Source organism: Medicago truncatula, chromosome 4 (assembly GCF_003473485.1).
Source record: "Medicago truncatula cultivar Jemalong A17 chromosome 4, MtrunA17r5.0-ANR, whole genome shotgun sequence".
Classification (NCBI taxonomy): domain Eukaryota; kingdom Viridiplantae; phylum Streptophyta; class Magnoliopsida; order Fabales; family Fabaceae; genus Medicago; species Medicago truncatula.
Window position 1 is genome coordinate 57,049,125 of NC_053045.1, and position 54,292 is coordinate 57,103,416.

The following is a 54,292-nucleotide window of genomic DNA, read 5'->3' on the forward strand; positions in this document are numbered from 1 at the left end:
GTTTGAAAGGTTGAGAAAATACAAGCTGCGTTTGAATCCCAACAAATGTACATTTGGTGTCAGGTCCGGAAAGTTATTGGGCTTCATTGTCAGCCAAAAGGGCATTGAAGTCGATCCTGATAAGGTCCGGGCCATCCGAGAAATGCCAGCTCCACAGACAGAGAAGCAAGTCAGAGGTTTCTTGGGACGTTTGAATTACATCTCCCGATTCATATCTCATATGACTGCAACCTGCGGGCCAATCTTCAAGCTACTCAGAAAGAACCAGCCTATTGTATGGAATGATGAATGCCAAGAAGCTTTTGATAGCATCAAGAATTACCTGCTGGAACCACCTATCCTTGTCCCACCCGTGGAAGGAAGGCCTTTGATTATGTATTTGGCAGTATTTGATGAATCCATGGGATGCGTGCTTGGTCAACAAGATGAAACTGGAAAGAAAGAGCACGCTATCTACTATCTAAGCAAGAAGTTCACCGATTGTGAAACTCGGTATACAATGCTTGAGAAGACTTGTTGTGCTCTAGCTTGGGCTGCTAAACGCCTGCGTCATTATTTGGTGAATCATACAACTTGGTTGATATCCAGAATGGATCCGATAAAGTATATCTTTGAGAAAGCGGCCGTTACTGGGAAGATCGCACGCTGGCAAATGCTTTTGTCTGAATATGATATTGTGTTCAAAACTCAAAAGGCAATCAAAGGTAGCATTCTTGCCGATCATCTTGCCTACCAACCTCTTGATGATTATCAACCAATTGAATTCGATTTCCCCGATGAAGAGATCATGTATTTAAAATCCAAAGACTGCGAAGAACCGTTGATTAATGAAGGTCCAGATCCCAATAGCAAGTGGGGTTTAGTCTTTGATGGTGCTGTCAATGCTTATGGCAAAGGAATTGGGGCAGTCATTGTATCCCCGCAAGGGCATCACATTCCTTTTACCGCCAGAATTCTGTTCGAATGTACCAACAACATGGCTGAGTATGAAGCATGTATCTTTGGGATCGAGGAAGCAATTGACATGAGAATCAAACACCTCGACATCTATGGAGATTCTGCGCTCGTCATCAATCAGATAAAGGGTGAATGGGAGACCCACCATGCTAAGTTGATTCCTTATCGTGATTATGCGAGACGTCTTCTGACATATTTTACAAGGGTTGAGCTGCATCATATTCCTCGTGATGAGAACCAAATGGCTGATGCTCTTGCTACTCTATCCTCCATGTTTCGAGTAAACCATTGGAATGATGTGCCAATAATTAAAGTGCAACGCCTTGAAAGACCTTCGCATGTGTTTGCTATTGGGGATGTGATCGATCAGGCTGGTGAAAATGTGGTTGACTATAGACCCTGGTACTATGACATCAAGCAGTTCTTGCTGAGCCGTGAGTATCCGCCAGGTGCTTCCAAACAAGACAAGAAGACCTTGAGAAGATTGGCCGGTAGATTCCTGTTAGATGGAGATATTCTGTACAAGAGGAACTATGACATGGTATTGTTAAGGTGTGTTGATGAACATGAAGCAGAGCAGTTAATGCATGATGTACATGACGGTACCTTCGGGACCCATGCTACAGGGCATACTATGTCAAGAAAGTTGCTACGGGCAGGTTACTACTGGATGACTATGGAGCATGATTGCTACCAGTACGCCAGAAAATGTCACAAATGTCAAATCTATGCTGATAAGATTCATGTGCCTCCGCACGCCCTCAATGTTATGTCATCCCCATGGCCGTTCTCAATGTGGGGCATCGACATGATTGGAAGAATTGAACCGAAAGCTTCAAATGGTCATCGTTTCATCTTAGTGGCAATTGACTACTTTACCAAATGGGTTGAAGCAGCATCTTATACCAATGTGACCAAGCAAGTGGTAGCTAAGTTCATCAAGAACAACATCATCTGTCGATATGGTGTTCCCAGCAAGATTATTACCGACAATGGTACCAACCTGAACAACAATGTGGTGCAAGCTCTTTGTGAAGAATTCAAAATTGAGCATCATAACTCTTCTCCCTATAGACCTCAGATGAATGGTGCAGTTGAGGCCGCCAACAAGAATATCAAGAGAATTGTCCAGAAGATGGTAACCACTTACAAGGACTGGCATGAGATGTTACCCTATGCTCTGCATGGCTACCGCACTACCGTGCGCAGTTCAACCGGGGCAACCCCTTTCTCTCTTGTATATGGTATGGAAGCAGTTCTTCCTTTGGAAGTGGAGATCCCATCTCTCCGTGTGATAATGGAAGCAAAGTTATCTGAGGCTGAATGGTGCCAAAGCCGGTATGATCAGTTGAATTTGATTGAGGAAAAACGTATGGATGCCATGGCTCGTGGACAGTCATATCAAGCAAGAATGAAGACTGCTTTTGACAAGAAAGTCCATCCTCGAGAATTCAAGGTAGGAGAACTTGTATTGAAAAGGAGGATAAGCCAGCAACCCGACCCAAGGGGCAAGTGGACGCCTAACTATGAAGGTCCTTATGTTGTCAAGAAGGCCTTCTCCGGTGGTGCTTTAATCCTTACACACATGGATGGTGTGGAGCTTCCAAATCCAGTGAATGCCGATATAGTCAAGAAATACTTTGCCTAGAAATATGAAAAGAACAGCGTGGTAGGTCGAAAACCCGAAAGGGCGGCCTAGGCAAAAATGCGCTTCCCGGTGGATCGAAAACCCGAAAGGGCGGTCCAGGCAAAAATAAGGGACAAAAAAAAACAAATATGAAAAGCTCGCTGAGATTGTACGCAACTCAGGCAAGAATGAGCGTCTCGATGAATCGAAAACCCGGAAGGGCGGTTCATGCAAAAATGAGATTGAAACAAAAGGCAAGTAACTATATCTGGCCAACCACCGTCCCCCTTGGGGCATCTGCAGCTGTTAATGACCGTCTTCATCAAAAGCTTCTGTACTTGTGGATTCAAAGTTTCTAAGAAATGTAGTGATTACTGTGTTCAATGTACCACCAACCAATAAAATTACCATTTTCCAAGCTTTGTGAATCCGTGGAGTCACGCCTTTGGCTGACCACCACTCTTATACATCAATTTGAGCTTGTGCTTTTGTTTGAAACTCTATTTTCTTCTACTTTCAAAGCTATATACAAATCATTTTCCTTCTATTTTGATAATGACAATGCTTGAAACAAACATTTTTGAAAATTGAAAACTTTTTGTCTATTTTGAAAAGCAAACCTGAGCAACAGGGTACATTCAAATGAAACATGCATGAGCGAGAGTATGTTGATGTCTATTTCAATATATGTTACAAGCAGGTTCTCCTTCAGGATAGTCTGTGGTCAATGGCAAGAATGAAAAAACAGAATGAAAATGCATGAAAATAAATGAGCTCGCTAAGTTGAAAACCCGGAAGGGCGGCTTAGGCAAAAATGAGCACCCCGCTGGATTGACAACCCGAAAGGGCAGTTCAGGCAAAAATGGGGCATTGAAAAGAATTTATTTCCCCGATGGATCGAAAACCCGAAAGGGCGATCCAGGCAAAAATGGGATGAAAAAAAAATGATAAATGAAAATTGAGAATATAACATGCAAAAAGCATTGACCACAGATGCGATGTCTACAAAATGCCCAGCACAACGGCGTTTTCCCCAGTAAAGTCTTCCAAGATTCTATCTCCAGCAAGTTGCATACCTACCTGCCCTCAGCCATGGTTCCAATACGTCTCCCAACGACGTCATCTCCAAAGAGGATTTCCAAGAATGTGTAATATAGCACGAGCCACTACGTGCCCAATACTCTGATGTCTTGTCTTCCCCGTGAAGTCGCGCCTACAAAATGCCAACAGTCATGCATTACAAGCATTCATACATGCATAATCATGCATATTACGTACCCATGCATTTAATAAAACTGTTATATCATCCATGCATATCGCATTTCCAATAACAATATCAGTCTCAATTCAAAACTCATGTCAGGTTCTCCGTCAAAACCTTGTGAGCCAATAATATCGGTCAATTTCTACCTTTCAATTCAAGTCGACGTCAAGTCAACCTCAATCTATATTTTGTCAACAAACCAATCCTCAGTGAATATGTTTCTGTTTGGTCAAGTGGCTAGTTCAAGTCCAAGAACAGCTTGTACCTATCAATTTGCTTATGTTATCGGTCGAGTGCCCAGCTCAATCCAAGAGCAGCTTGTACCTGTCTATCTGTTTCTGTCCGGTGGAGTAACCAGTTCGCATCCAAGAACAAGCTCACACCTGTTTATTTGCCTTTGCTTTCGGTCGAGTGACCAGTTCGAATCCATAAGAACAACTCGTACTTGTCAATTTCCCCAGTCGGGTCACCAGTTCGAATCCATAAGAACAACTCGCACTTTCCAGTATCCCCAAGTGAGTTACCAGTTCGAATCCATAAGAACAACTCATGTTTGTCCAGTAACCTCTATCCCCTGTGAAGTGACCAGTTCGAATCCGTAAGAAACTCGCAGTTGTCTGTTTGTTTCATCCCCGGTCAAGTGGCTAGTTTGAATCCAAGAACAGCTTGTACCTGTCCAATTTGTTTCTAGTTTCCCGTTGCTCTGCTATTCACTATCTTTGTCAATGTCTACCAATCCCGCAATGGATACGACATATTTTGTTAATTCCAATCCCATGAGGTCTTGCATTCATAATCCAAATGATGCATGGCATGCATATTATTTGAAAATGGGTAGGCGTATTTTTACGTCCAAACACAGTGCAAATGCTAATATTTAAGTATCTTCGTCCTGTCAAGCCGAAGACTCCGTCTCTCGACTCTCCAGACAAAGAAACTTAAATAGGGGCAGCTGTTATACCCTGTTTTTGGACCTAAAAATACTGGGCCCAATTTCATTTCGAACTTTGTCAATTATCAAATTTCAACTGCACAGTTCAAATTGTCTCTGCTTCGCAGTATTTGCAATCACAATTTTACTTATGTTTTTCTTGCATAAAACCTTTCAAAATGTCTTTACTTGTCTTGTAAGTCATTCAAAAGTGTCTCTGAATCATTACATTGCTTTTTCTACAGTTTATTTCAAAATTTGCAAAAAAAGTCATACAGAAGGGTATTTTGGTCATTTCCTGCAGTGGGACCCATTTTCATCCTTGTGACTGTCTCTGAGTCTTTTCAAATTCATTTTTAACTTTCCATCAGTAAACCTTGCTAATTTCATTTCAAACTTGCATCTGAGTCAGTGTCGAGTCATTTTGGCTCTGTTTAGGTCATTTTTAGCCCTAGGGGCATTTTGGTCATTTCACATAAAATTTTGACATGGGGAGGTTACTTTGAAGTACCTCATTTAGGCCATTGGTTCGTTTTAGTCCGTTTTGTCAATTTTATTTTTTGTTTCGCTTTACGTTTTTGTCAGGTTACCAATTTTATTCCAATTTTATTTTTTTTTTATTTTTATTATTATTATTTTGTTTTTTGCATTTTGGTCCCCAGAGAAGTCCAATTTTGCTTTTTAATCCAGAACCTTTTTTTTTATTTCGCATTTCAGTCCTTTTGGTCATTTGCAGTTTAGTCCCTTAATTTTTCAGTTTTGCAAAAAGGTCCCAAATTGATTCTAAGTCCAAGGCCGTGCCATTTCCATACAAATCCAGGTGTCACATTTTCATTGGCTCAAGTGTACACATGTCAACTATATAAACAGTGAGTCAGAATCAGAAGCAATGATTACACGCCACATCACAAACACTTTCCAATTTTCTTTCTCATTCTCAAAGATCAAAAACGTAACAATTTTCCAGAATCATCAAGAACATTCAAACCCTAACCGTTTCTGAATCAGTTCAAATCAATCCAAATCAACTCAAATCAGTACAGAATCAACAAGATTTTTGCAATTCTCAGAGATTCTGCATCGAATCTTCATCATCGAATTGAATTTCTTCGCAATCCAAAGTGAGAATTCGCCATTGGCGAACTCCAGCACTGATCACGAAGATTTCGAGAGCGTGAAAAGAAGAAAGAAAGAAACAGAATCCGGACCGGTGAAGAAGAAGAAGAAGAATCACTGATTTATTTTCAGTTTCAAAACCGGAGATCAATAAGCAAAGCCAAATCCAAGTGTTTCCGAAGAACTCAACAGAATCTCCATAAAAAACTCAGGTAAAACTCAGAATCCTTCTTCAAAAAGTAATATCACAGTTAAACCTGCAAATAGAAAACAGAAAAGTTTCCAGAATCACGAAACAAAACCGTAACTGTAAACACAAAACCTAGATCCATAAGGATCTAGGTTTTGAAAGCAAGAACAAGTATCAGAAAAGCCATCAAACGACGAAACGATGTAGATCTTTAAAGATCTAAACGATTTAGTTCAAAAATCAAAATCATTTCAAAACCGTAAAAGTTTTTTCCAAGATCTACGTCGTTTCAAGCTGTGTATGAGAAAATAATTGCTGGATCCGTGTTTAGGGTTAAAGGACGAATCAATAGATGTAAAAATCATAAGTTTCTGAAAAATTTCACGGCGGAACCCTAGATCTTCACCGGAGAAGATGAAGTTTCCGGCGACCTATGAAGGTTCCGGCCGGTCCTTCATCCTCTCCGGCGTGCCATGCCAGAATCCGGTGAGTTGAGAGAAGAGAGAAGAGAGAGGAGCTTTGAGCTAGAGAGAGAAAGGAAAGTGAAAAATGGAAAAAACCGGAGCCCTTTCCCTTATATAGCCCGTGAACCGGACCGGTCCAGAACCGGTCCATTTCCCTTTTGTTCCTGGCCGTTTGATCTAGGGTTTTAGGATCCTGGATCAATCGTACGTCCCCTGTGCATCCGGATCTTTTAAGTTTTGGGCTTTGTTTTGGGCTTAGTTCTTTTTACGTTTTTGTTATTTTCTTGCTATTTGCACTGCCTTTCTTGCTATCTGAACCTGTTACTTGCCTACATTTTTTATAGAAATTCCTAAAAAAATTCTTAGTTGTTTCTTGGTATATTTTTGGCATTTTTAGGGTGTTTTCTTGCATGTAAAAAATATTAAAATGGCATGAACAAATTTCCATGTGTTTTTACACTTTTGGTATACTTTTTGCTATGTTTTTGTCCTTGATACTTTGATACGTGTTATGAATAAATGATACCATATCTTATGATGAATATGCCTCTGGACATGTGCTTCTTTTTGCTGTTTTGAATATGATTTTACGGATTTCTTGTTTTACAAGCAACAAGTGTTTGTTTTAGAGAATAAAGTGTCAAATTTCTCTATGAATTTGGTGTGATACCTTGCTTGCATATGTTTCCATTAATTTCATGTCATGGCTTGAAACAAAATTTCTTGCAAAATTGCCATGATGTGATGATTATGGGTTACAAGCACCTTTAGGTATCACATCAAAGTTTTTAGGTTTATTGCCACTTTATTACCTTTTCTTTGCCATTTTTATGCATTTCCTTTTGATTACTTCCTACTATTGTGTGCTTTATGATTACTAACCATTTCATCTCATGTGCCATACATTTCATAGCATTCCACCACTCTCTCCACTTTCTTTAGCTTAGCATTTATTTTTATTTTTGTTGCAAGTTTTAATTCACTTGGTAATGTAATTTGTTATCATTGGTTTGTAGCTTGGCAAAGGGGCCATAGAATGTATTTAGGCAATTTTTGTAATATGGACTATGGACACTATGACGCACCGACACGCACACACTCACCTTAGATGTATGCATAGGATTGTATGGTTAAATAAGCGTTTAGGTTTTAAACACTTAGGGAAAATCCATCTTTTTCAAAAAATAATAATTGAACTTCACTTCAAAAATTTTCATAATAAGTATGAAGTCAACACTTCATTTTTTTTCCTTTCTTTCTTTTTTTCTTAAGAAAAATTCAATTCATCTTAATCATTTAGACTTTCTTTCTAATCACTAATCAAACCTCACCTTTTTTTTGCTAAATCTAATGCTCATGAAGCCTCCCAATCTCCTTCTTCAAAACCTTTTTTTTTCAAAACTTAAAATCAAACAATTAAAACAAAAGAAAAACAAGTCTTTTTTAGCAAGAACTACGCCGGTTTTGATCCCGTAAAACGGTACGTAGGCAATGAGTCAAAACTCATCCAAGCCGAAATAAAATCAAAGTCTTACAATCTCTCCCCCATTCTTAACTAAATAAACCTCCCATTTTCAAAAGTAAGTAAAAATAAGCGTGAATATAGACTTAGGAAAACGGCTCCTATAGAGGACTATAGTTACTCCGGGTGCCTAACACCTTCCCGTAGTAAAACCGACCCCCGAACTTAGAATCTAAGGGTTTTTCTCAATTTTGCCCTTCCCAAGAAAAAATAGAGATATCAACGGTCGAAAGGTACAAGTTCAATTAATGGCTTGGCACCCAAAAACCATGATAACAGGCGTGAAACTTGTTAGGATTAGAGTTCCTTGATCAAGCGTCGCACGTAACCTAATGATCATACATGAATTCTAGCTTTTCTTTGATATTATCACGTATCCCTCGACAACACTATTCGTGTCCAAACAATATTGTGAAATCAATTGTATCATTCAATCGTCGATGTCTCAAACTATTGAATGATTCAAGAGTCGATCTTATCGTCCAATCGATGATTTCTCGATCTATTGAATGCTAAGAAAGCTTTAGGTTTGGATACACAAAGTGATTATCAAAACATCGATTCCATGTCTAGAATCTATGTTTTGATAGATGATTATTCTAAACCTAGATTCAAAAGTATTTCTCAATCACAATTAAATCAAAGATAAAGATTAAAGTGCAAGAATAACATCAATATCAAATCAAATGCTAGAACCATATATTTATAGATCAAAAGATTACATGTTAAGCTAAGATCAAGTACCTCTAATCCCAACAAAGGAGATTTAGCTACTCATTGTCATGGAAGCCTTGCAAGAATGAATTGAAGGAGAAAGATTCATTTACAACTTGTGATTTCTCAACAAAGAATGAAGAATCCACTCTCTATCACTCTCACTCTATGAAGAACAAGCCCTATCTCTCTCTCTAGAAATATTCCAAGTGAAAAAAACTCAGAGAAAAACTAAGTAAAAAACTATATCTCAATGAAATGGTTGAGTGGGCTATTTATACAATTCTGACTCTGCATCAACTCGCCTCGCGAGCTCATTCATTCGCCATGGCGAGTTGAGGTTCCTTCGCCATTGGGTTTGTGCCACGTCAGCTGTGAGAGGCTAAACCGCCCTAACTCGCCTCGCGAGTCATTCCACTCGCCATGGCGAGTTTTCTCGCCTTCCACTCGCCATTGCGAGTTGGTGGCGAAAGATCTTTGATGCTTACTGGAATTGCTCGCCTTTGATGCTTGCCATGGCGAGTTGGAGGCGAGTGATCTCATTTTTCTACCTTTTTGTACTCTTCTCCATTTTCTTCTCTTTGCTTGATGTCTTGAGTTCGAATCCTGCACAAATGGGTGAAGTAAGATAGATAAAGCGTAAAAGGGCAATAATCACTTATTTCTCGACTTTTCCCTCAATAACTTGCAAAACAAGTAACAAAAGTGCCTAAAATATATCACTTAAAATACAACTTTCTAGCACTTATCAATGTGCTCAAACAAAATATATCCAAACTCTTTAACAACACCCATTGAACAACAGATACAACCGCATACTAGCAAGTCATGCTAAAAGTGTTTGTTAAAACCAACATACTCCTCCTTAACACATTGCTCTTTATTACATTTGAGTCTAACAAATTCATAATTTTTATTCTGTTTTATAATTGAGTCTATAATATTTCATTTATTTCCTTATCTCAATTGGTGCCTTTTTCATCATTCTGGAACCAGAAAGTGAGATTTATTTTTCCTTGGACAGAAAGCAAACTACCAATAGACTATATATGCGTCATAAGTGAATAAACAAAAATGCCTTTTATACTAAAAGTTTATTGTCCCTCAAACTTTTAAGATCATTGATCAACACTGTTAAATTTCTATGAGATGAACCACCTTCCTGAGCCGCACATTTAGCCTTATCCCCAAACTCTCGAGCATGTCGTCTGATTATCTCAGCTACATAACTATTGTCCATCAATCTCTTCACAACCTTCTCAATACCATCCCTCCCGACCAACTTCTCTTTCTCCCCAATACCAACTAAGCACCACTCTACTGCACCCACTTCCCCCCCAATCCCCCGCACTTGCGTTATCAACTTCTCATTGTAAAATTGTTCTCCATGCATTGGCCACGTGATCATTGGAACCCCTGCACTAACCGCCTCCACGGTGGAATTCCACCCACAATGTGTCATAAACGCACCCACAACAGTGTGGCTTAGAATCATAACCTGAGGGGCCCAACCCTTAATAATCAAACCCTTCTTCTTTGCAATAACTCTTTCTTCAAATCCTTTCGGTAGCCATTTTTCTTTCTCCTCTTGACTCTCATTCTCTTTCCCTTTCTTCTCAGGAACAACTCATACAAATTCGTAACCCGATGCTTCTACCCTGCACGCAATCTCATAAAGTTGTTTATCTGAAAAATAACATAGGCTTCCAAAGCAAATGTACAACACTGATATCTCGCTTCAAGTTAAGCCAACTCAGACACTCATGCACACTCACAACACTCTGTTCTCCTCTCTCTGTTTTCTCTTGAACAGTTCTACGAACAAGATAAGCTGGACTAAGATGCCAAGCTTTCTGACCCGTAGTTTTCTTGTAGTGTTCGATGTGCTATTTACCGTCAAGTTCTACAAAATTATTGACAAGGATCCCTTGACTTTTGAAAACCATCTCCAAACGCTCTCCCAAGATTTCACTCATCTGCTTAGGCGGTGTTGCATTCATGACAATAGAATGAGGAAGACCAGGAATTACAAAAGAAGCATATCCATAAAGTGAGTGTGCTTTAACAGATTCCATGGCACAAATAGCAAACAGAGAGAAACCGTTGAAAGAGAGTCTTGGAATTTGAAGCTTGTTTGCAAGTTCATCAACCCAAGGAAACAAAAAATCTGTCACGATGCAATCCGGTGGGTGCTGCTCCACGAAGTGTTGGATGGGTGGTCGGAGGAGAGTGGTAGCTTGAAAGATTTTGACCATGTTATTGAAGTCAGTGGCGGCAGAGAGACTTTCTACACCGTCGGGGAGGCCTACTTCTTGGGAAGGAAATGGAACAGTGTGAATACGGAGATGTTGGTTTAAAGGGATAGATTTGCCAAGGATTTGAGCGTTGGAAGGTGTGGTTATGATGGTAACATTTTGACAGCGTATATGTCGCATAGAGGGATCATATGACCAGGTGATAAGTAAGGTATGAAGTAGATTTTAAGTGCTTTCTCTTCTCTTCTGCTTTATATTGCTTTTAATGTCCAACATGCCCTCATCTACGACTGGTGCACATTTAATTGAATGAGAAATTCTTAGGTGAACACTCACCTAATATGGTTTTGTATAAGTTGTGTTGGGTGTTGTTTAGCAGCTGCTTGTGGTGCTATCAGTTTTTTCTTTGGCAGTAGTTTTTTCTCCTATTGGGTACAACTTGTGCTCTTTGAGAGTTATCTTAAAATTGGCTTTATGCAAATTATTAAGTATTTGAGCACTTGTGTTTCCTTTCTAAGAGTTTGTAGGTGAAAATTTTAAAGCAATATAAATTGAGGGGATTGTGAGTTTTGACCACTAATTCATTGGTTTGTTCTCTTTGGATGATCAATTCATTGCTTCACATCTCTTGTCAAAACTTAATTATGCAGTTTGGTAGATTATTGGTTTTGTAATTCAAATGATTTGAAAATAAAAAAGATAAAATTACTTTCTTTGAAATTAGGTGCCAAACTGTATGAGTACCAAACCATAACCGCAATGTAAAAATCAGTTTTATATTTACCACCTTTCCAAAAGACATTAATCAAACGTGACTCCTCCTGATCTAACTGTACACTATATTAGAATATAACATCTTGTACTTGTCTATTTTGTAAATGGTTAGGTTAATTAGAGCTTGACAGCTTGAGCATCACACGCTTCAATTGACTTCAACTTTTCCGTGTATACATAATTGTAACTTCTACCAACATTCATAAATTTCTCATAGAACGTAGCATATAGCATATGTCTTTGCTCACGAGGTACAAACTCATGATTGTGATCCAATGCCAACTTGGTTATTAGTATAAACCTTCCTTGCTCACATTAAATCTCACCATAGCATTACAATTTGTTCTTGGATTTGCTCTCTCAACAACACTTCACCTCCGAGTTTGTTGTTCTTAAACCCTTGTCCAGAAAAGATAGTTGAACAAATTTCTTATCAATTTAGAGACATCTAGGCTCAAACTTGATTTGATTTGTACTTTTAAACTTAAATATAATACAGTAAAGAGGATTATGACGCCTAAGTAATGATTTAGACAAAACTAAGACGAGGTTTCCTTTCATACTAAATTTCACATGCTTTGAATCTCTAATCTGGTTTAGACAAAACTTGAGGGCTATAAACAACATGAAACACATATATAGTAGAGCACATGTAAATGACACTGAAGTCAAAGCAGATAAAATCTAAAATCAAATGCAGAAAAAAATATCAATATGGTGATGTGAGCATTGAACTCATGCTCACATCATATACAATGATACCAAAGGTCTTGGACCATGTTTTCCACCAAATCACGTATTTTCAAAATATAGATATATAAATTCACTTTCACAGTTTGAAAACAAAACATAATTCATGTAAATCAGACACACTGACATTAAAGAATTCAAGGACACAAAATCAGCTTTACAACAGAATTGTTTCCTGCATAGTGAAAAAGTGGTTGGATGACAAATTGAATGAAGAAACACGTTGAAAAGGGTTCATCACCACCTATAAGTCAAGCTTGATGTTGAGAGGTTCAGTCTTATTGGAGAAAAGAATTCTAGGTGGCCCAAGAGTTCATTAATTCACTTCCACATAAGGATCGAATGTCCACATCAAAGCATGCTAATTATGCTAGTTTCAAAGCTTTGATGGATCATTATTATTCTCTTTTTGTGTTTAAACAAAAAATGTTGAGATTCCTTGTATTAACTGCAATTAGGGTCACCAGACTCACCAATCAATTACGGATGCAGTGATAGTGAAATATAACTCTCATTGATGTACAAATTTACTAATCAATTGATGTAGCATAACTGATTAGACGATAGTAACAAAAGTAGAAGAAGTATTATCCACAGGATTACCAAGATCTCATTCCTGGTAACCGGAAGATTAACACACAAAGAAAAGTATTATCCGCAGGTTTTGACTCAATTGAAAAATGCCTAAATTCATCTGTGTGTATAGGTTTTCATGTGATATTTGACAATCAGTCTAAAAAAAAAATCATTTGAACACTTATTTAGTGCCTACCAACACATGGTTGGTAGTATTATATGTAAATAAATTAGTTTACATTTCTTTAGAGCATAATGAACATAATCTTCCTTCGAAAAAAAATGAACAAAATCTAAATAACTCGCTTTAGAAAACTTTCATCTCAATAATCCTTGGTGGAGATGCTCTTTAAAAAGAATAAACTTTTTCTACAAAAACAAAACAATGTTGATGAAAGAAGCCATCTATTTCCGGCCACAACGATCATGTTTTCTGTCAAATGTGATTTTGCTCTTTGCCTATTATTACACAAGTGTTTCATGCTACATCCAACATACTCCTTAACAAACCGCTCTTTATTTATATTTGAGTCTATCAAATTCATAATCATTTTTAATTTTTTTTCTATTATTGAGTCTATAGTATTTCATTTATCTCAATTGGTTCCTTTTTCATCATTCTGAACCAGATAACGAGATTTATATTTTGTTGGACAGAAAGCAAAATAATAGACTATATATGTCATAAATAAATAAACAAAACGACCTTTAAACTCGAAGTTTGCGGTCCCTCAATATTTTAAGATCATCGATCACAGCCGTTAAATTCCTATGAGATGAACCACCTTCTTGAGCCGCATGTTTAGCCTTATCCCCAAACTCTCGAGCATACTTTTTGATTTTCTCAGCTTCGTCACCACCATCCATCAATCTCCTCACAGCCTTCTCAATACTATCCCTCCCCACCACCTTCTCTCTCTCCCCAATACCAGTTGAACTCCACTCAGCTGCCCCCACCACCACCCCAATTCGTCGCACCTGTGTTATCAACTTTTCATTGTAAAATTGTTCTCCATGCACCGGCCACGTGATCATCGGAACCCCTGCACTAACAGCCTCAACAGTGGAATTCCACCCACAATGCGTCATAAACGCACCCAGAGCTTTGTGGCTCAAAATCATAACTTGTGGAGCCCAACCCCTAATAATCAAACCCTTCTTCTTTCCGATATTTCTCTCTTCGAATCCCTTTGGCAACCATTTTCCTTTCTCCTCTTCACTCTCATCTTCTTTCCCTTTCTTCTCAGGAACAACCCATATGAATTTGTGACCCGATGCTTCTATCCCACATGCAATCTCGTAAAGTTGTTTATCCGGGAAAAGGCATAAGCTTCCAAAGCATATGTACAACACTGAGTTATCTGGCTTCGAGTCTAGCCAACTCAGACACTCATGCACACTCACAACACTTTGTTGTCCCCTCTGTGCTTTTTCTTGAACAGTTCTACGAATAAGAGAAGCCGGACCAAGATGCCAAGCTTTGTGACCTGTAGTTTTCTCGTAGTGTTCGATGTACTCTTCACCGTCAAGTTCAGAAAAATTGTTAACAATGATTCCGTTGCTTTTGAAAACCGTCTCCAAAAGCGCTTCCAATAAGTCACTCATCTGCTTCGGCGGAGCTGCATTCATGGCAATAGAATGAGGAAGACCAGGAATTACAAATGAAGCAGATTCATAAAGAGAGTGTGCTTTAACAGATTCTATGGCACAAATTGCAAACAGAGAGAAACCGTTGAAACTGAGTCTAGGAATTTGAAGCTTGTTTGCAAGTTCATCAACCCAAGGAAACAAGAAATCCGCCACAATGCAATCCGGTGGGTGCTGCTCCACGAAGTGTTGGATGGGTGGTTGGAGGAGAGTGGTGGCTTGAAAGATCTTGCGAAGATTCTCGAGGTCGGTGGCGGCGGAGAGGCTTTCGACGCCATCAGGGAGGCCAACTTCATGGGAAGGAAATGGAACGGTGTGAATACGGAGGTGTTGGTTTAAAGGGATGGATTTGCCAAGGATTTGAGCATTGGAGGGTGTGGTTATGATGGTAACTTTTTGACGGCGTAAGGCAAAGAGTGTTGCTATGTCACATAAAGGGATCATATGACCAGGAGCTAAGTAAGGTATGAAGTAGATAGTAAGTGCTTTCTCTTCTCCTTCTTCCATATCCATCTTTGTTTTTTCTTCCATCGCCAATATAATTCTTCTTTGTGCGTGTGTGGATACTATAAGGTGTAGATTATAACAAAGTGACAAACAATTCTTGTGTGGTTTCCAATGACCTATCACTGAAAATGTTGTATATATATATTTTTGTCATTGGCCATTTATATATATTTATATATCCTGTCAACTTGATACTTTAATAAAAATGTGTCTTATCTGTATATTGCTGTATATTAATGGACATATATGCCTCAAGAAAAAGTAAAAGAAAACGAAAGATACTAGATCTGCCTGCCTCATTTTTGTTCTTGAAAAACGGCTGATTTAAAATTAAACAAATAAAATCACAACACTCTCTCTATTAGAATTATCCTCAATAATGCTCTGCCTCATGCCACTTTGCAAGCCTAGGAAGAAGAGACCGAAAAAATCAATTTCACTATGTTTTAGTATAAAAAAGGTGTTCGGTAAGACTTTGGTTAATTCTGAACAAAAATGTTGGATGGTGCGAAATATTTTCGGATAGTATTTGGGTGATATTGGTGATATTGGTCAATTACAATGTTACACTTATGTTTGTCTCTCTTTCACAAGCATTGTAATATTGTGATTGGTCGATGTCACCAATGTCACCTAAATGTTATCCAATATTTTCGCACAAATTACGTGAAGCATGCACGCACAATTATTATATATTTTTGCATTGATAAAAACTGGCTTAGTTATATACCGGGGAAAAAAAGCTTGTAGGTTTATTTGAGTGTCATACTTTCATTTCACCGTCCAGAGATAATTTGGATATGGTTCATAAGGTTTTAAATATATTATTTTAATTAAATAATATAATATTAATAATAATAAGGTTTGTTTGGTTAAAAATAGTGAATAACTGATTCGTTAGTTTATTGCATATGACTTTATAGCTATCAAATAGTTGATAAACTATCTTATAACTGATAGCGAATAAGTTAGCTGACTGAATTTACAGTATTTAGTAAAATTAACTTGTAAATATGAAATGACATAAAACTGATATATTTAATTAATTTTATTTGCCAATTAAATTTGTAGGGGTAAAGTTGAGATAAATAGTGATATGCTATAATTAGCTTATTAACAGACATAAACTAGTAAAAATAAGTTATAAACTCATGATAAAGTGACATTTATCAAATAAATCTGTTTTTTAGTCAAATGAGCTTATATGATATAAACTATGAGCTCAAAATCATGTCTTACCAAACAAACTCTAAGAGTTAAATGTGCTTAGTCCGTACAAAATTACGAGCTTTCACGTTTAATCCTTTAAAAAAATTATTCACTTTTAGTCCCTATGCGTTTTATAAGGACTGTGTTGAGGACTGAAAATATCCTTTTTTAAAAAAGTTTTCAAAATCGAGGTTGTTCTTTTTTTTTTTAGGGAAGAATCGAGGTTGTTCTTAAAAGCTACACCCTCTGGTCACTAATATAAGCAAAAATTTACTTTTTAGATACATTCAATAAATGTTGTATGTGACATATAATAAAGACCACATACATCATTAAATTAATGTATTTAAAAAGTGTATTTTTGCTTATATTAGTGACCGGAGGGTGTACAATATTATAAATGACTAAAATTATCATTAAAAGTTTAGAGAGACTAAACTTAAAAACTTGTAATTTTATTGGAACAAAAAAATATTTTGTCCTAATATTTATATTAATTTTTTGAGAGGAATATTAAAAATAATAAATTGTGAATTTGTAAGTAGCAGTGTTCATGCTTTCAATCGTAGATTTGTAAGTAACTTGTTTTTAATTGTGTTATCATCATGCTTAGCGGAATAATAAAAATACATGCTTTCGTGTGATTTGTGCGAAAATATTTCGCACCAAGCATTACTCTTCTATCAAAAGCCGATAAGATAGGTGTAGAAAATCAAATGTACTTATCTTTCTATATTGTTGTTTAAGGAATGAAAAAAAAATCATTTTGTTGCTCTTCGTTCGTACCACTCTAGCATTTTCTTTCTATAAATCCAATCTATCTTGTTAAGCATAATTTTTATGGTTATAAATAAGTTTTTCATCCTAAACATATATAGAATAGAATCTTCATTTTAGTCTTTAAAAGTAAATCTGGATGTTTTCATCCTAGAAAAAAAAATTGTTTCGTTGTTGGTTCTTTTTTTTTTGACAAAAATAAACGATATTCATTCATTCAAATTGATAGAGTACATCGATACAATATAAATTTAAATTCGCTAAAAACAAAAAGGATGAATCTATGAACAAACTCACATCATCCATGTTAATAGCATAAAACGGCAAAGTTGCCTACAAATATGACTAATATGACTATATTTAAGTCTCTGAAGTACTCATGTCTCCGGATTTGCAACGTTGACGACACCAAAGTCATTGTCATTGATCGGATCTGCACTTGTTCAAAGCTAATCTTTCAACCTGAATCAAATAAACACCGTACTAAAACGGGAAATCAAACACATCGCACAAAGACGGGAAATCAAAACAAACAGAGTCATTCATAGACGACAAAATCACAAAAACAAACGAAAGGAAACAGAAAATATGTGAAATCACTTATTCAATTAGGATAGAAGGAAAAAAACAACTCGGAGGGGTGATTATTGGGTCAAAATTGACCCTAAATCACCCCTCTAACAAGAAGAAGAAAGGGGTGACGACTAGGGTTTGAGAAGAAGAGAAAAAAGATAACTTTTTTTAGTTGATTAGATAGATGTTTTCGTTGTTGGTTCTTAATGGGCATAATTTTGAAATACTTTTGATATTTTTGAACATAATATGAATACATCTTTAACATGAAAGAATCCTAACATTCTGGGCATTATAGATACAAAAAGAAAAAGAAATTTCTTGGAGGATGAAGATATCCCGTTTTATTTTTTTAGAGGCTCTAAAATCAAAGTTTGCTTATTTTTATTTTTTTTTTGTACAAGAGAGAGCCGAAGCCCAAAAGAGAAAACTAAACAATTACACGAACATTTCTAGGCATACAAGCACCAGAGATGTCATTAAAGATGAGACTATTGAGCTCACTAGAAGGGGTCTCCAAAATAGTAAAATTCCATGAATCCATGGTAAGGCTGAAGTTGGCTATGTTACTTTTGGCCTTTTCATTCAAGATGGCTGGTTTTTCCAAGGTGTCTAACTGAAGTCTGGTTTTTACAATCCGAAACATGTACTTTTCTGTTTGGTTTATATTTGAACAGAGGCAAAATGAAAGGAGGAATGTTATTTTGACAACATATAAGTTGTCCCACACCGTATAATAGTATTTTGCACCCACTTTTTCATTTTTTTTTTATTTGTTTCTTTCCTTGCCTTGGTTTGCGTGCATGCTGTAATTTGCTTTATAATGCTACGGTGTGGATACTTGACAACCTTTTTAGGTTGTTCATATATCACTAATTCAAGAAAAACGATCTAATTCAACTAATGACAATTATATATTATCTTGTGATAACTTTGTGTTACCGTTTGTCGCTTGAAGTAGAATTTCCAATAAATAAATACACAATTTTTTTGTCGAATAATGAACAATTAATTATACTATCACAATTATAATTCGGTTTGATGACATCATTATTAATTAAGTCCCTTATTGTCTCTTAATTGCTTAAGCTCATCAATCAAAGCCGTCAAATTATCATGGGATGAGCCACCTTCTTGAACAACATGTTTAGCTATTTTTGCAATCTCTTGAGCTCTACGTCTTATTTGAATGGCTTCATCACCACTGTCCATCAACCTCCTTAAAGCCTTCTTTATACGATCTCTCCCTATTAGCTTTTCCATGTCCCGAAAAGCAATGGTAAGCCACTCATCTGCACCGACTTCCACTCCAATCCCATGCACCTGAGTTATCAACGTTTCGTTATAGAATTGATCACTATGTACTGGCCATGTGATCATTGGAATTCCTGCACTAACAGCCTCGGTTATAGAGTTCCACCCACAATGTGTCAAAAATGCACCTATAGCGGAGTGGCCCAAGATAACCACTTGTGGGCTCCAGCCCCTTACAATCATCCCCTTAGTCCTCTCTTCAAATCCTTTAGGGAGCCATTTTTCCTTCTCCGCTTCACTCTCATTCTCTTTCCCCTTTTTCTCTGGGACAACCCATATGAATTCACAATTTAATTCTTCTAGTGCACTTGCAATCTCATACAATTGTTTATCAGGGAAATAGCAAAAGGTTCCAAAGCATATGTAGAGTACTGAGTTATCTCGCTTTGAGTTGAGCCAAGTTAAGAACTTTTGCACACTCAACGTGCTCTTTTCTCCCCTATTTGCTTTCTCTTGAGTGGTTTTGCGAACAAGAGATGCTGGGCCAAGAAGCCAAGCCTTGTGACCGATGGTTCTCTCATAATACTCAACACACTCTTCTCCATCGAGCTCTACAAAGCTGTTGATGATGAAACCATGGCTTTTAAGGGCTATAGTGAGTAGCGGATCAATGAATGATTTTGACTCCGCAGGTGGTTTTGAATTAATGATGATATCGTAAGGAAAATTCGGAATAACAAAAGAACCAGAAGCATCCTCAGGGAGAGGTTGTGATTTAAGGGATTCCATGGCACATATGGTAAATAGTGAGAAACCGTTGAAGGCAAATCTCGGAATGTGAAGCTTGTTTGCCAGCTCATCCACCCAAGGGAATAAAAAATCCGCTACGATGCAATCAGGTGGTTCCTGTTCCACGAAATTCTCAATGTGTTCGCGGAGCAGTGTAGTGGCCTGAAAGATTCTGTTGGAGCTGTCAAGGTCTGTGACAGAGGACAGGTTTTCAATGCCGTCCGGGAGGCCAACTTCTTGGGAAGGGAATTGAAAGGTGTGAACGTTGAAGTTGTTGGATTTGGGTAGGATTTGAGCGTTTGAAGGAGTGGTGATGATTTTAACAAAGTGGCCACGTGAAGCAAAGAGAGAGGCAATGTCACAAAGAGGGATCATGTGACCTGCTGCTAGATATGGAATGAAGTAAAGTTTGAGTGGTTTGTCCATTGTTGTGGATGAGACACTGTCTTCTGCCTTTGCAAACAAGTTCATGTCTTTTTTATAAGAATAATGGAAGCTTTGATAAGCCAAAGCATGATGCGGACGCTACTTTGAAAGAATCAGCCCTGTTTTGGTATCAACAAGCCGGCTTCTAGTTAAATTTTTTGATGGTACGTTTAGATAAATAAATAGATAATATACACATGATACCTCCTCCCAAATAATTCATTTTTACTAAAGTGATATTTCTTCCCATTTAAAATCACCATATAAGTTGTATTGACTATTGTTCACCGCAAGTTAATTACTACAAAAACGTTGAATTTATCTCTTTCCTGTGACACTTAATTTTTTTTAGAGGAAACGAATCTTTTTCTTGTGAAACATCCAACCAAATTATCCAGCAAAACCAATAATAAAAATAATAGGGTTAATTAGTTAAATAATTCCTATAAATGTTAAATAAAAAATTGTTTTTAGTCCCACAAAATTTTATGTCCTGTTTTTTTTTTTTTTTTTTGTTATCAAAGGCTTTTTGCTGTCGGGATACATTCGCGAGAAAATTCTCGCGATGTATAGCAATGCTGATATTTTTATACCGTATCAAATAGGTTATCAATTTTTCATTGTTGAATTCATATATTTCTTTTCTTAATGAGCGACTACCAAAACCATTCCCGAACACTATTCTAGTGTGGCATTGTTGGAGATACTTAACATTGTGGTGGACCAACTTTTTGGACCATGGTGGTGAAGTTTTAAATTAATGGTGGATATGTAGCTTTAAATATCAAGGGTTGAGCTGTTAGTTTGAATGAGCCAAAACTTTCTCTTCTTTTGTTTGATTGTATAGAAAGCGAGAAGGAAGAAATAATTTGTATGACAAAATTGACCTTATGTAAATCTTTATACTAAGGGGGTGTTTGTTTCATGGATGCAAAAATTATTCTCTGGAATAACTTTCGCAGGAATATATTCCTTGGAATTATATTCCTAGGAATATTTTAAAAAAGTGTTTGGTTACCAATTTGAATTCCTTGGAACTTTCTTTCTAAATTCCTAGGAATACTAAAAATATGTTTGGTTTAAAATGTATAATCCCAGGAATAAATGTCAAAATTATTAAAATACCCTTTTACATTCAATAGATGAAAAATAATATTTTTCATGTTTTTTTTATCAAGGAAAGTAAATTATGTGAGTCAACAAAGGTATTGGTCAGGGTATATACTTATTTTTTAATACATAACAAGAGTACCCTGTTTCAAGTTGTTGTCCGCCATTACAACTCACCACACTTTTACTAGTATTGCATATATCTAGCACTAGTAAGAGATGAAAAAACAAAATCAGCTTAAAATCTAAATATCGTTGGAGAGTAACCAAGCTAAATTTAGTCACTATCAAACTCTACTAAGCTAAAACTCCAGTAGAAGAATTAGGACTCAGCAGAAATTAAAACCAGAAACATAACGACGCATAGCACAGTTGCAAAACTGCAGGAAGATAACAATTCAATGCAGGATCGAAAATACAGAATAAAAATATGTATAAACCACTCTTATACACAAAGAAACAACATATGTGTTGCACTAAAGCTCCTCAAACATCCTCCGATAAATATATTAAAAGTATAATTGAGGTATCATTACAAAATCAATAAAGATCATAATAACGATTGAAACTAAATAATAAGGCAAATAAAGAAAATATCTGCATGAGTTTTTTTATTAAATTCAAAAAACATTGAACAATCTGAGTTCTACTCAGAACCATTGTTTTTTAAAACAATGTGCACAAATTCCTTCTTAAGTTCAGGAGTATCCATAGTGAAAAAGTAGTCACAAAGGTTATTGTCTTTAGTGATAACCATACCAGCCCTTACCACATCAACAGCGGACAATCCTTCTATTTCTTTTAAAAGAGAGACAACTTGGTTCCTCCTATCAGCTGTGAGCTTCTCGTGCATAAAACAAGACGTGAGTTGTTTAATATTCTCCACGCTTCCAGCATAAAACTCACCTAACTTATTCAATGAAGATAATAAACTATCAGAAACATCATCAGTATGCTTAGCCCTTTTAGCTGCACTCTTTCCACTCCTATTTGATGTAACGTCACGTTGTGATTGATTTACTTGACTTGGTACTTGAGTAGTATTATAGGTAGCTGTTTCAGATATTTGTGATTCAAAGTTCTCTTCACCTAGATTCAAATCAATGTCAAATTCATTCCTTGGTGATGATGGAAAAAATTCTTTCACTATGTTATAAGCATGATCTGCTGGATCTTCAGATGTATCACCACATGCTTTATCTTTTCCAAATACAGTATGCAATCTCTCATAGTGAGGAAATGGTTTTCCAAACAAGCCAGTTGCATTAGGATGGGACTGCATTAAAGTAAAACATTTTTGAAGTATAAATTAAATGTTGAAAAACATAAATTAAGATATATTATTCAATATTTTAATATAAAATGGTATGTCACCTTGCACCATTGTCTGTAAACTTCCTTCTCTACTACAATCGTCTTCGTAGCATCATTCCATCCAAAACCACTTGCACTTGGACCCAACATATCTCTGATTGCTGAATAATGTGATTTCAGACGTTTCACTCTTGATTCAATGTGAGGATTAGCTTTTAATGTGCAGTCTGGAATTTTTTTTCAAGAGATATCTCTCTAGTACTTTAGTATACCCTGGTTTAAATGTGCCTGCATCAGCCTTCCACCCGTCGTCCACTAACTGCAATAAACCTTGGACTAATACCGCATCTTCTTCTGTAGTCCATTGACGCTTTGTGCCTTTTGCATTTTGATTTTCAGATGATTCATTCATCTATCAAAACTCAATAATTATGCACGTTAAAATTAGAATATGTAGCTTTTAATTGTAAAAAAAGTAGCTATAGTGCAAGCAAATTGCACCATCACAGAACAAACATATAATACTCTCTCCAAATTGTCTAACACATGAAATAAGACAACATTCTAGCAACCAAACCAACAAAACAGATCCTTCTCAACTAGCGATACTCATGAAGTCACAGCAGAACCAACATACAAACCTTCCATTATATATGAAGAATGCAAGCAATATAAATTATTTGATGCTTACAATTGCAAAGAAAATAACATACGAAATTAAAAATGACAAATAACAAACATGAAATTTATCTATGGTTTCCCCCTTTCCATCTATTAAAGTTTTCCAATGCTAAATTATCTCTCCACTGACTCCATGCATTACTTGGCTCCACAACCGTTATCATGTCACCGGACATGAACTCATTAGAGGACTCAACATCTCCTAAATCCCTTTCCAAAGGGTCTCGTGCCATTTCTTTCCGAATATGGTTATGTAGAAGACAACAAGCGGTTATAATTCTTATTTGAGTTTTCAGAGGATAGAAAGACTTCTCTCTCAATATAGCCCAACGTCCTTTCAACAGTCCAAAACATCTTTCTATTACATTTCTAGCTGATGAATGTTTCATATTAAAAAACTCTTTAGGTGTAGCCGGTTGTAAGCCATTCCTCCACTCACTGAGGTGATACCTTTGACCTCTATAAGGAGTAAGAAAACCTTCTCCATTCATATAGCCAGCATCACATAAATAATAATACCCTATCACAAATAAAATTAAAATTATTTTCCTATAAATATGTAAGACATGTTCTATATTAACATGAATTTATGTTGTGTATACCTTGAGGAACCCTTAAACCATTTGTTCGAGAAATAGCATTTCTGAGGACTCTAGAATCAGCAGCTGAACCTTCCCACCCAGGCAACACATATATAAATTGCATATCTGGTGAGCATACACCCAACACGTTTGTTGCTATCTCACCCTTCCTTATTCTGAATCTAGTTTTGTCAGCTTCGGGCACATTGACCTTGATGTAAGTGCCATCAAGAGCTCCTAAACAATTCTATATAATGGTATAATTACGAATGTTACTACTTTTAATGGAATATTAAAACTCATTCTAATTAGAAAAATTTAATAATGGGCTTTCGTTTTATACCTTGAAATATTTCCATCTTTCATCGGTATTGTTCTCTAGAATTGGTTGGGGTTGTTTTAACAGCTCCTTGTGACACTTCACTAGAGCTAGTAATACACTCATGAAATGCCTACTAATCGTTTCGCCAGATCTAACAAATTGTCTTCTAATCATTCTATTCTTAACATGGTGAGCCAATATGTGTAAAAACATAGCCACTAACTCCTCAACACACATATGTCGAGTAGGAACTAGTCCACCAATACCTTTCAACATTTCGCACAATTTATGGAACGCGGGCCTATCCATCCTCGTATTCTCAATACAAGCCACATCACTTGTGTAAATAATTCTTTGAAAATGCACTTCTCTTACTAAACTCCTTTCATAACAATCCCATTTCCTTTTTCGCTTTTTCAAACGATTACTTAGAGCAAAATAGCATAACATCATTGTCATCAAAGTAAATAAATTCAACATCTCCAAATGCATGATCAATATTGTTATAATCCTTTTCTTTCTTTCACATGCTTCCATCAAATGAGCCATGATCAAAACTTAAATTATGTATTTGCTGAAAATATCTTTACACTGTTTAGACATTTTTTTTTTTTTAAAAAAAAAGTTAATTCAATAATACGCTCTAGCTAAATGAGTAAAACATAATACACTAAAGTTTGAATGAAATCAAAACCTCTGCTAGAACCTGTACAATAAACACAACACCTAATACTCCCTCTACAATATCACAAGATTAAGCTTGCATACATAAGCATCCCACACAAGAAACAATGTAATTGCAATCTAAGAAAATAAAAACAGCAAGCCACATGACTTTTCAATTCTATGAGGCAACAATATGGTGTCTACTTCTACCTCAAAGACATTAAAATTCCATCACAGAAAGAAACAAACGCACAGTAGCATTTACCTCTAACATCTAATAGCAAGTAACCCAGAAAATGGACGGACAACACAACAAGTAGTATAATACATCACAGAATAACACAAAAAAAAATCATCAAATCTGGAAAATGGTTACCTTCCAAAGTAGAGCAAATTCCAAAGCCAAATAGGGAAGATATAGATGAAAAGCCAGTCCTTCTAGGACAAAAACCTTTAAAAAAAAAAAAGAAGAAGAATAAATATAGAGAAATTAAAAAAAAAACGCAAAAACAAAACAAGACACAACCTGTTATGGATGGATCTGGATTCACATTAGTGAAAAGAGAGAGCAAAGAGGGGTTTATATATGTATGTGGGTTTCTATTAATTTGGAAAATGAGTGGGAAAAATTAGGAGGGAAAAAGTGGGGTAAAATAGGGATATGGGTGGGTTTTCAATTTTCACCATAAATGTGGAGATTTCATTTCCAGGAATTGAAGATTCCAGCCCCCCAACCCCAGGAATAAAAATAGAGAGTCAATGGGTTAATAAGATTCCTGGGAATCATTTATTCCTGGGTATATTATTTTTGTTCCCTTCTACCAAACATAGAAATATCGTATTTAATGCCCTTATTCCCAGGAATATATTTTTTATCTCCCAAACAAACACCCCCTAACAATTTAGAGTTTTTAGAAATAGTCTATTCTAAAATTCTCTCCTTTAAAGATGTCCACATCATCATAATCCTATTTGGCATTTGTTCCAAAAATTCCTCCTAATTTTTAATACAACCTTAATAATTGTAGTTATTATTAAAAACCATTTTTTATTTAACATTAAATTGTACATAAAATAGATAGTTAGTTACAATCAAATAATTATTAATATAATTATTGTTTCGATTAAAATTTATATGTTACATTAAAAAATTGGTACGTTACAATCAAATAATTATTAATACAATTATTGTTTTGAATAAAATTTTATGTTACTTTAAAAAATTGGTATGTTACAATCAAATAATTATTATTATAATTATTGTTTCGATTAAAATTTATATGTTACATTAAAAAATTGGTACGTTACAATCAAATAATTATTAATACAATTATTGTTTTGATTAAAATATTATGTTACTTTAAAAAATTGGTATGTTACAATCAAATAATAATTATTATAATTATTGTTTCGATTAAAATTTATATGTTACATTAAAAATTTGTACATTACAATCAAATAATTATTAATATATTTAGTATTCGATTAACAATTATATGGTACATTAAATATTTGGTAGATTACAAAATTATAATAAATAACTTGAATAAATTACATTTTAAATTTTGGTCTGTTACACTATAACAGTAACCTACTAATTAAAAATTTAATTATAGTAATTAATTTTTAAGGTTATATAATTAATTTTTATTCTTTACAAAATTATATTACTTAATATTAATAAGATATTAATAAATTTCAAATGTTATGAAGATAATTTTTTATAGGTTACATGAAATATAATCTAATCGTTTAATGCACATTTTATAATATTAAAGAAGTTGATAATATTAATATTAAAACGGTCAAATTAATAATTAATAGATATTAATCGTTATGGTACTACTTTTCTATATAAATAGTAGAGCTTTTGGGTATGAGTACACAACAATCACAAAATATAGTTCTTCTTTTTCTGTTATCTGATATCTATATTCTAAGTTATTTATGTAATTTTTTCTATTGCAAAGGAAAATGTCTACGAAACACAACTTCATCTTTGATGTTTCGCCAAGAAAACAATTGTGGACATTGATTGTGAAGGTTGTTCGTGCTTGGTTCGTTCAAGACTACAAAAATAAAAAAAACTATCATTTTTCATGGAGTTGGTTCTAATGGATCGAAAGGTACTTTTTTCATATCGTTTTTTTTTAAAGTATAGTGTTTTAATCTTTGTTATCTAGGGTGATCGAAATGATCTACAAGTTCAAGGAGCAACTCTAAGAGGGAATGATGTTCACGATTTCCTCATTTGATGTTGCTTGCAACAATGGTTCTTATCGACCATCATGTGGAGAATACAAACTGAATTTCACAATCAACACAAAGGTCAAACTATATATGTAAAACTGATTTTGTCCCAACAAACGTGTATTCGTTTACACATGCATATGATGTTTTCAATGATTTTTACAACAACTACTTGGTTGGTAAGTGACTATCATTTTCTTCGTATCAATTGGATTATTTGATATTGTTTATTTATAATAATACAATAATAAATTAATTACTTTTTGGTGAAAATACTTTTACTTTTCCATATAATTTTTTTTTCAACCTTGATTTTTCTCATTCATGTATATTTTGTTTTTTAATGGTATTTCAATGTTACAAATTATTTTTAGACGTTGTATAATTACCTTAAAGGTTGAATTAATAGGTTTAATAATTAAGTAACCGTTTAGATCTTTTTTTTAATGCTAATAAAACGTTTTGTTTAATATGATTCAAGTATACATTATATTCTTATAATATTAAATTGTAATTTAATCAATATTTTAATTTTTGTTATATATACAGATGTAATTGGAGTCATGACTGAAGTGGGTGTTGAAAGAGAATATGAAAGAGATGGTGGAAAAACTAAAAAGAATGTCATTGAACTGGATTCAAATTGCTAAGCTTAATTTTTTTGTATGTTTGTTTTTTTTAAACATGTATTATGGGTAGGCTTAAATGTACTTTTTTGATAATTTTTATGATAAGATTTATTGGATAAGTTTTTTGAAAAAAGCCCCACAACTCCCAGGATGTGAACGCGAAAGATGTTATTGACTCAGATTCATAATCATTTGCACCTCATAAGAAGAGAATGTTTCCAATAAACGAAGATTGCAGGACATCTTATGCAATTGTTCAACAGGTCAAAAAGATTGTGAAGATAGAGAAATAATATTTACAAGTGACTTGGTTACGCTTAAGTTGTTTATCTATTATGTCAATGTTATGTGTCTGTTTTTAATATAGTAGAATAAAGTCCATGTCATAGACAATGAATTATGATTTTTAATTGAATAAATCACTATTGTTGAATGTATTGACACTTCAATGAAAAATATTTCACTTTTCATATTATCAATTTACGATTTACTTATGTCTTAAACTTTGCACAAATTCAAAAATAAATATAATAATTAAATTAAGGATTATATGGAAGAAGTTATATATTGAACAAGATACGCCTTATCTCTCTTAACCCAATTAACCTTTCTAGATTCCTTACTCCCTCCACACAAAAACAAAAAAAAAATAATAATTAAGGATTCAGTGGAAGAAGTTATACTTGTGGGAGCCTTAAAGAAGAGAATAAATTAAACCAACTGAGGTGGTATTGAAAGACAATACAAAAGATATAATACAAGAACTAAAATGAATTCGAATGAGTGACCTTTATTTATTTTTATTTTTTATTTTTAATATGGAATATACTATGGTATTTAATTATAATTTTGATTATTTGTCAATTCATTTTGAAGAGATATCGGTTTGAATGTACTCTCTTCAGATATTATGTTGAGGAATTAAACTCTTTGTTTATAATTATCAACTTTTGTTTAATATGATTGGAAAGTAAAAATCTATTCATTTACTTAAATTGTTTTATTTGTTTCTTTAGGGATAGGAAAATCAATGTTACAAAATATTTTTTCATCAACTAGGATCACGTTCAATCCTGAAATTATAGAAACAAATGAACTAAAGAAAATGTATTATTATTTTGGTACAAAGAATTGTTTGGTCACACTTTAGTTATGTCTTTTTTATGCTCCATATTTTGGTCACGCTTTAACTTCAAAAGGTTCCATATAGATTATGATAATAGATGAGTTCAGTCTTTATAATGAAAAACAATTCTACATTCAATCGAGGGAGTTGACACATATCTTATACCTTTTTATTCCCCGAGTTTAGGAATGTTGGTTTCAATTAAGAACTTTGAGAAGGAGGGATGGTTCTTTTTGAAAAATGGAAAATAATGATTTGGAAATCAGAATTACGGTAAAGTAAAAGGACATTAATTTAGAGTGTTTTAATTTGTGACGCTTGATCTCCAATACAATAAAATTGAGGGAAGATGTTAAAGAAAATTGTTTTCTCATTTTTTCTTTCTTCATAGATAATTTGTTTCCGAGAAAAATACTATCTCCAATATTTTTTTGGGACTCTTTCCAATCTTAAATATAAATAAATAATTATTATTTTTAATCTTAAATCAAATATAACTTACTTTATATCTATTTAATGTTGTTTATCCTATGTGGTATTGTAGAAATAATCAGATTAAATAATTCAAGACTTATGTAACAAAAAAAAAAAAAAAAACTAAGACTTGCCAGAAATGCAATTATTGCTATGATCACAACTCAAGCTTCTCTATCTGGTAACCTTACAAAGCTAACAAATGGTCCAACTATCTTTCATCTTTTATTTTGAAAGCTTTTAAAATGGATACTCATCATCAAAGAACACCAAAATTATTGAGGTTATTCGACAGCCACCTATCCATAGTTGGATAAAGTGTAACACTGATGGCATAACTTAATGGAGAGAGTCTTGATTGTTTTATTTCAAACCATGCAATTTATAATGCTCTGTTTACTTAGATTTTGGTAGCCATTCTTGCAATGGAATGTGTTTATCAGAAAAATTGGCATAATATTTGGATTGAAAGTGATTCAAAAATGGTTACCTTAGCCATCAAGTAATTCAAATTGTTCCTTGGCATATCAAAAATAGATGACTTAACTGTCTTACTCTATTGCAATTAATGAATTTTATGATGTCCTATATGTTCAGATAGGAAAATTGTTGCGCATATAAGTTGGGTACGTACTTTAGGCATGTCTATCAATGATTTTATTTGGTTGTCTTCCACACATGTTCAGATTAGTGAAGGTTTAGCTAAGAATAGACTAGGTTTTCTATGTTATAGATTGTCTTAACATTTTGAGGGTTTGGTCCCCCCCTCTTTTTTTTTATCCTACTTTACATTTTAATATATCTATGGTGTGTCCTCCATAGGTTGATAAAAAAAATGTTATTTATCCTAAAATATGTTTTAATTCATGTAAGTTTGTTTTTAATCACTTTTATATTCTCATGAAAGAAAGTTTTAATAGATGACACTTTTGAGAATGTTGTATTATTTATGAAATCCAGAATAATAATTGATACAACTAAATTTTTCAATTTAGGTATTTTTGTTTATAATTGAGATTAGAGAGAGTATTGAAATTAAGTAAAAAAATAATAATTTTATTAAGAGTGGAAAATTAAAACATAGCTATCCCCGTGAGCTTAGCTCAGTTGGTAGGGATGGGTTCGAATCCCGGACACTCCACTTCTCCACAATTTAATTGTGTGAGCTCTAGCCAATAGGCTACTTGACCAAAAAAAAAAAAAAAAAAAAAAAAACATAGCTAATCATATCCACTTGATAAATGGATATATTGAATGAGTGAGTGATAAACCAAATCTAATATGAACTCTTACTAATTTCCCTTAAAAAAAATGAACTCTTACTAATTGGTTAATATTTTAGAAAATATTAATTATTTCTAGTTTTTTTTTTTTTGACAAGATTTCTAGTTTTTTATCTTTCAGGCTTAATTGTACTTTTGTTAAATATTTTATCACTTTCACAAAAATAATCATCTCTTTATAAAATTTAACATTTTTTTATCTCAATAAATGATGATTTATTGTTTCAATTTAAATATGAAGATAAAATATCACATAACGTCGAAAGTATGGATGAAAAGAAATAAAAACAATGATATTTAAAAAATATGTTAATATGGTAAAGAATTTTAATTTACATCATATAGACATCAATATAAATTTTAATTTATTTGATATCTTATTGAGATCCACCGATGTTAACAATGTTTATTAAAAGTGTTGGAACCGTTAATCTTGGTGGGTCTCTAGGGCATTGCAAATTTATTTAGAATCACCTAAAAATTTATAGAATGATCTATATGATACTTCCTCCGTTTTTTAATATAAACAAAATTGTTTTTTTTTTGTTCATTCATTTAATGATGTATGTGGTCCACATACATAATTAAATGAATGAACAAAAAAAGTAAATTTTGTTTATATTTAGAAACGGAGGGAGTATAAACTTACAAAACAACGGTCAAATAAGTTTTTACAAGGAATAATTGATATCTAGGTAAAATAAATTTTACAATAAAATGAGCTGATTTTCTCTTATAAGACGAGTGAGTGCAATAATAGTACATATTTTTTTCTTCGTATTTTATGTCGTATAAAAAACAATTAATTATACTATGACTATTAAAATTGTGAGTGCAATTATATGCAGGAGTCGGGGTTCGAACCCCGGACACTCCACTTCTCCACAATTAAATTGTGTGAGCTCTAGCCACTAGGCTACTTGACCAAAAAAAAAAAAAATTGTGGGAAAATGACATCATAGTTGTTTAGGCACCCTATTGTCTCTTAAATGCTTAAGTTCATCAATCAAAGTCGTCAAATTGTCATGAGATGAGCCACCTTCACGAACAACATCTTTAGCAATTTTTGCTAACTCTTGGGCTTTGTTTCTAATTTGGACAGCTTCATCACCCCCATCCATCAACCTTCTCATAGCCTTCTTTATAAAATCTCTCTTCACCAACTTTTTCATATCTCGAAAAGCTGTTGTGATCCACTCATCTGCACCTACTTCCACTCCTATCCCACGCACATGAGTTATGAGCTTCTCATTGTAGAACTGATCACTATGCACCGGCCACGTGATCATCGGAACCCCTACACTAATAGCCTCCGTCACAGAGTTCCACCCACAATGTGTCAAAAACGCGCCAACGGCAGGATGCCCTAATATAACCATCTGCGGCGCCCATCCCCTTACAATCATCCCCTTATTCCTCTCTTCAAACTCCCTGGGTAACCATTTTTCCTTCTCCTCATCACTCTCGTTCTCCTTCCCCTTCTTTTCTGGGACAACCCATATGAATTCATAACCTGATTCTTCTATCGCGCTTGCAATCTCATACAATTGCTTATCTGGGAAGTAACAAATTGTTCCAAAGCTAATGTAAAGCACTGAGTTATCTTGCTTCGAGTTCAACCAATTCAAATACTTTTGCACGCTCATTTCGCTTTCCCCTCCTCTATTTGCCTTCTCTTGAGTAGTTTTGCGAACAAGAGAGGCCGGACCAAGATGCCAAGCCTTGTGACCGATGGTTTTCTCGTAATACTCAACATACTCTTTTCCATCCAGCTCCACAAAGCTATTGATGATGAAGCCATCGCTTTTGAGCGCTACGGTGAGCAGAGGATCCATAAAAGACTTGGACTCCAAGGGTGGTGTTGAATTAATGACAATATCGTAAGGAAAATTCGGAATAACAAAAGAACCAGAAGCATCCTCAGGGAGAGGGTGCAATTTGAGGGATTCCATGGCACATATGGTAAAGAGTGAGAAACCGTTGAACACGAATCTCGGAATGTGCAGCTTCTTTGCTAGCTCATCAGCCCACGGGAATAAAAAATCCGCCACGATGCAATCAGGTGGGTGCTGCTCCACGAAATTCTCAATTAGTCCGTGGAGCAGTGTGGTGGCATGGTAGATTTTCCAGCCTTCATCGATGGTACTGACGGAAGAGAGGTTTTCGATGCCATCGGGGAGGCCAACTTCTTGGGAAGGGAATTGAAAGGTTTGAAAGTTGAAGTTGTTGTTAGATTTGGGAAGGATTTTAGCATTTGAATGAGTGGTTATGATTGTAACAAAGTGACCACGTGAAGCAAAGAGAGAAGCTATGTCACATAAAGGGATCATGTGCCCTGCTGCTAAGTATGGAATGAAGTAAAGTTTGAGTGGTTTATCCATTGTTGTGGCTGAGACACTGCCTTTGTGCTTTTGCATGTAAATTCAGGTCTTTTTTATATTAGAAATTAGAGAATGAGTTTAGATAAGCCAAAGGATGTTTAACTGTAACCAGAAAAGTTTGAACCGCAAAGAAACAAAACACAACATCCAAACAATGTTGCAGGCCTGTCGTTAGGTTTTTTGTATCAAGTATCCAATGTTACTAAGGCGGTTTTTACAATATAAATTGTAAAGAGTAAATAAATGGTCAAATTGTATTTGAAATTGTAAACTATAGGACGTTGCTTTTGGAAAGGGTTTTCCTAACATGTTCAAAAATGTCCAAAAAGCCTTGTTTGAGCAACCCATAAAAGTAGTTTTTATTTTGAAAATATAAGTCAAACACTTGCAAAAAGTAAACACACAATTTTTTGGTGAGGCCTAGATTACCTTCTCTTGTTTAGGGGGTATTTACCCTTTCAAGATATCAACCAATCAAAATGTAATATACAAATGTATCATTAAATGTCCAATAAATGAGTCAACTTTTCTAAAAAAAAAAAAAACAATTTTAATAAGGTAACTTTTAAATTTTATTTAATTATATTTAGGTATACAATATTAATTAATTTACACTATAGGGCTTGTAACAATTAAAATTTCACATCAAATTCAATCCATCATGGTTGTGTTTGGTAACACGGATAAGCTAGCTTATAGCTTGTTGGACTAGCTTATAAGCTTGTTTTGATATAATAAGATGTGTTTGGTAAAAAGTTTTTTTCACTAGCTTATAGCGTTTTTTAAGAAGCTATTTCAAGTAGCTTTTGAGCTTATAGCTGATAGTTTTTTTTTTATATTTTCTTCCAATTTTAACCCTATTAATTCAATTTAATTATTTTTTAATAAAACTACATGTTCATGGCTTAAAAAAAATTGAAGTTGTAGTAAATTTTTACAATTGAAATTAATAATGCAAATAAAAAGGAAATCAGTTTCACAAATGAGTGTATGATCTGTTGGTATTTCATTGTACATCTCCTGCTGCTGTTTGCTGGTTCAATTCCCTGCCTTGCCTAAAAGGATTCTTTTTTAAAATATAACAGACCCTTGTTTCTTGTAAAAGAATAAAAAATTAAAAAAAAAAAAAAAAAACGGTCAAAAGTATTGACCCCGCCTCTTCAAGAAGACCCACCGAGTCACCGGTTCAGGCCGAGTTACACCGATTCGTAGCGAGTCAATAGCATAACCGATCCAATAAGTGAACCGGACCGACTTACCCACCGGTCCGATCCGAGTTTTAAAACTATGCTCGGTAGCAATAGTCATGACATATAAATTCATTTAGTGTTTTTCTTAAGCACACTACCACAAATGTGTAACTTGGATCATGTCCTTCCCCTTTATCTTTTCAAATTCATCATATCAATTTGAATTATAAACACCATTCTTATAACATGTTATCCAACAAAGTAAAATTACTTTTTCTTCGATGCAATTTTATTGTGGCATCGAGCAAATTAAGTTTGGATCCAACTTGCTCAAAAAATTATTGAAAAAAAATAGAAATTTTTTAAACAACTTACTCGGTAGCAATAGTCATGACAATGTTCTCATGTAGAGCATTCCAGAAAAACTCAAAATATGATGTTTGTTTACCTTCAACAAATGTTTAAAGAACCAAGCGTCGATAGTCAGACATACTTTTAGCTAAGCATAAGTACACCTCTCAACATTTCCTCACATATGAAATTCTCTTCCAAAAAAAAAAAAAAGAATGCTGAAATTCGAAGTGAAACATAATAGTTTCAGTCTAAAGCTTTGTATATATAATAATAGAGTCGAAAAATCATGGCATAGCTAGAATATTGTAACCAATTAATTAGAACTTTTATATCATTGATCCCACCTACATCCAAGATCAATCAACAAATCAATTGTCGAAAACAAAATTTATTAACTTTTTACTTACATTTTATGCCTTTTCATCTTGTTCTTACTTTATGATACATACATAGTTGGTATATTTTTTTAATAAAGGGGTGAAGGCAGGCTCACAGACACAAAAGTGAGGTTTTATAAATAATGAAGTTATGAATAAAATAAATAATTAATTAAATTATAAAACTGGTTTGTTACAAAGCCACGTACGTCAGTATCGTTTTGAAGGGAAAAAACCTTCCTTTACATAGCTCCGTCCTCTATATATCTTTTCCAATATATATGTTAAATAAACCAAGATTTAATCTCCATACTAAAATTAAAACCACAATAATTACTAAATTAGTTCTTCGTTGTCTTCAATCTTCATACTTGTTAGGCGTGCTTGAAGAAACTTACCTTATCTCTGGAACATAAAGCTATAAAACCATACCAATGACTTCATTTATGTTTTTGCTTGCTGAGCTGGTTCGTATAGAGGATTAACACAACCAATGACTTTTTAATGTTTGAAATGTTGTTTGTGTATTGTTTCATGAAACATTATCCATGACCCTTAGCTAAATACTCATTCTTGTGACATTTGTATGCACCAAGAATCTTGTCTACATTCCTTAGCTATTATTTTAACTTGCATGATACGCGTGCTTTCACACAGTCATTTTCTTTCTGTGTTTGTTTATGTTTAAAATAATTTTTATACAAAGTTAAATTAATATATTCTTAATTGATCATAAAGATAGTTTTGTCAAAAAAATTTGATCATAAAGATAATTTTAAGTAATTTTTTAAAATATGTATATTAGATTAAAGTGACTATAATTGTGATATCTTCCCCTAAAACAATAATTTTAGATTAAATAATCAAATCATAAAAGCAAAACATGATTGTGTTTCAAATGTTATTATAAATTGTTCCAAGAAATATTGTTGATAGATAGATTGTTGTAACAAATTTATAAAGCATTATTACATGTATTACATTAAAGAAACTTTACTCGTCCTCGTGAGCTTATCTCAGTTGGTAAGGACAATGCGTAATATATGCAAAGTCCGGGGTTCGAACCTCGAACACCCAAAAAAAAAAAACTTTACTTAGCTTATGTCCCTGTTGAAATATTACTTTAAAATAAATCAATCTTAGTTATGCTATATTTGAAGCAACCAATTTTGTTTGTAGTGAAACCATTCATTTTAGTTTCCCACATATTCTCTTTACGAGAGATAATCATATTTGAGATATAGTTAGATACGAAATCTATTTCAATCATCGTTTAAACTTTGTTTGTTGAAGATTAATCTATTTCGCTTGACTTAACTCATGTGGTGCTACGAAATCATTTTTTTATCAACATGAAAAATTGCTAAAAACAATACTCCAAACATTAATTCAACAAAATATAAAATAAAGGTATCGTTAACAAATGCTCAAAAGACACTTGTTAAAAAAACTAAAGATTTAAACTTTATTTTGAAAGTTTTGTATTTTATTCTTTGAAATTTAATATTGTTCTTTTAAACACAAATTCAAAGATAAAGTTTCTATCTTTTAACTCCTTTTTTGTTTAAGCAAATAATTAAATTATAAGGAGTACAATGGATACTATTACATGACTTAATTAATAGAGATGACTTGGGCTCCAAGTCATAGTGTTTAGCTTAGTTACAATTGATCAATTAAGCAATAATATTTCATTTTTCTAGTTTCATAATATGGTATCAGAGATAGTGTCATGTAATAGATACTCCAACCTTTAAAATTCAAAGAGATACAATCCATAGATGCCTTATAACATATTAAAGAATTATTACACCATACAATCCATAGATGCCTTATCGACATATTAAAGAATTATTACACCAATAAAAAAAAAAAAAGACAAAACTTAAATTATGACCCAGTCTACCAATGAACTAAAACCAAGAAGAAGAAAAAACTTAATTTGATCCATCAAGCTTGTCCAATTAGCAATCTTTCCCCTAAATATGCTATTCAGCAAACATCAGATACACCAAGTTGTGACTAACCAAATTAGATGTCTAACTTTCATACAATTTTTAGATTTCACTAAATCACCAAATGTGAGTTAATAAAAGTTGTTTATTTTATATGTCTGGTTGGGGTGGAAGTGCCAAAACAAAGGTTTAGTCAGTTTCTTAAGAAAAAGATATGTTTGATCTTTGTTGAAAGAAACTAAAAAAACCAGGATAGTATGATTCATAATCTATGGGGGCATACCGCATAAGGTGTTCAGTGGGTGGCAACAGCATCTCAAGACCACTTTTTGTATTTACCAAAAATAAAATCATATCAATAAAATAAATCAACTGAAACTTTGAATATTAACATCGAGTCCATCTTTATTCCATTTAGATATGTTTAATTTACCCCATTTATCTTCATGGATGTGTGACATGTGAAAAACACAATATCAAGGGTTGAGATTAAAAGATTAAAGAAAGACATTTATGTACTCGAAAAAAAACGTACGCGCTTCCAATTATTTTCCTCCCTCTAAAGCAATACGACGTTCCTCCTTCTTGCTTCTGGTCGGCACTCCATAGCAGATGTATTGATTCAACACTACCTCGTATTGCTTGATTCATTTGTAAAAATTATTCAATTATTAAATCAAGTGATGGTAAATTTTTCAATACTACATCGTATTGCTTCAATAACCACTTGATTCAACACTACCTCGTATTGATTCAACACTACCTCCTTCTTGATTTACTTACCATCACTTATTTATTTGTAAAAATTCAACACTACCTCTCCATGGTCTCTCCCTCTCCTTTTCTGTTCTAATTCAATTTTCAATTTTAATACCTCTGGGATTGTTTTGTTTTTTCCCTGTTGTATCTGTTAATACCTTTGTTGTTGAGAATGAGAAGGAGAGGCAGCGGCCATGTTGTTTTCAATTTGGATTGTTTTGTTTTCAATTAATTAGAACAGATTGGTATCACAAGCTTGTTTTTTCCTCTACGGAGAAGCCAGCGCCGGTGAGAAGGAAAAGAAAGGCAGCGGCCATGTTGTTTAAGAAGAAGAAGAAGAAGTAGCCTGGTGAGGGGAAGGGGACGTGAAGGAGAAAGTGAACAGTATAAGCTAGGGGTTTTGTTTTATTACCTATCTTTCCCTTTTTAATTTCAACCATTGGATATTCTTTTAACACATGTCGCACATCCGTGAAGGTAAATGGGTTAAATGGAGCATATCTAAATGAAGCAAAGATAGACCCACATAATAACAATGAAAATTGACAGTAATATACATAAAGTGGAAAAAAAATATTATAGACTCAAATTTAAAATAATTGAGAAAAACAATTCTGAAAATATGTTGTGAAAATAGTAATACCCAATACTGTCCTATTCAATCTTCATGATTTGAGCGTTGGCGTCAAATGTTACATAAACACAATTCATAATAGGGTAATGTTTTCAAACAGGATATCTCTAGATACTCATAGGCAGCCAAATCCACGTACAATATTCACACTTTTGCGTGACATATAATGAGAAATAATTTAGAAAAACTAAGACAGTGGTGGGTATTTGAATTAATCAAGTGTCTTGCAGTTTCTCATTTGTTTAAGATCATCAATCAAAGACAACAAATTGTTATGAGATGATCCACCTTCTTGAACAGCTCGTGTAGCCTTTTCTCCGAACTCTTGAGCACGCTGTTTGATTTCCTCAGCTTCATCACCACCGTCCATCAATCTCTTCACAGCCTTTTCTATACTATCTTTACTCACAATCTTCTGTTTCTCCTCAAAACCGTTTACACACCACTCTGTTGCACCAACCTCCACCCCAATTCCTCGCACATTAGTTATCAACTTCTCATTGTAGAATTGTTCTCCATGCACCGGCCACGTGATCATTGGAACCCCCGCGCTAACAGCCTCCACAGTGGAGTTCCACCCGCAATGTGTCATAAATGCACCCACGGCAATGTGGCTCAGAATCAAAACTTGTGGGGCCCACCCCCTAATGATCAAACCTTTCTTCTTTCCAATGTTTCTCTCTTCGAATCCTTTCGGCAACCACTTTCCTTTCTCCTCTTCACTCTCGTCTTCTTTCCCTTTCTTCTCAGGAACAACCCATACAAATTCGTGACCTGATGCTTCTATCCCACACGCAATCTCATAAAGTTGTTTATCAGATAAATAACATATGCTTCCAAAGCATATGTACAACACTGAGTTATGTCTCTTCAAGTTGAGCCAACTCAGACAACCATGCACACTAACAACATTCTCATTTCCCCTCTCTGATTTCTCTTGAATGGTTTGGCGAATAAGAGAAGCAGGACCAAGATGCCAAACCTTGTGACCCGTGATTTTCTTGTAGTGTTCGATGCACTCTTCACCATCAAGTTCAATGAAGTTGTTGATGATGAGTCCCTTACTTTTGAGGATTGTCTCAAGCATCATTTCCATGAATCCGGTGAATATCTTTGGCGGCTTTGTACACAAGGTGATGGAATGAGGAAAATTTGGAACAGTGAATGAACCTGGACTCGAATCCGTGTGAGAACAAAATGAAGGGTTTATTCTAAGGGATTCCATGAGGGAGACGGTAAAGAGGGAGAAACCAGTGAAGGCGATGGTGGGAATTTGAAGCTTATGGGCCAAGTCATAAACCCAGGGGTTTATGCAGTCAGCGATTATGCAGTCAGGTGGATCCTTCTCCATGAAATCGTGAATAGGTTCACGGAGGAGCATTGCCCCGTAGTATATCTTGCCGGAGGTGTCACCGTCGGAGGTGGAGGACATAGATTCAACGCCGTCAGGGAGGCCAACTTGTTGGGAGGGAAAGTTGACAAGGTGAAGGCGGAGGAAGAAGGGATCAACACTTGAGAGAGATTTGGTAAAGAAGTGGGAGTTGGAGGGAGTGGTGATGATTGTCACTTGTTGGCCATGGGATGCAAACAGAGTTGCTATGTCACACATGGGGATCATATGCCCAGGTGCTGGATATGGAATGAAGTGAAGTTTCATAGGTCTATCAACTTCAACACCTTCCATTGCTTATAAATTCTCTCTATTGTATGTCTCTCTTCAAGTTCAACCTTGGTTTAAATATACTGTAGTTAATATTGATTATTTGATTATCTGTCCACAAGATCCGCAAGATAGGATTAGATTATAGAAGTTTCATTTTCTTAGATGATAGAATTATTTGACTTGCTGGCCAGTGGAGGCTAGCTCTTACGACAGGAGAGGAGACTTTTGATAATTGATAGTTACATATACCTTATTTATTTATTGAATAAACAATCAATTTTAGTTTTTAAATTATCACTCTCTCACCTTTACCAATTTTTTCCCTAAACTATTAAAATCAACTAAATAGTCCTTATATTATACTTCCACCTATCAATTTTGTCCCTTGATAGAAACAAAATTGATCGATGATGATATAGTTTAGAGACCTTCTAGATTGTTTTAATAGTTTAAGGCCAAAAAGTGATAATTTAGAGACTAAAAATCATCCTTTCATACATGCACATTTTAATTCAGCCGCCACCCCTTTTAAACCTAATGACACATTAGAGTCAAATAGCAAATTGAAGACATATTGTACATCTTAAAAATCAAACTTTCCTGCTAGTTGTAATTGCCTTCATTTTTTCCTCTTCAATTTCAAAACACTGAAAAAAAAATTCAAGCTTTGTTCATATTAGGCCTAAATGGATGAATAATTTTGTTTTACCTTAGATAGACTCCTTGCTTGCATAGAATAGAATGTCATTCTAACTCACAGCTGTACTTTTCTGTTTGGACTCATAAGTTTGTTAGGATTAGTAAGATCTCTTAATTATTTTGAAATGCTGTATATATGTATCTCATGGAAGGATTGAATAAATGCTAGAAATGAATTAAGCAAAAGTTAATCTTAGAGAGGGGTACTCCACTTACAGAACGGAACATATTTTTTCCTTTTATAGTATTCTCTTTGCATTAGTGCAGAGTACATTTTAGCAACATGTTCACTATTGTTTGCATGTGTAGATGTGCTGATACCAAAAACTAAGACCAAGATAGACATTTGATATCAATGTGGAGATGGCTATGAAGTTGTTGGGGCCGAGAGATGAACTTCGTCTGCTAACTATGTTTTCACATGTCTCTAATGCAAACATTTTGTTCTCTGATACTGGTACACGTCGCTCGCCACTTTCAAAACAATTCGAGGATTGCAGTTTCTATTTCTTTCCTTCTTGCATGCATATAAGTGTGAAGGTCAAACATTTTGTGCGGATAATCTTTCATCTCATGCATGATACTCTAACATGTTCATAACGTTTAGCAGTAATAATGAATGAGTAAGTTGTATATTAAATATATGATTTGCAAATTTATTTGTTGCATGAATATAAAATCAAACATAGTTCAACAAAATATAAAACCAAAACCATATCAATAAAATAGATCAACCAAAAGTTTGAATATAAACATCAACATAATAACACGATGAAAATTGACAATAATATGCATGATCTGAAACAAACTTAATAATTTTACTGACTAAATTTCAAAGTAGTTGAGAAAAACAAATCTGAAATTCATAGTAAATTTGTCAGAGTAGCAATGTAATTACTCTTCAGCAATCTTCATTGATTTGAGAGTCTTTGGGAAAATGTTGCACAATCACGATACACACAAGGACAATGCTTCTTCAAAGAGGGAGTTATTGAACTAATCAAGTGGCTTCCTGTCTCTCAATCTTTTAAGATCATCAATTAAAGCCAACAAATTATTATGAGATGAGCCGCCTACTTGAACAGCTCATATAGCCTTATCCCCAAACTCTCGAGCACGCCGTCTTATATCTTCGGCTTCATCACCACCGTCCATTAATTTTCTCACTGCCTTCTCTATATTATCTTTGTTGATCACCTTATTTCTCTCTTCAATACCATCCACACACCATTCTGTTGCACCAACTTCAATTCCAATACCCCGCACATCAGTTATCAACTTCTCGTTGTAGAATTGTTCTCCATGTACGGGCCATGTTATCATTGGGATCCCTGCACTACCAGCCTCAATGGTGGAGAGTTCCACCCGCAATGCGTCATAAACACACCCACCGCTGTGTGGCCCAGGATCATAACTTGTGGGGCCCACCCCTTAATGATCAAACCCTTCTTCTTTTCAATGTTTCTCTCTTCAAATCCTTTCGGCAACCACTTGTCTTTCTCCTCTTCGCTCTCATCCACTTTCCCTTTTTTCTCAGGAACAACCCATACAAATTCGTGACCCGATGCTTCTACACACAATCTCGTATAGTTGGGGGGGGGGGGGGGGGGGGGGCACTGAGACAATTGGTTTGAATTGCAAATGTAAATAAAATGGTTAACGTAAAATTGGTTCGAGAAATAATATGGAGAGATGACTAGGTCAATCGATTCATCTGTTCATCATTCATTAGCAACCTGTTTCTTAAGTTTACGAATGGTATAAAGTTTAAGACAAATTAACAAAATAGCTTAGGTCAATCCCTTGATCAAAAGCCCTCTTTTCTGATTATAATTCCCTAATCCCTTAGGTGAACCTATAATCATAAAAGGTTTTAAGTCCGTTAATTTAAGTATCATAACCTAACAACGCTCCATCCCTAGATTGAACAGTATAGATATGTTAGAGTTACACGCTAGCGTCAGTAGTCATATAAACTCTTGAATCAATTATATTGGGTCAGAATCATAAAAGCATTAAGAACAATTTATACTTAATAAACTAGAATGGCATTCATAAAGATTAAGAGTTACAGGTTACATAAACATGAGCTAGAACAAAATCATCTATTGACCTAATCACAAAAGATCTAGCTACTGATGGCTAAAGCACAAATAACTAATGTAAAAGAAGGATTCATTACATGAAATTGGTAACCGGATATGAGTTTTGATGGTCTCCCACCTTCTCTCCGGATCTCCTGCTCCAAAAGTCAGTTTCTTTCTCCAAAATTTCGAACCCTTTCCTTCTGAAAACAACTTCCCTTTTATAGGAAAATTTCCAGAAACGCTAAAATCGTACTCCAATGCTGTAAATCGGAGCACGATGGCTTCATTAAAGTCAGATCCTAGTTGGAGCGTCTGCCAAATCGTAGCCCGATTTTCATAAATCGGAGCACGATTTTTTACGAGACAAAATGTCCCAAAACAGCTTCATAAATCGGACTACGATGCTGCAAATAGGAGTACGATTTTCTACTAGCTTCAACATAAAAAATCAGTCCTTTTGCAGCTTCTAACTCATGCATAATCACCTGAACTCAACCAAAATTACATAAAAACTATAACAAAAGTGCTATATGACCTAGTGTCATCATGTACAACACTGAGTTATGTCGCTTTGAATTAAGCCACCACAGACACTCTTGTACGCCCACAACACTCTCATGTCCCCTTTCTGCTTTCTCTTGAACGGATTTGCGAATAAGAGAAACTGGACCGAGATGCCAAGCCTTGTGACCCGTGGTTTTCTCGTAGTGTTCGATGCACTCTTCACCGTCAAGTTCAGCGAAGTTGTTGACAATGAGTCCATTTGTTTTTAGCATTGTCTCATGCACCATTTCCATGAATCCGGTGAATGACTTCGGCGGCTTTGTGCACAAGGTGATAGAGTGAGGAAAATTTGGAACAACGAACAAATCCAAATCTGTGTGAGATTTCAATGAGGGGTTTATTCTTAAGGGATTCCATGAGGGAGACAGTAAATATGGAGAAACCAGTGAAGGCAATGGTGGGGATCTGAAGCTTATGACCCAAGTCATAAACCCATGGGTATATACAGTCGGTGATGATGCAGTCAGGTGGATCCTTCTCCATGAAATCCTGAATTGGTCCGTGGAGGAGCATTGCGCCGTAGTATATCTTGGCTGAGGTGGCGATGTCAGTGGTGGAGGACAAAGATTCAACACCATCAAGGAGGCTGTTGTTTGGAGGGGAAGTCGATGGTATGAAGGCGAAGGAAGAGGGGATCGGCAAAGGAAGGAGACTTATTGGTGAAGAAGTGGGCGTTGGAGGGAGTGGTGATGATTGTGACTTGTTGGCCACGGGACGCAAACAGAGCTGCTATGTCACCCAAAGGAATCATATGACCAGGTGCAAGATATGGAATGAAGTGAAGTTTCAATGGTCGTTCAACTTCAACGCCCTCCATTTTTTTATCAATTCTCTCTATTCTACTTTCACTATTCAGTATTCACCCCTCTTCCTCTCTCTTTTTCTGTCTGTGTCTCTCTAATTCACCAATAATTTACTTATTCTTCTCTGTCTGCACGAGACCCACGAGGTGGAATAAAATATTAATTTCTATGATTTCAGAATAAAATAGATCTGATACTTAGATTTGGACTTGTATAAGCCACTTTTGTCATCATGCCAATGACAGTGCCACTTCTAGCATTGATAACTAAAATAGGCATGTACGAGAGAATAAGATAGCAATAGCAATTTCATATTGTTTTTTAAGGAAGCAATAGCTATTTCATAGAAAGCCAAAATAGTTGGTATCACAAAATCCATTACTAAGTATATAAACCAATGACAGGTATGATATGCAAGTATTAGCTCCTCTGTGGCCAGATTACACACATTTACGCATCCATGTCATCTATGCTAGATCGACCAAGATCGGACGGTCTAAGTGGCCAGATTACACACATTACGCATCCATGTCATCTATGCTAGATTGACCAAGATCGGACGGTCTAAATTTAAGTATGATATTTTAAATTATAAAAATAAAAAAAATAAAAAATAAAAAAAGTAAGATTTTTAGACCATTCAATGTCGGCAATCACATATGTCCCGAATGTGTGAATGTTTGTTCCCCTTGACCGAAGGGAATATAAATTCGATTAGAGATCACACCACAACAGTATCACCGTTCAAAAAGATATACTCGTTATTACCATCACACAATTGAGCAAATAGCAAATTGAAGATATTTTGTACATCTCATAAATCAAACTTTCTAAATGGCTGCAATTGCCTTCAATATTTTCCCTTCAATTTCAAAACACTGAATAAATAATTCAAAGCTTTGTGTTGTATATATATGATCCCCAAATGGATGAATGATTTTGTTTTACCTTAGATATATGAGTTAGATTCCCTTTCTTATAGAATGGAATAATTCTATCATGTCATTCTAATTCACTGCTGAACTTTTCTGTTAGGATTCACAAACTTTTTAGGAATAGTAATATCTGTCAATTATTTTGAAATGCTATATGTATCTCAAGGAAGAAAAAATAAAGACAAGAAAGATACTCCACTTATGGAACATACTACTTTCCCTTCTTAGTATTCTCTTTCAGTAACATGTTCACCATTCTTTGCATACAATATATAGATGTGTTTTACCAATAACTAAGACCAAGATAGATATTTCATACCAATGTGAAGATGGCTACCAAGTTGTTGGGGACAAAGACTTGAACTTTGTCCGCTTATCACTTATCAGGATGAATGGTCTTCTCTAAGACTTGATTTTTGAAATTTTGATGAAGAATAACGATTTCAGACTTCATTTGAGTGGAAAACTTGAATGAATAAAGAAAGAAACTTGGCAAAAAGTACAAGAAAAATTTATTTATCACTCCCTTAATATCCTTGAAAAGATCATAGCTGAACACTAATTAAAAACCAGCTTCTCACAAACTCAGAGATTGAAACTTTGAGACAATATATAATCTAAAAATATATATATACTTATTGCAATTGAGCTACTCAATTGGCTTGCTATCTCTCAATCTTTTGAGATCATCAATCAAGGCTAACAAATTCTTATGAGACGAGCCACCTTCTTGAATGGCTCGTCTAGCCTTTTCTCCAAACTCTTGAGCACGACTTCTAATTTTCTCAGCTTCATCACCACTGTCCATCAATCTCCTCACAGCCTTCTCTATGCTATCACTACTCACCAGCTTCTCTCTTTCTTCAAAACCAGTCAAACACCATTCTGTTGCACCAACTTCCACTCCAATCCCTCGCACTTCTGTTATCAGTTTTTCGTTGTAGAATTGTTCTCCATGTGAAGGCCATGTAATCATCGGAACCCCCGCACCAACAGCCTCCACTGTGGAGTTCCAACCACAATGAGTCATAAAGGCACCCACAGCGGGGTGGCTCAGAATCAGAACCTGCGGAGCCCAACCCCTAATAATCAAACCCTTCTTTCCAATGTTTCTCTCTTCGAATCCCTTTGGTAACCACTTTTGCTTCTCCTCTTCACTCTCATCCTCTTTCCCGTTATTAAGGGGAATAACCCATATAAAATCATGACCCGATGCTTCTATTGCACACGCAATCTCATAAAGCTGTTTATCCTGATAACGACAGAGGCTTCCAAAGCTTATGTACAACACTGAGTTATGTCGCTTGGAATTGAGCCAACTCAAACACTCTTGCACGCTCACTGCACTCTCTTGTCCCCTCTCTGCTTTCTCTTGAACAGTTTTACGAATAAGAGAAGCTGGACCAAGATGCCAAGCCTTATGACCCGTGCTACTCACATAATATTTAATGTACTCTTCCCCGTCAAGCTCAGCGAAATTGTTGACAATGAGTCCATTACTTTTGAGCTCTTTCTCCAGCATTGATCCCATAAATTCTTCTGATGACTTTGGCAGTCTTCCAGACAAGGTGATAGGGTGAGGTAAATTTCGAACAACAAATGAACCCGAATCTGAATCAGAATCCATATGAGGATATATTGATGGGTTTGTTCTAAGGGTTTCCATGAGACATACGGTAAACAGGGAGAAACCATTGAAGGCGAGATTCGGGACCCAAAGCTTACTGGCCAAGTCATGAACCCAAGGGTACAAGAAGTCACCAATGATACAGTCAGGTGGATCTTTCTCCATGAAATTCTGAATTGGTTCTTGGAGGAGCATTGCTCCTGCGTATAGTTTGCCGGAGGAGGCAAGATCAGGGGTGTTGGACATGGATTCGACACCGGAGGGGAGACCAACTTGTTGGTAGGGGAAATCAACGGTGTGAATGCGGAGGAAGAGAGGATCTATGGAGGGAAGAGATTTGGAAAGGAAGTTGGCGTTAGAGGGAGTTGTGATGATGGTGACTTGTTGGCCATGAGATGCAAAGATAGTTGCTATGTCACACATAGGGATCATATGGCCTGGTGCTAGATATGGAATGAAGTGAAGTTTCAGTGGTCGTTTAATTTCAACACCTTCCATTGATCACTGCTAGATAGATAGATAGATAGAAGAAGAGTAAGATTTGTTTTCTTTGATTTCAGAAAAGAAAAGTGAGGGCAAAAAATTTATACTCTGTTGGGTATGGTTATGGTTGGTGAAGTCACGTTTACAATTATTGGATTCATGATTCATCCAACATTCGACAAGCCACCACGTATTTTTCTTTTTCTCTTTAAAATTTTGACAATATTGGCCAAGTATTTAATTTCAATGATTGAACTGTGGGTGCTTAATCCTGTTATAATTGAAATAGATGACTACTATTTCATTTTCTAATAACATGCACTTTACAGATGTACAGTACCAAATTCGTATGCCCCATTGTAGTGTCATGGTTCAAGGTAATATTTAAGCTTAATTACCAGAGTTATTAATAGTGTTTGCTAATTTTTATTCTAGAATGTGTTTTTTTTCTATCTTCCTTGGAATTAAAATACCATGACAAAAATAATATCGACGTATTCATCATGAACTTGAATTCAACATATTAATTAATGTTATTTTAAAAACAAAAGAGAAGCAATCTCTACTAAATTGAATCATGGATATAATACTAACTCGGTTAATGGCCTGGCACGTGGTATGTGCCAAGACGACCCACTCTCACCATACTTAGACAATAGTCCTTGAAATTATGTAAGTGTCTTGTTGTCTCTCATTCTTTTAAGATCATCAATCAAAGCAAGTAAATTATTATAAGACAAGCCACCTTCTTGAAGTGCTCGTGTAGCCTTTTCTCCAAAGTCTCGAGCACGTTGTCTGATCTTCTCAGCTTCATCGTCATTGTCCATCAATCTTCTTATAGCTTTCTCTATGTTATCTCTGAAGAGATGAATCTATCAAGGACCTTTATTCAACACCATTCAAAAATAAAAAGTGTTCCCTTTATTCAACATTTTGATAGAAATTGGCTTCTTATAACAAAATGGCTTCCTATTATAGATTTTTGAGCAGATCATAAATAACACACTCGAATAAGAATGAACATTCGCATCTTTAATGAAACCAAGTAGGTTTGCAGAGCCAAAAACGATACTTATACCTTGATTGGTTAAGGATTCTCTCTGTGAATACACTGCTGAACACCATCAACATCAAAAGTCTCCCTACGCGCTCAATCCAAACTACAATACTTTCTGATCGCATCAGATTCAACCCCTAAAACTCAAAGATTACACCTGTCGGGACCACAAAATGAAAGTGTGAAGAATGGTAGAGTGAAACAAAAAGGAAAAGGTATATAACGAATCAAAGATCAGATAGATCAGATTCATACTTGCCCACAACTATTTTTTTACCAATTTTCATTCTCAACAGCACCATTATTTACCCAATAAAACCACAAAAATACAAATTTAAGTAATTTAACGTAAATTTAAATGAGATAGAAACAAACACAAATTATTATTTTTTCGCAAGACCAGACTTTTACCGTACAACAATTTATAATTACAAAAAAAAAAAAAAAAAAAAAACTGAAACAAAACCCATACGTTTCAACATCATCATCTTTTACCCATAAAAAAAATTAGTTATCGTTAATGTAAATTAAACATAACCCAACCCAACCATACCCAGACTTGTTAATAGCTAAAACAAACCCAATTTCTTCAACAACATCATCCTTCACCCATATTAATTAGTATTTTTTATTTTTTTTGTCAGGTAGCCTAGTGGCTAGAAATTCACTTTTAAAGTGAATAAGTGGGGTGTCCGGGGTTCGAACCCCGGCCCCTGCATATAATAATGCATTGTCCCTGCCAACTGAACTATGCTCACGGGGACTATTAATTAGTATTTTAACGTTAATGTAAATGAAACTAAACCAAGCTCATATTTTTTTTATTGTTAAAATTAATTAACAAAAATAGCACACAATTTAAAATAAAAAAAAATAAATTACACCTAATTAACCAAAAAAAAGTTAATAGATTGAGTACCTGGAATAAGGGAATGAGTTTATGTCAACAAATACAATGTGTTGCCGTGGTTTGAAATCGACAGATGGATATGTAAAATATTCGATATCAGATCACTCTTGCTCTTAATATCATTATTCTCGTGGCGGTTTCTGGTATTGATCGATTCAATTTGGATTTCAGAGGTTACAGAGATAGGCAGGTTTAGGGTTTAGAACCTCATATAGATGGCTGGAGGAAGAAGAAGAAGGATATGATGGGGTGACATGCATGAGGACGGAAGGAAGATGAGCGAAGAACGATTAGAATAATGGCGTGAAAGGAACATGAGAAGAAAAAAGATCGGCGACGGGAGTTCCGTTTTGGATGAAGACGAGGCGGTGAATGAGTCGAGAAATGGCGATGAGGGAGTTCGTTTGGGTGGGAGTGTGAAGAGGTGGGATTGGGTTTCACGCATAAAAAGATAATTGGAAAATGTTGACCTTTATTATTGGAAAATGAAAGTTAATTGAGATGAAGCTTCTTTGTGCATTGGAAATCTGTTCCTTAAACGTTGAGGGAAACAGATGCATGTTTTCCAATGCTCTAACTCATAAAATGTGGAATTTGAATTTCAAATATTTGAAACCATTTTTTTTAGATTTAAGGTTATTGAATTAGGATAAGCATGTTTCCAACCATTAGATTTAAAGGATTAGAAATAAGTTAGATTAGATTAGATTACTAATCTAAACAGATCGAGCAAAATCGAACTCATCAAAGCCACTGTTCAATAATTTGGTGTAACAGTAAGTGAGTCACACGTGCATAAAAAAAAGTAAGTGAGTCACACGCGGATGGTAAGTGCGCGTGTTGTGGTGAGAGCGCACGTTAGTTTCTTCCCCCACCAATTCGGTGGTGTGCCCCCTTGTCCTATCCTGTCCACATCTCAAAATCCACCGCCCACCACACCACCACCCAATTATGTTACCCAACGCCTCCAACCACCAAACCCAAAACCAATTCATTCTTCCTCTTCTTTTTTCTCATCGTCACTCTTTCTCTTCCTCCTTCCAATGTCTTCCCCTCCTTCAACCACCACCCCTCCTCCTCTCTCCGATCCCCCCACCGCCGTCCCCCTCCCTCTCGCTCTCCCTGCTCCACTCCCTATCCCACCCTCCACCCGCCGTCTCCCTCCTCCCTGCTGGTCCCCCGAAGAAACACTAGCTCTCATCGACTCCTATCGTGAAAAATGGTACTCTCTTGGCCGCGGTAATCTCAAAGCCACTCACTGGCAAGAAGTCGCTGACTCTGTTTCAAATCGTTGCCCTAACGTTACTCCGGCCAAAACTCCTGTTCAATGCCGTCACAAGATGGAGAAGCTTCGGAAACGTTATCGTACTGAGATTCAACGTGCTCGCTCGCTTCCTCATTCGAGATTCAATTCAGCGTGGGTTCACTTTAAGCTTATGGATTCCATGGAGAAAGGTCCTTCTCCTGTTAAATCTGAAAACAATGATTCTGATAGTGCTGATGATGATGAAGATGAAGATCATGAGCAAGATCTGTATTTAGATATCAAAAACGGTCATGGATCTAATACTAGAAGTATCAATAAGTTGTATAAGAACGGTTTTGGTGGCGGAATAGGTGGTGGTTTTAGTGGTGGTGGTGGTGGTGGTGTTGTTGGTGGAGGATTTAGGATTAGGTATCCACCGGCACAACCTGAATCCAAATTTTCTTCTGATCAGAAATATAACCCTAATCCTAATCTGAATCAGAACTATCATACTCCACCGATGGCAACGGGGACGAAGGGATTGGGGAACAAGAGGGAAAGAGATCCATTGACTGAGGTTGTATCTGCAATTAAATTGTTGGGTGATGGGTTTGTGAGAATGGAGCAAAAGAAGATGGAAATGGCTAGGGAAATTGAAACTATGAGGATGGAGATGGAAATGAAGCGTACTGAGATGATTCTTGAATCTCAACAGCGAATTGTAGAGGCATTCGCCAAGGCAGTTTCCGACGATAGCAATAACAACAACAACAAGATGAAACCTATTAATAAGAGAATTCCATCACCACAACAACCATAATGTTCAACACTCCTCAATGGAGTTGGAACTGTTTGCTCTAGTAAGTTACAATATTTAAGTTTAAGCTTTTATTGATTTTTGTTTTGTTGCCACTTTTTTGTAATTTGAAGTTAAGATACAGAAATGTGCAACTTGATCTGTTTTAGGTTGAACATTGGTGAATCATGAATGTAACTTTAGATTTTCAGTTTCTGCTCATGATTTTCATGCTGTCTTTCATATGTTTTTTACTGAAATCTGAGAACAAATTCAGATGCCACAATAGTTGTTTATGTTCACCAAAGTAAAGGTCATGTTATGTGTGGTTTATTTAGATTCATTATCACACGTGTTTAAAAAAATAAGGTTGACCTGAAAAATGAATCATACTCAGAGTTCCATCATATAAAAATAAGTTCTGGTGAAATTGTAATAATGATTGCAAATTTTTCACATTTTAACAATATTATAGTTTTTTATCCATGTGCATGTAATGTATTTTGTAAAAATCTCGAGGCAGAACTCTAACAATTTTTTAGTCTAGGAATTTATGTAATACTACTAAACAACTGTCCTGGTTAAATGGTTTAAAATAATAGCAACACTGGATGATTTCACTTTGATATGTAAGAATTATATCAGAAATTCAGGGTTATGGCTCGAGTCATTGATAGAAATATGAATTGGAAGTGCATCAAATTTTTTCCAAAGGAAAAAGTAACACTCAAGTGAAATTTAGTTTCTATTAAATAAGTATTGTCTAAAAAGTAGTTTTTGTTAAGTAAAGACATACAAATTAGAACATGACACTTTGTTGATTATGAAAAAACAGAATTCCTACTAAAAACCCTCATAAAGATCAGCTAGAAAAAAGAAGAGTTGTGAACTATGAAACCAATCTTCAACTCATGATTATCCTTGCTAGACAATCAGAACAGGCGCTTCCTTCCTGTAAGAGTGCTACCATTGTATCTCCCTCCCCCTAGGAAGAACTTATAATTTCCTCAACTAGGACTAGTATGTTTATGCACTCCTTTTGTCAGTCTAATAATTGGAATAGTGCAGCATGTTTTCTCTGGTCCAAATACGGTCTATCTCCTTGTCTTTTGGGCCATGGATCATGATAACTTTTACAGGTCCCCAACTTTTCCCACCCACATGTACTTCAGAAATGTATTTTCCTGTCTGGAAGTGTATCTTCAGAATCATGTGCAGTTTTGATGAGTATCTTCAGAATCATGTGCAGTTTTGATGAAACGGCGGGGTGAGCAAAGTTGGGGCCCCTTTACAATTTATAACAATTTTATTGAAAGCGACTTTATGCATGTTTATGGTGGTTTGAAGATTATAGTGTTCTCACAGTTAGTGCAGGCCATACGAAACCTAAACCCTACTTGGATGTAATTAACAAACATAAGTGCATAGTTAGTGCTATGACTTTATCAGTTATCTGATGCAAAAATTGCATTGTATAAACTTTCAGCAAACGTACATCAAAATAATCTAATTACACCATTAAATATTGTGAGCTTAGTTCTGAGCAAATATAGTGGATGCATTTGCTAAAAGGCTTGCATCAAACCCTATCAACAAGATTGTGAACTTGGGTTTTGTAGGCATGTTCTTCTTGGGGACACACTGAATATTTTACCAATTTGTATCTTGTTGGTGTTCTGTTTTTTGTTTGTATGCAGACTATCTTTTGTACAGTTCTGCTTTGTTTAGCTTGGTACATGTTGGTGTTTTAGCTTGGCCTTTTTTATTAGTACAATTATTTGGCTTATCCCAAAGATACTCTGTTGACAAGGTTGAAGCCAAAAAATATATTAAAAAAAAAAAAATTATATTCAAGTGGATGGTTTGCATTTCTTTATAAAGGCATCATATGAAAGATAAAATTTATGGTATCGTATAAAAATATGGGAGAATATGCCATGGAAATCATCGCCCTTATCAGCTGTGACATGGGATGGATTATATTGCATATAAGATATCCTCTTCCTTCACATTGTTGACAACAAGGAAGGAAAACTGAATGTGTAATATTTTTGGACGCTAGTATGATATTTATTATTGGATTTATTTTTTTATTTTCCTGGTTGTTTCATTCTTTGTTGAGTTAATCATTTAAATAATAATATATGGCACATACCTATAGCCTTTGAATATTTTTTTAGGGGATCCTCTATAGCCTTAGTATTGTAAGGTTCAAATTTTGTTGTATGTTGAGTCAACATGCCCCTTGTTGTATTGCCGCCACTGTTGCAGAGTTTGCATCAAAATGTGGTGTTCTTCTCCACCGTTGTTGTGCTTTGATAACCTCTTCGTCTACTGGCCACCACCTCTCCCTAACTTTCCCTTTGCCCTCATTGCATTATCTCATCTCTCAAATCTCATCTCCATCTTCTTTGTTTGCTCTCTCTCCCTCATTCATGTGGTCGTCGAACCCCTCCCTCTGTAGATGCTTCATGCATCATTGTGATCCCTCACACTGGCTTTTGCATCGTTTGTGGCCTACATGTGAATTAATGGAGGCAACAGAGAAGGAAACAATGACGAAGGCATTTTGGTTAAATACTTAGAGCTAAAGCAAAATTTTGTGACCTTAGATACAGGAGTAGGTATGACTTAAGCTCTTTGATGAAAGAAACACAACCCTTTCGATTAGCCTAGTTTGCCAAAGTCATCACTGATTCGACTTGAGGAATTCACCATCTGAACACTACTCTTTTTGTTGACCGCCTTGATGCTAAAATAATATCTCAATACTCACAATAACTCTTTGCATATAAGGACTAAAATGCCAATAAGTAAGTATTTATAAGGACCGATATGACAATAAGTAAGTATATTGAAGGACTAATATGACAATATTAATGAAGCATTTTAACATCAAGAACTATTTTGATTAATGAATTGCACAATCAAGGACTATTTTGAAATTTTTGTACATTGAAAGACTATTATGATTACTCTATACACATTCGGTGATTAGTGTGACTATTACCCTT

At 35.1% G+C, this 54,292-nt stretch overlaps 8 protein-coding genes and 2 pseudogenes across 8 annotated transcripts; 1 reads left to right on the plus strand and 9 right to left on the minus strand.

Annotated features, from left to right (window-relative positions):
• Positions 1-9,667: 9,667 nt before the first annotated feature.
• Positions 9,668-12,048, minus strand: LOC25481188 (scopoletin glucosyltransferase-like; annotated as a pseudogene).
• A 1,500-nt stretch (positions 12,049-13,548) lies between these two features.
• Positions 13,549-15,431, minus strand: LOC25481187 (scopoletin glucosyltransferase). The gene has a single exon (XM_013586326.3). It carries the CDS (start codon positions 15,316-15,318, stop codon positions 13,849-13,851), a length of 1,470 nt encoding a protein of 489 aa, XP_013441780.1. The 5' UTR covers positions 15,319-15,431; the 3' UTR covers positions 13,549-13,848.
• A 3,060-nt stretch (positions 15,432-18,491) lies between these two features.
• LOC25481186 (UDP-glucose flavonoid 3-O-glucosyltransferase 7) lies at positions 18,492-20,367 on the minus strand. Its single transcript, XM_013586325.3, has one exon. It carries the CDS (start codon positions 20,365-20,367, stop codon positions 18,907-18,909), a length of 1,461 nt encoding a protein of 486 aa, XP_013441779.1. The 3' UTR covers positions 18,492-18,906.
• A 1,711-nt stretch (positions 20,368-22,078) lies between these two features.
• On the minus strand, positions 22,079-23,249 carry LOC25490699 (uncharacterized). The gene is made up of 2 exons (XM_024778817.2): positions 22,807-23,249; positions 22,079-22,708 (listed from the first exon to the last, which is right to left on the minus strand). The coding sequence occupies exons 1-2, from the start codon at positions 22,894-22,896 to the stop codon at positions 22,079-22,081; spliced, it is 720 nt and encodes a 239-aa protein (XP_024634585.2). The 5' UTR covers positions 22,897-23,249.
• Positions 23,250-23,492: 243 nt separating this feature from the next.
• On the minus strand, positions 23,493-24,875 carry LOC112420227 (protein ALP1-like). Its single transcript, XM_039832824.1, has 3 exons — positions 24,352-24,875; positions 24,030-24,255; positions 23,493-23,947 (listed from the first exon to the last, which is right to left on the minus strand). The coding sequence occupies exons 1-3, from the start codon at positions 24,865-24,867 to the stop codon at positions 23,493-23,495; spliced, it is 1,197 nt and encodes a 398-aa protein (XP_039688758.1). The 5' UTR covers positions 24,868-24,875.
• A 6,610-nt stretch (positions 24,876-31,485) lies between these two features.
• Positions 31,486-33,627, minus strand: LOC25494051 (UDP-glucose flavonoid 3-O-glucosyltransferase 7). Its single transcript, XM_013602766.3, has one exon. It carries the CDS (start codon positions 33,173-33,175, stop codon positions 31,715-31,717), a length of 1,461 nt encoding a protein of 486 aa, XP_013458220.2. The 5' UTR covers positions 33,176-33,627; the 3' UTR covers positions 31,486-31,714.
• Positions 33,628-38,328: 4,701 nt separating this feature from the next.
• LOC25494052 (scopoletin glucosyltransferase) lies at positions 38,329-40,193 on the minus strand. The gene has a single exon (XM_013602767.3). The coding sequence runs from the start codon at positions 40,090-40,092 to the stop codon at positions 38,620-38,622; it is 1,473 nt and encodes a 490-aa protein (XP_013458221.1). The 5' UTR covers positions 40,093-40,193; the 3' UTR covers positions 38,329-38,619.
• Positions 40,194-42,795: 2,602 nt separating this feature from the next.
• LOC25494053 (scopoletin glucosyltransferase-like) lies at positions 42,796-45,223 on the minus strand (annotated as a pseudogene).
• Positions 45,224-45,612: 389 nt separating this feature from the next.
• LOC25494054 (UDP-glucose flavonoid 3-O-glucosyltransferase 7) lies at positions 45,613-47,342 on the minus strand. The gene has a single exon (XM_013602769.3). The coding sequence runs from the start codon at positions 47,282-47,284 to the stop codon at positions 45,809-45,811; it is 1,476 nt and encodes a 491-aa protein (XP_013458223.1). The 5' UTR covers positions 47,285-47,342; the 3' UTR covers positions 45,613-45,808.
• Positions 47,343-50,006: 2,664 nt separating this feature from the next.
• LOC25494055 (trihelix transcription factor ASIL1) lies at positions 50,007-51,561 on the plus strand. The gene has a single exon (XM_013602770.3). The coding sequence runs from the start codon at positions 50,061-50,063 to the stop codon at positions 51,300-51,302; it is 1,242 nt and encodes a 413-aa protein (XP_013458224.2). The 5' UTR covers positions 50,007-50,060; the 3' UTR covers positions 51,303-51,561.
• The last annotated feature ends 2,731 nt before the right edge of the window (positions 51,562-54,292 follow it).

Coding starts and splice junctions, on each gene's coding strand:
- LOC25481187 (XM_013586326.3), bottom strand. CDS start 15,318: ATGGAAGAAAAAACAAAGATGGATATGGAAGAAGGAGAAGAGAAAGCA.
- LOC25481186 (XM_013586325.3), bottom strand. CDS start 20,367: ATGAACTTGTTTGCAAAGGCAGAAGACAGTGTCTCATCCACAACAATG.
- LOC25490699 (XM_024778817.2), bottom strand. CDS start 22,896: ATGTTGGGTCCAAGTGCAAGTGGTTTTGGATGGAATGATGCTACGAAG. Junction 22,709..22,806: donor TTTACAGACAATGGTGCAAG/GTGACATACCAT, acceptor ACTTTAATGCAG/TCCCATCCTAATGCAACTGG.
- LOC112420227 (XM_039832824.1), bottom strand. CDS start 24,867: ATGGAAGCATGTGAAAGAAAGAAAAGGATTATAACAATATTGATCATG. Junction 24,256..24,351: donor AAAGATGGAAATATTTCAAG/GTATAAAACGAA, acceptor ACCATTATATAG/AATTGTTTAGGAGCTCTTGA. Junction 23,948..24,029: donor TGGTTTAAGGGTTCCTCAAG/GTATACACAACA, acceptor TATTTGTGATAG/GGTATTATTATTTATGTGAT.
- LOC25494051 (XM_013602766.3), bottom strand. CDS start 33,175: ATGCAAAAGCACAAAGGCAGTGTCTCAGCCACAACAATGGATAAACCA.
- LOC25494052 (XM_013602767.3), bottom strand. CDS start 40,092: ATGGAAGGTGTTGAAGTTGATAGACCTATGAAACTTCACTTCATTCCA.
- LOC25494054 (XM_013602769.3), bottom strand. CDS start 47,284: ATGGAAGGTGTTGAAATTAAACGACCACTGAAACTTCACTTCATTCCA.
- LOC25494055 (XM_013602770.3), top strand. CDS start 50,061: ATGGTAAGTGCGCGTGTTGTGGTGAGAGCGCACGTTAGTTTCTTCCCC.